This window comes from Homalodisca vitripennis, chromosome 5 (assembly GCF_021130785.1).
Source record: "Homalodisca vitripennis isolate AUS2020 chromosome 5, UT_GWSS_2.1, whole genome shotgun sequence".
In the NCBI taxonomy this organism is placed as follows: domain Eukaryota; kingdom Metazoa; phylum Arthropoda; class Insecta; order Hemiptera; family Cicadellidae; genus Homalodisca; species Homalodisca vitripennis.
The window spans coordinates 77179158-77251246 of NC_060211.1; the positions used below are offsets into that span (position 1 = coordinate 77179158).

Sequence of the window (72089 nt, forward strand, 5' to 3'; positions counted from 1 at the left end):
GTTCCTCCTATATTACGTACAGAGTTCACAAAAAGTGGAGGTATTATGTAACTGATAAATTTAAATTCAAATATCTTTCACATTCTAAGGTTCCAACAGTCCAGGAAATAGCGACATTTCTATCAAAAATGATTTCAAAATATTAAAGAAATACTAATCCAAAATTTACTAAATATTGTTTAGAAAATTGCTTATAAAACATGAAATTCTGAATGTACAATAATCTTCCAATTAAAATACACAATATAACAGTATTAATGCAAATCTTATAATCTTATAACGTGACACATTGTAAGGGTCCCATTTCAACTTTTCAAGCTCTCAAGTTTCCAGGCTAATTTATCTCATTCCAAAACTTTTTTTGGGTGTTAAAATTTCGGTAATATTGTTGTGTAGCACATTATATTAAAAATAGTTTAATTTATATTTTATATAAATATTCTACCTTAATAATTTAAGGTTAAAAAACAAATGATTTATTCAAAATGTTTTTTTTATCCAATATTAAAAAAATGTTTACCAAACTTGTATTTATCATGTAAGTATTATATCTATGTATTCCAAAAAACTCTACGTAAGTATCAGTTGGAAATATTTAATAATGTAACGTAGAACACCTAGTGGCTTGACGTAACACCCTACATAAAATCTAATTATTCTGCTATTTTAATGATGCCCTCAAGATATAAGAGTTGTACTTTATACCGGTATTATAAACCAAATCGCTGTTTTATAGTAATTAGGACATCTTATCTGACACATCCAGTAACACTTTAAAATTATAATAACTTATCACCTCCCAAATATGACAAAATCAAAGTTTTACTCAAGAGAGGTTTAATACATTGTTTTAATTTTTTTATTTGTAGGAACTGTATGAGCGATTGTAAACGTGTATTTATTTAATGTTTTCATAAACATATACTCTTGATTCTCCACTATTGTCGGCAAAGTGAAGTGTTTCTATCAATTAGTACGAGTTAATTAATGCCGGTGATGATTATTTTGCTTTCAGTCTTTGTCGTCCTCAGTGACTGTAGCATCCAGTTGTTCCTGTTTGAATGAAACTCCATTACGAAACACTTCAATAGTTCATGGTATGACACGACCTTTATTGAATATAAACTTATTGATTATTCAACTCAGCTCTCTAAATAGGTTTTTAGTCGCATATCTAGATTACTTAGTAAATACTCATAATTACATAACACATCTCCTAAACTAATCTAAATATTAAAGCTAAAACTCATTTCAAATTATAAGTACTTTCAACATTTCAGCCTATTATTAGGTTATGTATGCTGTACAGATTATTAAAATTGCACATTACACAGTTAGAATATATATATATATATATATATATATATATATATATATATATATATATATCTTTATATATATATTTCTTGTGTGCGTGTGTATGGTCCTAAACTCCTCCTAAACGGGTGGACCGATTTTAATGAAACTTTTTGTGTGTCTTCAGTTGGATCCGAGAATGGTTTAGATTCATAATTCGGTCAAGTTTTAATAGTTTATTTAATTAATTTTTTAATAATAAATTGTTGTTGATGGTGGAGTGTTTGACATTGGATCCGCCAGACTGCGCCACGAACGACACGTAATACAAAGTGAACTGATACTTAACAGCTGTGAATATTTTCAGCTGAAGTTCATCAAAGAGGCAGAAACATTTGTTCACATTTAAAATTTAGAAAGTTAATATTTTAAATTTGTAAAGTGCTTGATCAGTAGTGTAATGCAGATTGCAAAGATGAAGTTTCACCAATTGTTCTACGTAAACATTATAGGCCTAATATTACAACACAGCCATAATGTTTTTCTATTTTAATTCCAGGTTTTCCCGACATTTTGTGCTGCTATCAAATTTGTGTGTTGTTTTGTAACATTCTGTAATTATTGTGTGAGTGCTAATTGTTATAATACATTAATAGAGATTGAAGATGTTTAAAGTGCATAAAAAACTATACTTATCTATTAAAGTTATTGAACTCATTTTGCACATTGAAGTGAGTATATTGGTCGCATACCTCAAATAACCTAAGTAGCATAGAAATCAAAAGGTTGTGTTTCTATGTGTGAATATTGTTAACAGTTTAGATAATCAAGTTTTAAACTAATTGGATTTAAAATAATTTGTTGTAATTTACATTTTTTAATCTGCAGTCAGAATTGGTCACATAAGTTCAAATTAAGTAGCATACAAATCACATGTGTGAATAACTACTTATTGTTAATAGTGTAGGAATTGGTTTTAAATTAAATTCTGTTGGCCAGTTCCGACAATTATACTGTAATTTTAAATTACTAATTTTATAACAAGTATATTTTTTTTAATTTACAACTTAATTTATCGTAATGCTATTGAATGTACAATATTTTTTTGTTAATCCTTCAGGAGTGTACATAAACAAATAAGATGGTTTTCCAATAGGGCTGAAGTATAATAAGTGGCCTCCATCACAATCGAATTATTGATATTTCTGAATAGCCTATCCAAACTACTATCCGAATTGGATTATAATTATTTAAAGGCTGAAGTATAATAAGCAGCCACCATCACAATAGAATTATTGATATTTCTGAATAGCCTATCCAAACTACTGAATTTCATTATAGTTATTTATTCGGTCAAATTTAATTAAATTTTTAATTATAAATTGTTGATGGAGTGTTTTATATTGGATCCGACAGACTGTGCTACGACACGTAATACAAAGTGAACTGATACTTAACAGCTGTGAATATTTTCAGCTGAAGTTCACCAAAGAGGCAGAAACATTTGTTTACATTTAGATTACGTTATTATGAAGTGCTTGATCAGTAGTCTAATGCAGATTGCAAAGTTAAATTTTCACCAGTTGTTCTATGTAAACATTATAATATTACAACACAGCCATACGTTTAATCAATTATAGTCTTGAAAGCATAGAGTAAGCATAAACATATAAAAATAACACCACTTCTTATTTCAATATATTCTGTACTCACTTTGGAGGATAGAGATTATGCAGATATAAAATTGGAAGTTTTAGCTTTTAAGTGAAATTCTTAGTAAATTATTAAGTGTTGATCTTGGAAGAATGCGCTACGATCGGAGTTTCAAATGTTTTTCTATTTTAATTCCAGGTTTTCCCGACAGTTTGTGCTGCTATCAATGTGTGTGTGTTGTTTTGTAAAGTTCATGTTTCAAAAGTAAATACGGCAAATAACATTAAAATATTATAAAATAAAGTTATAAAAAGTGTACTACGTGGCCGCGTTATAAGTTTATAAAGGCCAGCCAACAGGCAAAAGGAAGAAAATAAAAAATAAAACATTGTGTAATTATTGTGTGAGTGCTAAAATTGTAATAGTACATTAATAGAGATTATTGGTTGCATTAACCTCAAATAACCTAAGTACATACAAATCAAAAGGTTGTGTTTTCTATGTGTGATATAACTATTGTTGACATTTTAGATAATCAAGTTTTTAAACTAATGGAATTCAAATAATTTGTTGTAATTTACATTTTTAAATCTGCATCAAAATTGGTCAGATAAGTTCAAATTAAGTAGCATACAAATCACAATGTGTGAATAACTATTGTTAATAGTGTAGGAATTGGTTTTAATTAAATTCTGTTGGCCAGTTCTGATACTATACTGTAATTTTAAATAACTATAATGAAATTCGGTAGTTTTAGATTAGGCTAATCAGGAATATCAATAGAGGGTTATCCAGATATAAAATTGGAAGTTTTAGTAAAATACACTTTTAACTGAAATTGGTAAATATAAGTGTGCAGTGATTGATCAGTTAATTTTTTGGTTTATAAATAAATTGTTTTTTATCTTGGTATGTTTTAAATTGGATCCAGCAGAATGCGCTACGATCGCAGTTTCAAATTGTTTTTCTATTTTAATTCCAGGTTTTCCCGACAGTTTGTGCTGCTATCAAATTTGTGTGTTGTTTTGTATCAATCGTGTAATTATTGTGTGAGTGCTAATTGTAATATTAAATTAATATAGAATCACATGTGTCAATAACTATTGTTAATAATGTAGGAATTGGTTTTAAATTAAATTCTGTTGGCAGTTCTGATACTAAACTGTAAATTTTAAAAAAATATCTATAATGAAATTCAGTAGTTTAGATAGGCTAATCAGAAATATCAATAATTCGATTGAGATGGTGGCTGCTTATTATACTTCAGCCTTTAAATAACTATAATTTGGATCGTCATTTTATAGTTTAGATAGGCTATTCAGATATATGAATAATTTGAATGTGATGGTGGCCCCACCTTATTGTACTTCAGACCTATAGGGAATACGTTAATTTAGTATATTAAGATATATACTTCAGCCTTTAAATAACTATAATCTAATTCGGATCATCATTTTAGTAGTTTAGATAGGCTATTCAGAAATATCAATTCGATTGAGATGGTGGCCGCTTATTATACTTCTCCCTTTAAAATAACTATAATCTAATTTGGATCGTCATTTTAGTACTTTTAGATAGGCTATTCAGATATATCAATAATTCGATATGTGATGGTGGCCACTTATTGTACTTCAGACCTATAGGAATACTTATTTAGTTTTATTAGATCAATTAAATTCCGTTGGCCATTTCCCGATACTATACTGTAATTTTAAATAATTATAATGTAATTCGTAGTTTAGATAGATTAATCAGAAATATCAATAATTTGATTGTGATGGTGGCCACTTATTGTACTTCAGACCTATAGGGAATACTTCTTTAGTATTTTAGATACTGTAGTCTATGTTTTTATACATTTTTATCTAGAAGTTACTTAATTAAATTAACATATTGAATAAGTTACTCATATTCATTGTGTACTATTTAACACAGAATTTTATTTTTTTACAGAAAAATGCCACGTATTCGTGGAAGAGGACGAATAGTTATTCAATCATGTGATTTATATGCTACTTAATTTGAACTTATGTGACCAAACTGTTAACAATAGTTATTCACACATAGAAAAACAACAACCTTTTGATTTGTATGCTACTTAGGTTATGCGACCAATATACTCACTTCGTTCAATAAATTTTTAAAATTAGTTCAAATAACTTTCAATGAATGACTATAGTTTTTTATGTACTTCAAACAGTCTTCAATCTCTATTAATGTATTATTACAATTAGCACTCACACAATAATTACACAATGTTACAAAGCAACACACATAATTGATAGAGCCCACAAACTGTCAGGAAAACCTGGAATTAAAATAGAAAACATTTGAAACTGTGATCGTAGCGAATTCTGCTGGATACAATGTAAAACATTCCAAGATGGTCCACCCAATTAGGAGGAGCTTACATACACACGCACACAAGAAATATAAAGATAATAAAATTCGGTAGTTTAGATAGGCTAATTAGAAATATCAATAATTTGATTGCGATGTTGGCCGCTTATTATAATTCAGCCTTTAAATAACTATAATCTAATTCAGTTTTTGTCATTTTAGTAGTTTAGAATAGGCTATTCAGAAATATCTATAATTCGATTGTGATGGTGGCCACATATTATACTTCAGGCCCTATACGGAATACTTATTTAGTATTTTAGATAAATTAAATTCTGTTGGCCAGTTCCGATACTATACTGTAATTTTAATTAACTATAATTAAATTCTATAACGTGTACAGGACAACGTCTGTCGGGTCTGCTAGTATATATATATATATATATATATATATATATATATATATATATATATATATATATATATATATACTAAATATATATATAATATATATATATATATATATATATATATATATCTTTACACATTCTGCTTTTGATTTGCTAAAATAAAAATTTATCTTACCTATATAATGTTTATGTTATTAACTCCACTTATGTATGTAATAAAAAGATTTTTAAAAGGGTTTTAGTTACTTTCTTATATATGTATATACAGGGTTTATTTTATATAAGAAGTCTCAAATTCGCCGATATAAACTGCAAGAACTGAGCATTTTTTAAATTTATAACTTAATCCAGAAAAAGTTTTGATTATACAAAACAGTTATATTCCATTACGATAAACATAGCATTACTTGTTGGTTATTCTATACTTTATGTTTTGTTTTACACTATAATTATTAGTGCATGATATGGTATTATGTAATCATGGTGATTTCAAATCTTTCCTTCAGTGAAATCAATCAAAGACTTGATTGAATTAATTATATTATATAAAAATTCATCTCCCTAATATCGTGCTATTTGATAGAGCTATTTGAACCACGCAAGCTATAAACTACGTGTAAAACATAATTTTAGTAAAGCGATGCATAAAATAAACGCAAATAAATTACATTCAAAAATCACCGCGGGAAAATTTCTATAAATAGAGCCGCTAGAATAGGAGCCCGGGTTAGCAGAAATATTGTAAGAAATAACGTATAATGGAGACCTTTAAAATTTTTTTTAATGGGTAAAAAAGGTAAGGGTTACGCCATTATTAGTTATGCAAATCTAGATATAAAATACTATTTTTAAATCACAATATGAGAATCGCTTTGTACATGCAGACTGATTTCTAACCAACTTTTGTTTCCTATTTAACAATTAATGCTACGTAACTTAATACTACTTGTATACTACAAAATGTTTAATCTGCCATGTCGTTGTTGAGAGTGGTTTGTTCAAAAACGTTCGTACATATAAATTAGTATGCAGTTTCAACAAGGTTTTAATTAAAATACCTGGTAAATTGGAAAAGTTACTCAAGGCTTGTGCAGCACTTATTCATCGAACATTTTTGTAAATAATATCGTGCTCATGTCAAACCTAGCTGCCCCTATACCTTGTAACTCATTTTCTATCACTAATCAGCCTATTGAAATTGTTCTAATTTAAACTATTATGAAAAATACAAATAGCTAATCCTTTAAATATCTCGGCCAGGTTCTTTAACCGATCTTTAACCACGCCGACATTTTGTACCAATGTAGAGACCGTTCAATTTTAAAAATGTATTCCTCTATTAATTACGGGCCTAGGCCTAGGTAAACTGATTTTGTAAACATATAGCTAATTTGTTATAAACTTGTATTTATAAAATAAATTACAATATCAGTTGTCTCACAATTTGAGAGTACCTACTTCTCCCAACTGAAATGTCAGAAATATTTTATAGAGGGAATCTCTTAATATTTATTGTACTTCATGACATTTTATATTGATTGTTTCACTTTAGTTAAAATAAAATTAACCGTAATAATGTACAGGTGAGTAAAGCAAGTAAATCCATACTTAATTCAAGAGTGAAAATATTTTTTCTTTTCGTTTCTTTACGTGGCCAAAATGTTTTTGACGATTCTTGGTTATTTTGGATATTACAACACTTTCAACACTAAAAAGGAAACTAAGTTAAATATTTAGTGCATAGCTTCAAATAAATATAATTAATTTCATAATGCCCTGTAAAATCTGTAATGTTTAATAGTTTTTGCTGAAAAATATATGAGTAATGATGCGTAATGTGGATATAAATTGTTAGAATTTTTAAGGCTTGCAACAAGATGAAAAAATCCACAACGTCGTTAATATGTTTTACGACGTGGCACCAAATCTAAGTTCAATTACAGATATCTATAAAACCTCTGTTAGCAATATTAATTAAATGTTGATTTCCTAAACTAAAAAAGTACCTATGGTAGATTAAATGTGACGTAAACCGACTTTGTTGTCAGGAGTAGCATAACACTAATTAAAAAAATATGTAAATGAGACAATATACTTTATAAATATTGTATTCCAAGTTTTAATAATAATGAAATCAATAAAATTGCAATGTTGTTATATTTCGATTATAATAAACCAATTAAATGTAAAATAACGATGATATTGATTTGCGTATTTTAATAATATGAGTAAACAGAACAATTAATGTGTACTTGAAGACGCGATTATTCAATTATTTGTATAACCAATACTCTTGTATATACCCCAATGCCCCAATGTTTACTTGTCGTCCACGAGCATTACAGCAAAAACTTTTTAAAGAAAAATCCTTGACTAATACCGATTAGGTCCAATTAATTATATCAGTATAATTAAACAAACCTAACACAAGAATATTTTCCACGTATTACTCTAAATAATGAAATGTGGAGAAGAAACAATGTCACTGACACCGTTCCTGTTTCTTATAAAATATAATGAAAAAAAAAAACACTTTTAAGGGGAAAAAGGTAAACATCTAATTCTAATATATTACCATAAACAAACGCATATCACAATATTAGTGAATTGTTAGAATATTTGTTTGTCATATTATTTGTTTTTACAATATTAAAAATTTATGAGTTAAAGGTACATTATATCTGACGGGTCGTTTGAAATAAATATTTCCAACCAGAACCAATCAATTTACTTTATTTAGATTTTCACTTATATCTTGATTTATTTACATATAAATAATACAGAAAATATTCAGTTTAGAACTGTAGACCAGCCTCTCTGTGTGTCTCGTAGATTTTCACTATAGAGTTGACGTAAGCTGCAGTTCTCAGGTCAAGGCCAAGGTTGTACTGTTGAGCTGTCTTTTTGATGGCCTGGAAGTATTTTAACAGTTGTAAATACCTTAACATAACACACGATCTTTCACCAATAAATGCTACTCGATTTGACGTATGGAGAATATCACGGTAGAAGTAAAAGTGAATAAGAAAGGCATTGGTAATATTATTGTTCATAGTCTTGAGAGGTGTTAAGAAGAAGCTTTGGAAAACCTTCACGTTATTTATTATAAACATTTCTTGACTATAAAAGATTTTAAATAAAACTTTTAAATATAATTAATTCTACATTTTAACTAAAATGGTTCCTAACAATAATATATATTTAAATTATGTAACAAAATAAGAAGTATGTGGTATTTAAAAAACGTTTTGAAATAAACGGACAAATTCTAATAAGACTAACCCAGAAACTTTTAAAGTCTAAGGTACATAGTGTTATAGTTGGATGTATTTAAAATTAATAAAAGGTACAGCTCGTTTGATTGATACCAATATGTAGTTATATATAAATTTACAGTTTTAGATAGCTAAAATCACCGTACAAAAACTGAAAAAATATTTTGTTTACATTTGCTAATTACTTGTTTTCTAGTAACCGTGGTAACATTATACTTACAAATAATGTACGATTATTATACTTATATGTACGATTGAATGTACTTTAACTCTGGAATTATTATATTCATTTAATAATACTATTAGAACAAGAGAACATTCTTGTGGACCTATAGGTGTAATTTTTTATTTAGACCTTTTTAAACAGTACTAAAATTTCTTAAGTAATGAGCATTTGTCATTGTTAATTAAGTCCAATATCACATATTGTAGGTAGTTGTCATATTACACTTACAGAAGATAAATTTAAAGATTATTTAAGTAAGTAAAGTAAAGTAAAGGTACATTTAAATTTAAGTAACAGCCAAATTTAGGGCTAAGAAGCCCTCTCTAATTCTCAACTATTTCTTAAGGGTAGGCAGGTGGGCTGCTTGCAAGGACAGGATAGCTCAGCCTTGCTTGATCCGGTTACATTACAATAACCTGTATGTAAAATTAGTATTCTCGCTGGTTACTACGAAAATTACGATCTTTATTTCAATAAAATAGTAAAAATAATCAATAACAACTCACCCTGGCCGAACGTTCCATGGTGTAGTCCAGACCTGAGTGGACGATGTCTTTCTCGGAGGCTCCGGCAATGCGCTTCTGGAAAGCTTCTGAAGGAGTAACAGGGACTTTTCCTCCTTGGGTACCAAACTTTCTCTCCAGAGATTCTTGGACAGATGCTGCCAGACAAAGATTACATAGTAATTACAAATGTTACAGCAAACGCCTTATTATAAATAACGGAAGGTAATTTATATTTCTGCTATAGAACAAAATTTTAATGAAGCAAAGTAGCTAAGATTGTGAAAACACACATACTAAATTATGTGCATCATCACCAGAAAAGGTAGGGCGTTCAATTAATCAAGTTTGGAATTTCTGCTAAAAGATCAGAAATGTTATGTAACATAGCAAATCATCCGATTCAATCGCTGTTTTGGGGAATACAATTCATGCGTAATATATTCATTAAATTCTGCACGATAATTGGATTTTATTATTGATATTAAAATATTTCCTACTTTTAAGATCCTTACAACGTGTGTAGTGATAAATAAATCTTAAATATCTTAAAAACGTGAATCGGTATTTTACGTATAAAAATTCATAGTCGATTAAATCCCCACTTTAATAGTTTTTTTGTTGTTTTTGTAGGTTTTATTAAAAGCAAGTTTGAAAGTGTTTTACAGGAACAACATTATACGTACGAATTACCCATCAGTAACCAAAAATCTTTAATCTGATATTTTTCACAGTATTTTCTGCCCGAGCTGAAATGATCATTACAGTATGAAACTCATTGTTTACCTAGGAGATGATAGTTGGATTCCCTTTCATACTTGAAGGTGAGACGGCCGTAAGAGACGTGGTTGAGATTCTTGAGCCACTCGAAGAAAGAGACCGTGACACCACCAGCGTTCAGGTACAAGTCGGGGATCACCAGCTTGTTGTTCTTCTGGAGGATAGAGTCAGCTGCAGGTGTCGTGGGGCCGTTGGCAGCTTCACCAATAACCTGATATAAAATTTTAAAAATTTCCTTATTGTTGTATATGTTAAGTACATTATGATAAACACAAAAATAAAGGACACAACACACAACAAACAAATACAAAAAGCCGTGATATCGTATGAGTTGTCGTTATTACAACTTAGGTGAAATATATTTTTTATTTTAAGAAAAGGTAGTTATGGGTAAAATTTATAATTTACAGTATTTTTTCATTTTGAACTATTACCCGATAATTTATACCGATAAAGTAACTAAAGTTAAAGGTGGAGGTTGAGTTTAGCTCCAGTTTACATTACTCATAGTACAGCGTCTGGAATTCTGACATTGTTAACGGTGAGTCCTGGATACCGGATTTATTTTCATCTGAGGAGATCCAATAAATTTCGGTGACAAAGAAGCATAAAATGAAACTTTAACATAGTTTCAACATCTAAGACACCAGACTACAAAGTACAGTATTATCTAGGTAACGAGGTATTCTCATGTGTCGAATCAGGTCAGATTCTAGACGCTGCACTAAAGTGAACTGGAGTTCAACAATACTCAACATTTACATTGAGTTAACTCTTCTCACCATAGTTACATTATTTGTAAAATGAGTACCAAAAGAGTTTTACAAGAACGTGTTAGTTTACGTTTTCATACCCAAACTTTTCATTAGGCCTAGGATATTACATAGACAATTTGTTAGTAATATATTTGTTAAAATTATACATCGTGTGATTTATCAATTCGTTCAATTTTATTTAACTAAAATGTTTTCCACTTTTGTAACACGAAAATTTAATTCGTGGAAGAAATGTTTTAATATAAAATTTTTATAACAGAAAAATTTGGATAGAAACAATATGATTGAATGATAAGTTTTAATTTTTTTTTGTGGCGTTATGTTGGATTTCATATTTCTTACCTCATATGTTCTTATAATTTTATATAAGAATTTTTTAGAAGCATTCTTCTTATAAGCATTACTCTCACCAAGAGTCGATGGCACAACGGTTAAGACAAAATTAAGTGTACCACTGTGCACTTATGATTATATGACTAGTATGTGTTAGTATAACCTGAAAATTATTAATGCTATCTATATAATAAATGTTAAATATTACATAAACGATCAGTGTATTATGTTTGAAAATCAGTTGTTTTACTGGTTTTAAACATTTAATGACATGTTTAATGTTCTGTTCTGTAACTGGAGTAGTATTTTTATAAAACTAATATATGATACATATTTTTTATTTATTTTTAATCCTTAATGAGAAACTTTCGTTACAAAATTATGTTTCGCTTTAAGTACATGAAAAACCATGATTCAATAAAATTATAAAAAAGTTAAAAAACCATCATACCAGATTTCGATTAGGAACAGAGAGTCTATAACGAGGAAGTTATTAAAGTTTGTATAGTGGTTGGAGGTAGCCGAGTAGCTGTTGTGGTCACTCAATGAATAAGTAAGTAAATAGGTCTAGGCATCTCCGCTATTCAATGAATACGTTATAAAATCTGGATACATACTATCAGTATACAGTCTACAATATCATGTAATTACAGTCTAAGAACCACTTGCTTTATGGAATTTACCTTAGCTTTAATCTTGTGTGCGTTCTCCTTAGTAATAACCTTTTCGAGGGCGGCAGGCACAAAGATGTCGCACGGTTCAAACATGAGGCTCTCTCCTTCGTACTTCTTGGCCCCGGAGAATCCATTGATGGTTCCGTTTGCAATACGATGTTCTTCCAACGCCTAAATAAAAATTAAAGTAAAAATTATTTTTTCATCATCATCATTATTATTATTGATTAATTATTCGGACTTCTTGACTAGCAATATCTACTGAGGCTTTGTATACGTGAAATAAGAAAAACCCACAGTTAATATAAAAGTTAAAATGTCACAGTTTATCATGTTGTGATAAGCATTCTAGTTTAAGTATATTATCTTTGATAATTAGCCTGATACATTATTACCATAACACGTATTAACTCAGCACTTGTTTACAATACAACAACAGCATAAACCTTGTGTTTATACTTGTCTTTAAATATGTATTTTTAAATTGCTGGACCTAATAAAATTAAATCTTTTGCGTATTCAGGTGGATTTGAGAATCGTTTAGATTTACATATTTAGGCAGTTAAAAATTTAATTTAGAAAATAAAATATTTCAAAGCGCCTGTACATTATAAACGGCAGTCACAAGACAGGAATGTACATTAAATAGCCTACGACTACTGAAAGGCACTAATTTATGATGCATGTTTGTCTGTAAAATAAATGTTTACTTTAAGCTTGAGTGTTTGGCCGCTTTATAATAAAGTACATGGACATGTAGCATTCGTTTTTTTATAATATTGTTGTGTTCCCAGGACACTTCAGCCTACAAAAAATTTAAAATTTTCCATAATTTGGTTTATAATTTTGAGCTGTAATGACCATCATAAATTAATTTTCATTCTATATTAAACGTTACTTGAACTATTGTGTGTTTGTATCATTAACTTTATGTCATACCTCCATATTAGAACTGTCGCAACAGGTTATTTCATTTTTTCTACAAATACTCAAAATTTTATCTAAAAATGTTATTCCTAATAATATTATAAATTCGAAAGTGTCTTTTTTTTCTTTCGCGCATAAACCATTGAACCGATTGCAATTAAATTTGAAATGGACATAGACTAAAAAATAGAAAAACCTACGAAATAGCGTGCCAACCACGGGTAACTACTATATATAATATAAGTAATTATCTGGAGCATTTATTACTAATTGAATGTAAGAATGAAACATGCGGAACAAATTAGCCCTTCGAATTAAAACACATACAGAGTTACTTTTTGGACATAAAACAACCACCCAACCATACCAACATGACATAGTTTTTTAGACACGTTTAAATATAGTAGGATTACAGGATAAAGGTGTTTTATAAATGCGTTTAGACTTTTAATTTAATGTTCCCCTGAAAAAAGTGTACAAACAAACAGCCTTAAATATAAGAAAGTACAGAGTTTTACTCTTAAATTTTTAGAGGACAATTCAATATATTCGATTACTTATTTATTGTTCAAGAGGCGCTACACTTTTATCTCCAACTTATCTGACAATTTTGTGAAAAAACCCTAAATGATATTTACAGAAATAGTTAACTCTTTTTATGGATTTCTTATTGTTATGGTCCACGGTGACAGACAGAATAAGGGTTAAAAGGAAATCGGTCTGTCCTTAAAAAATCTGTTTCTATGAAAATGAGCACCATAACTTTTTTGCCAGTCCCTACGTTAGTGTGCAACAAGAATAAACATATATTTACAATAACGCTTCAGGTCAAAGTTTGACATGGGGTTGTGAGTTTTACCATTACGTACTAATACCTAGTCTAACAGTACTGATGTATAACACCTTTAATCTCAGACATATATGTTATTCTAGAACAATTGCAAATGCACTTACTGTTAAACTATGTATGACTGAAAATATTAAGGCTCTTGTACAACTAAGTACAAAAGAACCTTTGATTTGTCTTCCTCGCAGAATTCATAAGATTTTTTCTTTCATCGTGTTTACTGCTTTATTTAAATCAATAGTTTATTGCGTGGTAAATAAAGGTAGTATTTAAGACAAAACTGGTTAGTAATTTACCAAATGTTCATGAGGTATCATAACTGTGTTCATCATCACTATTCAGCTTACCTTGGGGTCAATGCCCTGAGGGTTGAAGATGGACCCGTCCCACTCCATGACACCGATACAGCGTGCTCCAGCTCTGTGGAGGTACCGCATAGTGTGCAGCCCCACGTTACCGAATCCCTAAAATTAAATTAAATCATTAAGTTTCTATATAGGTATTACAATTTAACAACACTTTCCTGCGCTTAAATTTAATATTGATTGGTTTTTTACTGGTTTCTATAAACCTTTTAGTGGGTAAAATTGCGTACAAATCACCAACATTCTTCAGCACGGCCTAAAATTATTTTTAGGCAAGTAACATGTCTCAATTATCTTAGTACACCCTTATTAATTCAAGTTGTTACCACAAACTCCTCTGAATTTGAATATTATATTTCTTGTGCTATTAAATTATGTTGTAAATTATAATAAAATGTTTTATTTTTTATGCTTAATTCTAATTCTTATTTGAAAACAACCAATCTATAAAGAATTGGCTAATATCGTATCCAAATGAAAATATAAATATTATTTCTAATTACAATACATCATTTCAATAGTTTATAAGCAAATAGACCATAATAGACCATAATGTGCATGAAGTGTACGCCCCGAATAGAAAAATATAAATAAAACATTTGGGAAACAACACCGGAATTCTAATTTTTGCGAAAGGAAGAGAAGAAAAATGAGCTTAGTTGATGTTAAAAAGTTTTTTTGTTTCAATTGTCAATTGTTTTTGTTTCATTTCAAAACTGTATTTATACGATAGTATGGAACTTCTCTAATCAAATAACTAACATTAGCATCTATTATTTGCTCATAGCTAAAATGTTTTTTTTAACAGTTTGTAAATTCTTTCATATCATTATTTAGTTATAATGAGTATACTCCCTCATGATTAAAGCAGATAAAATAATTAGTCATGTTAAATACTTATATTAGAAAGTAATTAATTTACCTGAACAATAAAAGTTTTGTTGCCCCAGCCAGGAGTGAGACCGATCATCTTCATGTAAGATTCGTCCAAGATGAAGTTTTCAATGCCGTGGAATACTCCTCGGCCAGTGGCGGAGACTCGTCCGTGGATGCCTCCCTGGTTGATCGGCTTGCCGGTCACGCAGGCGTGCGAGTTTATGTCCATGTAACCTAAATGCAATATCTTGTTTAACGGAACATTACGGAAACATAGGTTTCGATTCAATTGCTTTATTCTTTAAGCGCTTTATTCTAAAAGAGATTATTATTTCAGCTCTTCATTCTTTATAACAAGAAGCTGAAAACATTCGCGATCTACATGACTTTTTCCTTGACCGCAAGAGAGACTGAATTTTCAGTTTCATAATGGCTGAGATGGATTCCAAAACTCGTACTTATGAATGCTGATGACAGATCCTGTCGAATATAAATCATGCTAGTAACATTGGTCTCAGTTACAAATATTGCCACTTTATAAGACGGGAATTCATATTCCAGTCTGTCGAGCAGCAGACGCCTCTCACCTATTGAGTTTAATCCTTTAGCAATAAGAAAGCCATACATTAAACCTCATACTCTATAACAAAAATATATCTGCCAACGCAACGGTCTGAATTTCTCAACCTGATATGTAAGGTTGGCGACTTTCTGTTACTCAATATCCTGGCTTTCTGTAAATGTTGATATAGCCTGTTGGGTTCTATTTAACCTTTATAAACAAGTAAAAATCGACTTAGGAATAAGTAAAAGGTTCATAGCGCCTTTCAGTAGGTTATTATAATTGTTTATTTTAATAAACAATCAAAATATTGTTTATTAAAACATTTCGCATGCCTCTGCTCGAACAGGGTTGCCATCATGAGGGTTTAAAAAGCTTAATGACAGACAATGTAGCCTTTCGATTTTCAATGCAAAGTGTCAGTATCACAAAGATTTGTATTAGTATTTTATAACATCAAAAGTAAATCTGGCCAATTGGGTTGACCTCTGAAGCTGGATAGCACAATCATTTTACACTAATACTAAGGGACTTCTAAGTGAAATAGTACAATTATTTTTTGTTTTAGTATTAGCTTATTAGGTTACAAAATTCTAATTATGCAAAATCTTGGATTTGGAAGAGCAAAAAAGTTTTACAGTGAGCTGCTTTGAAGTAACAGGTTTAGTGATAAATACGTTTAAAATGCGTTATGCGTTATGCATTAAATATTTATACCCAGAGACTTTAAAAACTTAAAAGAAATGTATACAATTTGGTAACAAAATGTTTCATTACACTAATTCAAAATCCTAAAGCCTATAAATTTTTTCTGCACAGTATCAACAAGAATATTATTATGAAGGAATTAAAAATTCATGTTATCTCTAATAACAACAATAATTATGAATATAGTACAAGTTAAAAGTTCCTTGGCAGCTAAAATATTCTATGAATAGATTCCTAAACTATGTAATTTGAAAAATGTTTATTACATTTTTGTCTAAAATTATCATGGGTTATGAAAGCTTATAGGACACTTGGTAGGTAACCATGTTATGAAACAAATGTATTTTCCAATATATTATGTTTATACATAGATTCTTAGCCTGGCTGTTGATTTAATTTTTGTCTTCAACTTATAGACATCTATTTAGTTAATTATTGTAGTAATAATATAATGTTTAAACTCATTATTTTTTTCTCACCTTGTAGGGTATATTATAAACTTTTCATTTCTTCATCTGCACTAAACAGTGATTTGAAATTATGTTTCCTGGGCTCTTTTAAGCATAACTATAATGAACAGTACAGAAAAGTTGTAACAAAATACCTAATGATAATTAATTGAGTAACAAAAACTAGTCTTTACACTATACGTCCTAATTGGCTATGTCCATGTATAATTTTCATGTATAGTCCATACGCTATATGCCTACCTAATAATATACAATATATTCAAGTCAACAAAACCATACATTTTTATAAAACACACAGTAATTTTATAAACTAAAGAACAATGTTGTAAATAATAAATTACAATAAATAATGAACGAAAACATTAACTAATGTTTCCCTGATGTGATATTAACAACTTGCTTTAATGTTATAACAGTAGCGGATGGTTCAAAAGCAGTTAATTAAACTGAAATGGGTTGTTTTAAAGGATGATTACGAAGCTGTACGCCTTATTTCTGAAGTAACAAAGAACCGTTTAGTAGTGACAGATTTAGCGCTATCAGCTACCATCACTGAGCCGCTGCACAAACACTGATAACAGCGTGTTGGTTGTATGACTAGAAATATGGAGCAAATTGAGATTGTAATTACTACAGTGTATTAAATGTTATTTAACAGTTTATTAGCAGCCTTGAGGACTTACCGATTGTTTTTGCGTAAGTATCAGCAATCCAGGACATTTCCTTCTCACCAGTTCCCATGTCAGGAGCAGGTACATCAACTCCGGGTCCTGGAAAGGGGAAAATGTTGTAAAAATCGATTTTTACTTAACGAAAATTAGATTTAGTTATCAACAACTCATTGATTTAAAATTAAAACGTAATGAATTAACTCGGTATACAAGTGATTAATTTAATTTGGTGTACAACACTACTTAAACATACCAATTAAAAGTTGACTAATATTACGAAAAATAAAGTTTGAACTAAAGACTTTCACTGTCTATTTCGATATATTATAAGTACTAGATATGAATGCCGTCAATAAACCACAAACAAACAAATATTTTGTCAAAAGTAGATACTTAGAGTAATGTTAGTAGGAAACCAACTGCTTTCAAATACGATTACGTTCTTTTATATGAGCTTCAGTTAAATCGATAGTTTTGTTTTTTGTAAAGAGAGATATTCGTGGAAAATTTTGAACTATAATGCTGACAGTTTTGCCCTTTTGGACAAGAAACACAAAGAAATAATTTTTTTCCAACAAGAGAAATTATATACATATACAAAATCTAAAGTCAGGTTCTTACTTAAGGATTAATTTTATAACTCTGACACTGCTTAAAGATACTTGCACAACTTTAAATATATATACATATATGAGTCATTTAGGCCAAGTGAAAGGTATATTAGGAGATTAATTATAACTATAATTAAGAATCAAAATACAATCCCTCTACATTACATACGAGACATCTGTTTAAAACAGTTTCATAACATCTAAGGAGCGGCCGGTTTAAAACTGAAATCGCCTGATTCGAATATAAAAATGTTCAAATGTTATCTTGTAACGTATTGCACATTATTAAAGCTCTATTCCAAAGAAAGGTTTTCCGCAGGTTACCTTTTACCCTTTTTAAAATACCGAACAAAAACCAATTTATATATATCTCGACATTTTATACATATTTAATAGTAAAATTACTATTTTTCCTTCCAAAACATTTTTTTACTTATATCTATTACAGCTTATTCAAAATATTAATTTTTCGAGATCTCTAATCATGTTTGAGTGAGAACTAAACACTGTTTTTTTATGTTAAATTTTTTAAAGTATCCAATATTTTTGCTGTAGATCCTTATTTTTGAATTAAGGTGTACGTGGGTTCAGCACTCTATAAATAACAGTTTTGTACAATTTGACATAGTTCGTGTGTACGTGTGCTTGATGCTCTTGCAAAAAACATGTTCGTGCAAGTGACCATAGTTTATGAAAACGCCAATAATCCCGTAAAACAAAAGTTATTATATAAGGAATATTTTTAACCCTGATACTTGTTATATTTTGGTTCACATATTCAAAATGGTTTAAATGTAAGTGAAATTTGTATCACAATGTTTCCTGTTACAAGTGGACAACACAGTACGTAGCACAGACTTGCGTTGAAAAAATAGTAGTTACTGTCTACATTATTTGGGTTCTGATTTAACTAAGTCAAACTATTTTAGTATAGTTTTCACAAAGAAGTATGTGTTCTCATTAGAGTCCTCGTATATGTTTCTAATGGTTAAGCCATTTTAGGTAAAGGTAGCATTCTAGACAGTTGGTGATTATGCAGGATAATAATCTCTTTTTTGTGACACCATTACCAATATTTATGTGCTGGATACATAATGTTAAGTTTCAAGGTGATCTCTAATGTGGAAAGGGATGAATCATCAAATTACCCTTAGAATAAATAATTGTTAGTCTTAATAGTATAGATTGATAATTATTTTCCATGTATATTTATACGAAAGCCAATTATTTACAACCATCCTCGTCAAATAAAGAACCATTTTCTATTGGTCCATTGTTTCGTTAACCATAGAATAAACTTCTATAAAATACAGTAAAGTTTTATTTAATTGTACTGTAGGTTGAATTATAATCCACTAGTAGGTTTAACTTATTTCATCAACACGATTTACTATCCATATTTAAAAGCGGCATTTCAGATAACTATTTCTGTTTCAGATCGAGAAGATTGCTTGTATTCGAAAGATTTCTCGTCGGTTGCAATAGAGGCTTGTTTAAAGCAGTCGTTATCGGTCCGAACTCTCCAGAATAATCTCTTAAGATATTTTCAGAACAACAACAGCATAGATCATCTCAACAGCCCTCAGTGTCACTTGATTATATTTCCATATTAGGCGCATCTTTTAGATAAGGAACACGTTGTGGTGCACGTGCTCAAGGCATGTGTTCACGATGTTGTCAATAGTGATAGAATGAATGATTGTTGAACATTGTAATCCTTATTTACAGCAGATTATAGACAAAAATAAAGCAAAATTAATTACCGATTATACTGAAGCAAAATAAAGTTTCCAATATGATCCACTAAAGCCACACAAAGTGACTTAAAGACGTGCGTACTACGTATTAAGTAAGGATATAGGGAAGGCGTAAGGATTTCAAAAACTAAAATTGACATGAAAAAATGCCCTATTGCATTGTGTTTAGCTTCAGCCACATTGTTAGGAAAGATAAACTGAAGGATACTGTATTGAAAGGAATAATAAACAGATTTATGTGCAACGTTGTTATTTCGCACGGATATCTATATTTCTATTCATGATGTAAAGTTATAATAAATAATCTTTTCTCTTTCAACGAGATACATTACTTGATAATCACATTATAGTGGTGCAGGATTTTAAAATGTTTCCTTCTTTATTTGATTTGAACTACTACACTGTTTCGAAAATTGGCATATGATACCTTCAACAGGTAAGAACACTTAACAGATGTCTATAATATCAAGCATATACAAGAATAAATCTCATACATAAAAATGAATCATAAAATGTTTTCCTACACACTAATCTAAAAAATGGCTGGATCAATTTAGCCTCCTTAAAAATGACGAATAAAAGTTTTTATTCAATATTCAAAACGGAAATTTTAACTCTACTAGATGTACCGGAAGTTTGTAAAAGTACCAGAAGTAGATGTTTATCGAGAAAATTTGTCTTCTCAAGCGTACGAACTTATAAGCAAACTAAAATACATAACTAGAAATATCATACACGAAAAGTAAATTACAAAGACCGGTATTACAACATTTTTTGTCAAACTTGGTTTTCGGGACTTTTGTATGAATAAGTTTTCGTTTTTAAAACAATAATTTAATCTCAACTGTTTTGCATGAAATAACTGAAGTAAATTTAAAGTACGGAGTTGACACTTTTTTACACTAGCAATTTCGTTACAGCAAATATGAATACGTTATTTCTTTTTTGGGACATCTAACTAAACTCAACAACGGAATCGGAAATGTATAACATCAGAAGTATTTTACAAGAGCAGAACGTAGAGATTGTTTGACCAAAGTAAACCTCCGAGACCCTCATAAGTATATATATATTAATGTACGGAACTATAAGGCAAACCAAACTGTTGCAGCAAATATATTGTTTGGAATACACTTTTATACTGTAATACTATTTTTGCATGTTATGTGCATTTTCCTAGAACAAAACAAAACCAACCATCGAACTAGAAACATCTTAGATAGGAATTATTTTGAATGTTCCGGGAGTACGCAATTTTTATCTTAGTTTGTTTCCGAATCCTATATGTAATATATATTATAGATCGGGGATACATGGAAACCCCAACTCTCGAGTCAGAAATGTTATTTATTACAAGTAAAAAGGCCCTCCACGAGCTGAAACTAAAATAAAAGCCAAACACAATTTTGATCTACCTCTGGTCTTCTTAATCATGAACAACGAAAGTAAATGTACTTTATATATGCTTATTTACGTTCTTAATAATGCCACATACCTCCTTCATATTAAATCGTAATAGCCTTTGCTAAGAACGGTTTCTATTTTGAGAATTGTGTGCTAAGCCAAGAGTAAAACCTAGTAAATAAATATAAACCCGAGGCACCGACGCTTAGCTGGGGTTTATATTTGTCTTAGGGTGTTGCGTTATGAAGTTTACATGTTGAGGTATGTGATACAATGTTCAATTATCGTGCGGTCTGGTATCATTTAGGCAATTCATTTCAAACTATTCTAGTCGTTATATGTGTTTGAAATAGATTTGATAAAAATGGCTTGCTAAGTGGAAACCAAACAACTGTCATACTTCCTTATCTCGGAACAGATAACATTGTGCCACATATACCTCAGGTTAAGATAAAATTATAATTAGACACAGACATTATCGACGTACAGATAATGCGGCTTTTATTTCCTAGTATAATAAATGGTTTTCATGGATTTATGCATTCCTTCAGTAAATTGTGAAATACATACAGTTATTCGTATAACTTACGGTCGTTAATTCGTTGTACAAATAAATGTAACAATGAACATCTGCTATAATTTTTAGTTTTAAGAAATAAATAAAGCCTAAAAGGAGTTATACAAAATTATCTTTTTTTCCCAATGCCAAAGGCCAAAACTAGTATTGAAGTTGAGTAAACGTTAACAAATAAGTCTGTTCGCTTTTATTAGACTTTGAACATTTGTGAATATTTTCTTATCTTCGTTTTGACTTTAAAGAATACATTTTTAAATAGTATTTTCACTTAATTCATTAAATGTATGTATTAACGTGATGTATTTAAATAAGGGCTGACATAACAATTCTAGTAATAAAAACAATGTAAAATATCCAACACAGTTTTTTATTTTAAAATTTTATATTAAAAGCTTAGTAAAGAAGATGTAAATGTACTTATGATAGCAATACAAAGATCAAAGAGTTCTGTGTAGTATTTATTGGGTTTTGAACACTATAAATAACTACCACTAAATATAGCCCGACTATATATCGAATCTTCCATATTCGGATAACTTTCCTAGCCAACCGAAATGTTTGTTCTTTGTTAAATTAGTTTGATTTCAATTGATTTGAATACAGTACAGGATCCTCTGCTACTACCAAAATATCTACAGTCACCTACTGGATTTTACCATTTACTCAAAAATACTTGTTGAATTAAAATATTCCTAACTGAAAAACACATAATTTAGTTGTTATCTAGAACAAAGTTTTTTAATGTACACGATTCCCAGACAAACTTTGGTCGTATCAGAAAATGATAGAGCCAGATCGGGTTTCTTGAAATGATGAGTATAATAGTTTAATCGTATAATATCCTATTTCAAGTGCATTATTTGTAATAAAAGTTCTACGTTTTGCTTGTTTCACCCACTTGTTATGTAATTAGAGCTCCAAAAATTAGTATTTAATGGCATTTACTGGTACTTTATACGTGCAACTAAATTTACAGTGATTGATTTGGAAATAAATGAATAAAAATTTGTTAAATTACTACGAAAACATTTTGATTTCACTCTACAAAGACAGTTTCATAATATAGCAAAGCCTTTGAGAAATACTACAACCTCACAGTGGCCTGACTGATCTGGTGAAATATGGTTCCCAACGGGACAATGTACAAGCGTTAACGTGGTATTTGTAGCTTCTCTTGTCATTTTTTGTACATAAACCTTCTTACTCACCAATGAAGCCCTTCTTGGCTAGTTCCAGAGCGAATCTCCTTGTGATGGCCTCCAGCTCGAGCTCACTGTAGTGTTTGGGGTTGATTTTGACCCCGGCCTTAGCGCCGCCGAAGGGTACATCCACGCAGGCGCACTTGAATGTCATGAGGGCTGAGAGAGCTTTAACCTCATCGAGGTTGACGTCCTCTGAGAAACGGATTCCTAGAAGGATAAATATAAAACATGATGTTATTTCTACGTTTAATTCTACAACAGATTATAATACATTGTGTAACTTAAAATGACGACAAGTGCATTAATCTTCATGAAATGATGATGACTCAAATATAAACTCAATACTAATAGTTAACGTTTTTAGATACTACCTTTATCACAACTTTCCAATCCAAATATTCTGTAGGTGAGAAAACACTACCGTGTAACGTATGACATAACATTATAAACTGATAGCTTTAGAGTGTTCATTTAGTAAATAAGTTAATATGTTAATTGTTTGACACGTATTAAAAAGTTAGCTTCAATAATAACAAAAACTTTACTCTCCATATTAAAAATGATATTACACTACAGCTAATAACGTTATTTTAAAGTGAATTATGGTTACAGGCTTTGAGAAACATTAAAAGCAAATACAATTATTATCTTAGGAATTTATTATAGTTGACATAGATTTCGGTGGTTAGGGCACTTTAGATATGAAATTATTTCCATATCTACATCCCAAGTGATGTAATTATAGAAATGTATATTTTCAAAACTGAACTTTTGAATCATCGTGTCTTGTTCTCTTTCTCACTCTTCAATTGTATATGTTAGTGAATATTGAAACCGATAACTGAATATTTAATTTTCTGAAGGCTTTTCTTTGCCAACGGCATTAAAATTTACTCCTTGAAATGTTTGTAATGGTATACGGTACATATCATTATGCAAATAGCTATTGACCTCCGCAGTAATCTAACTCATGCAATCCTTGTAAAAGTTGGATTCTACATGTTCGTATTCTTTAGTGGTTTGTATAAAGGTAAACGATTTAAAGAGAATTTATCAATACTATATATTCGGTACACTATCAGTCGATATCTTATGTGGCATGATTTTCTAACTTTCTCTATTTAAATGTTACATACAATAACGTAACCACTAGTGAATCTTACGGCATGTTTGAAATGTAAAAACCTTTTTGTTTTCCCGCCTTAATGCAAATAAATTAAGGCATGACATTTTGCTAATTACAAGCACTCCTAAGCCGTTCACTTATATTTAAGAACCCACACCACTCGCTTAAAACTAATCCAATCATTCTTTATCAATAAATATATTTAATGTCTTTTTGAAAACTAGAACCACCTCCCCTTTTGCGCTGATTATTTCAAACTAACAGGATTTTAACTTTGCTTACTAAAATAAAAAATTTATAATAATATTTTTAAAATATAATTTATAGATATTAATTGATCTGTGCTGATAGGAAATTTAAGTAATATATGTTATATTTTCGTGACGATCATTTCATAATCCCAAGATTTGTGACTTAACAAAACTTGATACTTAATTTCTTTCTTTCCTTAAGTCTACAAATAAAAATCATACTCTTTTTAAATTTCTACATAATGAAAGTATAATATCACGTTTTCCTTTAAAGCGCTAATTTGTTATCATTAAAATGATTATATTAAAAGCCTTAAAACGAAATAGGTTCTTACAAAAGCTAAAATTTCCTGCAAACAAATAATTTCTTACCCAATCTGCATGAACTCAAAGTATGTAAAAACTTCAATACAATATTATAATACTGTGTACTTCAACTTCAATATAATATTGTGTACGGTTAGCAAGACTCACCTCCCTTAGTGGGGGTCCTGTGCGTGCTGTGTTGAGAGCGGTAGCCTGTGATGATCTCGTAATCTCCGCTATCTCTCTTGATGGGAAAGGTGATCTCCAGGATATGGTCGCAGGTCTGCATTCCGAGCAAGATTCCCTTAACTTTCTTCCTCTTCTCCTCCGGGCTAGCGCGACCCTTCATGTCCTCCACCAGCTTGTCCTCCGCGATGGCACAGGCGCGGTGGAAGAAGTACTCCACCATGTCGAAGAACTTGGGGTTAGCTGCGGTGGGTATATCCTTGAGCTTCTCGGGGATGGTGTGTTGGTGACGCTGTTGTTGAGAGGCGGGAACTACCAGTCCCAGCATCTTGCCCAGCTCCTGGCCAGGGGCCACGCACTTTGTGATGTTCTTCAGCCCGAGCATGTTGTCGCCAACGGTATCTACTGCAGTGTGGAACAGAGGCTCGGCGCTCGTTATAAGGCAGGTTGTCACGGGACTATCCCACTTGCAGATAAGGCCTAGTAAACACTTATCAGTGGCATTGACACGCTGTGACGACACACCTTATCTTACTGATAAGTGCAACTATCCACTTGAGAAGGCTATGCGTGAGGCTGCTCTATCGATTGGGCCTAATTCAGGCTAGCAGCAAAAACTACAATAATTTTATTAAATACCTAGTAATAATTTTGTAAAAAGATTTACCTCTGATATAATGATAAATTCATAATTATAAAAATACATATATCAATGAGTTATTTAAAATCTGTATTTAAATGTTAACTACATTACAACGAATAGCAGCAATATAATATTTTATGAACTCATTAATACATATTTTTAATGATTTTAAATTTAAAAAATGGGAACCATTATTATCTAATAATAATTTTTATGAAATTAAAATTATGAACTATTAGACGTATCTAAAAATCAAAACTATTTAGAAACGTGATATTATATCAGAGATAGAATCCGTTCTTTTTGACAGAACTGGTTCTTTTCGATGTTCAAGTAATAATACGAGTAATACAATTTATAAATAATAACCTACACGGGGTATGGTAAAGTACAAATAGCTATAAATATCTAGTAATTGTATATTTTAAATTAAGTTATTCATTTCTTCATAAAACCCCACCTACAACTCTTTTTAATCGTAATACATGGTCTGACATGGATTTTGTAAGCATATTTCTTGATCCTACGACTAACAAAAGACCCTATTTGATTGTTGGAAGCAATCCATCACGCAAGTTTCATTAGCATTAGCCAGTGAGATAAAAATCTGAATCATAGATCATTTGTGGGGCTCAGCACGCTTAACGAGAGTCAACATTTTCCGGTGTCCACAATGGTAATTTCCGCCAGCTGCCCCACTATCTCTCATCGACAGAAATTTCGATCTGTCCCTGTTAACAGTACTACCAATGTAATGTTCCAACTAACTGTAAATGGAAATGCGTTTTAACACAGTAGATACTCAGCTAATTGTTCAGATTGTATAAGTTATAATACAACTTATAATGTAGCACCAAATGTTCTTAAGCTTGGTTTAGTTATTTATAATTTAATCTGAAATTTCTAATTTGATTATCCATATCAAGACCTCCAGTACTCAGTACTATCATGGATATCTCTCTCTATCTACCCTAAAAGGTGTATTAAGCAAGCGCCATTTTATTCATAAACGCATCCTTACCATATTCTCACCGAACGAGATGCTTTCCACAGTTATTGTTGCTCCGATATCTTTCTCAGTAGAATATAATATTCATAGGGATGTGAAAGTTAGTAGTTTGGAATATTGAATAATAAGTACAGCTTAATATACAGATATGTAATCAAAATCAACTGCCCGAGGTGCCAGGAGTTTTAATAAGTTAGAAAGATAAAATGTTATGTACCCTACTTCAAAAAAACTATCACCACTGTCTTTCAATTAAGCAATTGGATCTTTATTAGGTAAGGAGGCGCCATTTAAGCTGAAGGGATTTATACTTTTTTTAATCAACATTTTCATCCCTCATAGGAAATTAATGTGAGAAGATAAAACCCTGTCAATATGTGATTTGTAAATAACCTGTGGTAATATTTCTCTCCTTCATTAATTGAAGGTGAAATCAACAATGGTAAAAACATTGTCTTGACCCCTGTGATGTTCGTTCATCTATTATTTAGTTCAGTTAACAGAATATCACAATCAGTATTGATTACTTGCTCTTTAAATCTTCCTTTTGGTGAAAAAAGTATTCTTCCTTATGAGTTCCATCATGACATCTCTAGCTTATCCTTGTTGTAGTCACTTTTAATTGAGGATCAGTTTTAATTAGTACTGCAACCTTTATCTTCAAGAAGTATTAAAAATGCATTTCTCATTATTTCAATACTAATTGTAAGTTTTTGTTTTGTTCAATGTTTTTAAGTTACCAAAGCGTAGAACTTTGTAAGTTCTTAATTTTAAATCAATAAAATTCAAAAGTTTTGACCAAATTGTTCTTAAGACAGTGTATATGTAGGGACCCATCTATTTGCTCTCAAACATTTTTGTTTTCATGAAATTTTCCAAAATTGTAGATGCGCTGTTTAGTATTGTTTTATTAATAAGTTTTAATCCAACTAGAAATTACTCACTGCACGTTTTATTTAATTTTTTTCGATTCCTTTTTTTTAATTTAATTATTTTTAGAAATATTTCATAAAATTTCCAATATTTCCATTCTTGAATGAGAGAAACTAAATTGATCTTTGTAAAACAATCTTGTCTATTGTTTCATCTTCGATGCTGCATATAGAACTGATCTGATTTCCTCAAAATGAAGCATACTATATTATCAAAGAACGTACGAAACTGTACTACTTTCAGTACAGTAACTGTAATATCGAAACTGTAATACTTTCAGTAACTCATTTAAAATGATATATAACTGTTTAGGATTAATTGTAAGTGTTGTTTGTAATTGTCCTTATTGACCTAAATTCGCCCTTTTCTACGTATTGAATATGATTCAAATAACGTCATTTGGTTGATTTATATATACCTGTCAAATGTAATAAAATCAGTGTAAAAAAACCTCAGACAGTGAGAACTAGAAGCCCAAATCACAGGTGATGGAACTCTCACATCCCAAAAGCTTCCAAATGAAAGAAGTTCATAACATGGTGGTAATTCTGCATGACGAGATCTTCCAGACGTTGCAAGACGTTTGATTATCCAAACATAAAACTCTTGAGCTTTTAGAAGCTAGATGGTCCGTTTCTAAATACAATAATATGAATTGCAATGAAAATGACCCTTCATCTCATGGCTGTTATAAGCTCATGGAGTGTTCCAAAAAGTATAGTCATCGTTGTGTAGTTTATTCTTGTAAACATTTAGTCATGTATATTTCTCATTCAACTGGACAGAAAATCACAAAATAAATAAAGTAAGAAATTTAATCGTGACGGTATATTAGGTTAAAAGATAATTTTGAATTACAATTTTTAATGAAAGAAGTGTTTGAAAATTCTTCTAGCTGGGAGATATTAAATTATTTTCAACGACGAATATTGAAACGTATTTTCATGGTTCGATGCAGAGTGTAACACACAAAAAAAGAATTTTCAGTAATGATTACAAATATAAATGGGTACATTATCAGTGATCTCGTATATAGTATAGAAACCTTCACACTGTTATTTAGGATACAGCCGATTATCTTAAACTCTAAATATTCTATGTGAATATTTTAATAGGAAGTATCGAGTGGCCACTAAGATCCCTACTTGACTACTTTGTGTTGGGTCACATTAAAAATAGCGTCTATAAATCGAAACCCCAGTGTATTACGACCTTACGGACAAAATAGTAGCGATAATTTAAAAAACCATACGCCATAAACCATGAATCCATACAGCGCGCTGTTTCTAATTTCTATAACAGGCTCGGGCATTGTCAAACTGTCCTGGGACAGCAGTTTGAACATCTGATATCAAAAACACAGGTTAGTAGGTTTTAGACGTTTTATTGCTTAACGTAATTGTAATTACTAGTGCTAATGTAACTTTACATTAAAACATTTTTTCCTAGAGGGGCGTCCTGAGTTTAATTTTCTTTCTTTTTCAATTGAAGGTTGAGCAGGATCCATCCGTGCTTTTAATTTAATTAATCTCAATGAGCTGCAATTTCGTATTGGGTTCAGATACAAAGGGCTAATTTCTCTGTTAATTTTATTTTAGCAAAAGCTTTAAAAAATGAGATTGAAAAGAATTGCATTTTATGTCAGTTACATTATGATTTGTTGGAGCATTTGCAAAAAAAAACATTTTAACCCAAATAATAAAGTTCTATTTCAACGATTAATACAGATATGAGACGATTCGTCCCTAATTAATGTATTTGAAAGGCGCACGTGTTTTATAATTGAATCCAATCGTTGCTGTCCGTCACTGAAACCGGATATGTATTGCTAATGTAGAGCAGCATTAAAACACTCCGCCTGTGTTAGATACATTGTCGTGATACACCGAACAATACAGCTGTCATGTGTAACACGTTGGTGGTTTTACTGGTGGTTTGTACCACTGTCTGGGTACCAGCACTTCCAGCCAACCCTCTCAAAATGATCACCAACCGATTAGTAAGTTGTTGTATATTTATTTACCTTTTAGGAAAAAAAACTTTCGAGGACGATATAGAGTTCTTGGATGTTGGATGTTTTAATAATTTTCCATACTTCAATATAAAGCTAGTTTTATTAAATAATGGACTTTATAAACAGTGCTGAATATAAGTTTAAATATAAATTATTTTTAACTAGAACTAATATTCCCAATAGTTAAAAAATATATAATTGCTCGTTTAAAAGAGTTCCATACAACTCAGATGAAGTAAATTTAAAATCACTTGTTCAAAGCTATAGTTTTAAATGTAAGTATAAAATACTCATTTGTACATATTGTTTACAAATATAAGTAATACTCAGACTCGAGAATGGTATAAAATTTGAGCCTATATAAGCTTTTCTTGATGGCATAAAATATGTAAAGAACATATCAAAACTTATTTCTCTATTATATAACTCCTATACGTCTATTTCCAGACATCCGAGGCTATAAGGCTCAATTATTGTTTTATATTTGAAAAATCTCGTTCATTCTCTTTTAGCCCTACCATCCTATATACCAATGACACATGGCTTATAATAAATCAACTATGTACTTAAGGCAACGCGATCTATAGCTTTTAAAATCTGTCAAATTTATTTTACGAGAACCCCCTACTTTTACCCTGACCAAGAACGTAATAATTTATTTCCGACCTCATAGAACTGATCATTTCACCCACATAAATCCGAGACTCATAGATAAGTGATATTTCCTTCATTTTCTGCGTTTCAAATCGATGCCAGCCTCAGTTGGAATCATAATAGCCTATTAATTTAACGTTTTCCAAACAGAGCACCAGTCTATTTTCTTACATATACTTATACAGATTTCTATACAAAATTATTCTTGTAGTTTTTGTTTTGGTTATTTCTCTTTATGTAATAAAGTATGAACAAAAAATATAATATAATTTTGAAAAGTAAGGGCTTTTGTGTTGCAATGGTGGCGCACTCACCCAGCAAGTAGAGATCCTGGCTCGAGTCCCATTGGAGCAAGTACTTTTGGTAATTCAAGATTTATTTAAATTAAATTAGGCTACTACCATTTAAACAAATTTAATTTTTATTGTATACTATATTTTAATGTATATACATAATATTATATGTAAATTTAACTTTATTGTGTATATCATACCTACTGTATATTTATTAATTTCAAAACTGGTATTGTCCAGTAAAACCTGAATTTATCCAATGTCATAGTCTAAAGAAGCTTTGAATATTCAACACCAGTTTCAACGAAAATTGTATTGCCCAAATTAGTTTTGTATAGTAAATTAAATTCAAAACCTAATTTAAACTTAACATTTTTGTTAAACCTATCTTTGATTGGTGCAGTGATTTGCTACATATTTATACATTCCTATTTTTATTAGATTACACTATATATTACAAGATTTTACAAAATCATGTGTAAAATCGTTGTTTTAATAGTTACAAATTATTTTCCTATCCTGAAATATCTTCGAATTTCGGAATTTCAGACTTGCCCTGATGTAATTCAACACGAACCATGGAAAAGGAAATTTTATTTCGTACTGCAGGGGCAGATAAATATGTTAAAATGTAGCAAGTATATTTTTATTTTAGCTGTGAAACTAAATATGGCTTAAGGAAACGAAAATTGCAAAGGGAAAGAATTATTTGGTTGTTCAAAGTGCTTTAAAAGTCTGTAATGGTGTTAAAAGGTAACCTTTTAAACCTACTGTATCATAAAATAATTATATAATTAGGTAAAAACGATAACTATCTTGATTTTAAATAGTAATAGGTTCTGTTATTTCCCCTCTAATTCAATAAAAATAGATACGAATAGGATGGCAGAAAACATGTTTTTGATATTAAAGATTTTCATTCAACATAATACATAAACAGGCTAAGCTAGTTATTACCAATCCGACCAAATTAGCTATAATAAAACTGTATCGGCAAAAACTGATTTTGAATATATTTTCAGTCTTAACTTATATCAAATTAAATTAAATTTAAAAATTATGTTTGTCTTTAGAGTTTGGTTAAAATAATTTTTGAGTAGTCAAAAGTAATTATAAGAACGTAACTGGGCCAAAAGTTAAGTTAGGTATTGACGAGTTAAAATTAATTCTCACTACTATTTAATAACATTAAGAACTGGATTCCAGTTTTGACTGTAACAATACATTTTATAATTGAGATCTTATAGCGTGTAACACTTCTGCAAGGTTTATTTCACGATTGGGTTTTATTAATTGGGTTATATAAATTAACAGATGTCTAAATTTTCATTGTTCATGGAAGCAATAATCTGAGTGTTACAGTTTTAAACTTTGTTGACAGCCTCGAATGAGTGTCCAAGTGGAGCGACTGGAGCCCTGCCCCGACCCTGCTGACACGCCTATCCAGTTCACCAACCTCGTTATCAGCCAAGTCGGCCTCAACAGGTTCATTATCAGCGGCCAGATAAACATTACTGAGACTTTGGACCGACCCATTCTTGTAAGGTTTCTTCCAATGTTCCTAGTATGTATAGTAACAATCATTGATTACGCACAAAGGCAAGTTCCGCTTCTGACAGTCGTCTCGTAACAAACAACGTATGTGAGACTTTTTATACATTTTTCGTTTTCTTTGCTTGTGTGACAATCACATAGGTTGATGTTATTAAAATAGTTATGTATGCTTCAAACACTTATCACTATTAATCTTGGATGTCTTATTCGTAGGGTATCTCAACAGTAACTGCAACTAGAGAAATTTTGTATGCTAATTGCAAGCCTGTTAGCGACACACTGCATGGTTTACTTCTAATAAGATGGTATTTCATAGAATGATACGCATCCATATAACTTTTCGTTGTTTCAAGTGTGTTTCATTCTTTTAACATAATTAAATAAAAAAGTTTAAAAATGCTAAATATCTGTTATAAGTAAGCAATAAAAATTTTGAAAACACTAAACAATATTCGTGTTTTACCATTTTACTTATGAAGCTGAAGGCAAGATGGCCGCCATTACATCCGGCTCCTAAATTGGAGTTGCATAATGTGTCAAACAAATTTTACTTCATCAGTATAAATAATATCAGTCAATAAGTTGTGACATTTTCCTACATTAAAAACTCTTACTACAATACTTGTAACATTAGTTATTTTGGTTTTAAAAATTGAATTGGAAACCATCTCAGAGCATAACAACAGTTTTTATATTTCAGGCACCCCCTTGGGAAAACCACCTATAAAAGAAATAAATTTTAAAACATCAAAAACTTTATAAAAAAATACCAACCTTAATAAATAGTTAGATTGTGGCTGTATTTATAGATAAAAAATATTTTGTGCTAAAACCATTAACTAATATAAAAATTTAAACTTTCTTATTTAATTTGCAGTTTTGCTTAAAAGAAAAACTCATAGGCCCATACATCTAGAACTCTGCAAAAAGATTATAGTATTAACAGTAAAAATAACTAGTTAAATTAGGTTAAAGCTGGAGTAAAAACATTACTTATTATTTCAATGTCAATCAAACGTATTAATAACAAAACTTCAACTCGTTATATGTTTACTCCAGAAGGTATTAAAAAAGTGCATTAACAATCTTATTTAGTGGAACCATTAAACATTTACGAAGAGCTGATAACATCAATTTTTAAAATCCATAGTGTAAGTCAAATTATAAAATACTGATGTGTATGGTTACATCGAACCTAGTTTACCTACTGGCTCAACTTCCCTCTGGATGATAGCCACAAAATTGGTTGCAATTACTGTAAATATATTAGTCTCTGCCAGAACAACTAGTCTAATGCATACTTGCCTAATCGTTATCAAATGAGTTGGCCACAGCAGGCGGGAAGTAAGAACACAACACGCCCACCTCCAAAGCTCGCACCCGACTGCGACTGTCCGCGTTGTTTAGTCGATAACTGGTACGGAAACATCGGCGGCCCTCTCAGGACGGGCTCGGCTGTGATGACACTCTCACTTCCAACAGGATCGATTGGGCGGTTGGAATACGTTAACGATCTCACTTGACACATAACTGCGACTTGTCTTGTTTGTGTGTGTTGTCACTTAGTGTTAATAACGTTCTGGTGAACGGCAATGAAAGTGGTGAACGTTCTACGTAACTTTCTAGAAAGATCTATATAATTGTTCTACTCCTCAATGGATGTTAAAATATTTACGTGATACATTGTGTTTTTTTTGTTTATTTCTGTAATCTCATTACTAATGTTAAACCATTTTTCTTATCAGTTTCAGTGAGTCAATTAATCATACCACCAAAATTATACAATAAATATTAAAACCAAATTTTTCACATTCTAATATATTCACCTGTTCTTTTGGCAGATAGTCCTAGAGATGTACAAGTGCGCCACAAAGGATGACCCCAATTCCTGTGAGTACTACTTCACCTTTAGAAAGAACAAAATTTGCGACATGCTCGACTCCAAAGAAGAAACCTGGAGCTACTTCACCAAAGGCACCGACCTACCTGAAGCCTGTCCCTTTCCCCCGGTATGTGTTCCTGTAAAATTAACAGATTAGTGACATGGGTAGTCCACACAAAAAGTCTAAGCTAAATTGATGAGCTATTTACAACTAACATAACATTTTGACGAGGATTGAAAATTTTCAGAAATAAGTTAGTAATATTGAAAAAGTTCAAATAAAGGTATTTTTCAAACTTATTCTTATTATGAGGTAAAATATAGGGTTTCTAATACCTCAAATGAAAGATTTAGAATAGCTATCTCATTTAGAAACATTTTGTGAATATTGAAATAATAAGAAATATCTTTAGTCACATTTTTTGACTATCGATTATTTGATAGTTTGGTTGTTGAAAGGAATAAACGTAACAGACAATCATAGCTTAGTAATAAAAATTAAAAGTATTAGGATTATAACTCATTAGTACCTTCTATAATTGTATGAGCATAACCTTAGTTAGAGATCTAAAATTCCCAAACAATTTGCAGTGAAACGGGATGGATTGCAGTAGTTAGAATTCCTGCCTAAATTGTACAAGTTAACTCGGATTCATTTGGAAATATGTTTTCATCTAGGTGAGATAGCCTGTTTTAGGTCCTGCGTTTCTGGGACTCTAGAACGAGATCAAATGGGTGAATTTACTATAGTTATTCAAAGAGTCAGTAGACACGTATACCCGGATGTAAAAGTTTGATACTTCTCTCAATAAATATTTATAATGGATTATAAAAGGAAACTACGGCACGTGCTCTTTGAACTTTAACCAAAAATAAATACTGTTCTTTCTGTTAGACCAAGATTAACCTTTATAACTAGATTTAAGTTTATAGGACCCTTATTCAAAGAGTTATCTCAGAGAATGCTAATTCGACACGATGTTAAGGAGGACATGTTGGGTCCGTGATATACGTTGCTACCCTTAGGGATTGTGAGGTAACTTGTATGTGCACTTAAAATTTCGTTTAGAGTTCATGAGAGTTCAGGCATGCACTAGCACCGAGTAAAGGAATGTCGAGATCGATAGAATACAAGTACCATCAATGCTCTTCAGTTTACTCGAAAACCTCTTGAGATATTTAGATACTCTTTATCGCCTTTTGCTTTTCAAGGGTTATTTTGTAATGCTCTCCTTTGTATCGTATTACATTAAATATAAATATAGAGTACATCCATTGCATTTATAGTTTCTTTTTTAGTTTAATACCACAAATATTTGAATCGAAATAAATAGCAATGAGCATATAATGGAGGTTCAAGTTACATTTACACTTCTTTCCATCTCGTTCGTCTCACTTTGCAAGTCAGTTACAACAGCGATGTTCTACGCACGACTTTCCATCTCATACAAATGGTTCAATGTTCGATTTGTCATAACAGTGATTAATAATGTGGTAGGTTCACCTTGCTTCAATTTAACTATTTTCCATGTCGTCCATACAGATTGCAATGGATTTGATTCACTCATCGGGCTGATCGTATGTCAATTGCATATCTTCTATGTCATCCAGACTTCTTAGTTTGGAGCCGATTACGTTTCATTTCCTGATCCAACGTAGGCCATGAATCGTCTTTATTATCAATATATGTTCTAAAACACCTTTAAAATGTTTATCTACTTGACCATAACATTGACATTTATTCATGCATACTTAGAACAAATTTAAAGATATGTTTGGGCTCTCCATCATCCCAGTATTTACCATATGCTTAAGTACTATGCTAATCCGCAACGGGATACATTTTTGCTGGAATGATAAAGTAGAATGAGCAACATGTTCTCCGGACGCTTATGCGCATAAACCTCCAAAATATATGCCAAAGGTTGTTTAAATTGTTACACATAAGAACTTAACCAGTTGTTTTACTATAGCTTAAATTTTATCGTACCGGCACTACTAAAAATAAAATTTTAATTAAAGATTTACAGAAAAAAGAACTCAAGATAACAAATACAATTTATTGTTGCACTATCTAAAATATGGTATTACTAAGGAAAATTAAAAGTCTATTCCCTCTTCATGGCCTTCTAAATATGTATCCATTAAGACAATAGATACAAAATCAATTTTTGTGGAAAGTTTTCTGTAAATTACTCTTAACAATTTCTGTTACATAAAAACTATATATTATTTTAAGTAGATTTATTATGTTCCTGCTGCGTTATGATAATAGATACAAATATGGATAGGTTCATAAATTCGTCTATTTTGTATTACCATGATCATGCGATAATGTGTCGGAGGAAAAAATGCATGTATAGTTTAGATCAAAATAAAAAATTCGTTTTTGTGCCAATTCCGTTCAAAGAGAATGAGCACCATGGCACAACAGCTCATACAGCCACACTAGATATCTCATGGAGAAATTGTTTAAAAAAATATTAGTGGAATATATGTTATATTTATTAAAATGTTAGCTGAATATGGGTTATAAGGACTAAGCATATTAACAAACTGTGCATGATTATTACCAAAATATCCATTAATGTTTTCCGGAGTTATCCTGTGTTGTCCTATGCTGGATTGTATTTAACAGGTACAGTGGATCGATATTGGGGATATACACGATAAAATTAGGTAAGTTTATACTGATAATCTATGTATTATAAATATTCATTTAATGAGTTTACTGGATTCTGCGTTGAACGGGTTTGCAAGTTACGAGGCGGATTATTAATATTGCTAAGTAGAAGAGATGGGATCTGTTTTTTTAAAATTTAATGTTAAATAAAATAATTGATACGTATGTTGATCCGTATACGTAGATATATATCTGAGTCATGAGAGCGGATGATGTAAACTATTTTCAGCACCACAAAAATATAGAGGTTTATGAACAATGCGCTTGAAATCATTGTTCAATAATATTGCTACACATCAAAAGCATGTACAAAACTCCTGGGAGTACAAATTTCTTCAGAGAAAAGGGGCATTAGATCTTTCGATATAAGGTTACAATTAATGTATTGAGATAATAATGCAAAGCCTTTTATAAGTAAAAAAGCTTCTGGGCAAATTTCGTCTTAGCTGGCTTTGACATGTTATTAGTATACGAGAAGTGGTTAATATAATATTTAGGAACTAATATAAATATATAACCAGGTTAAATTTAGACAGATATATTGTATATTATCGCTGATGTACTAATAACTGGAGTAATACTATAATGCTCCTTAGTAAACTAAAATGTGATTCTGTTATTGTTACAGAAGGTGTACAATATTCGGGATGCTGAAATGAATCTAAAGGATCTCAGATCTATTCCAATTTACTCGTCCCATTGGAGACTAATTAACAAAGCATATATGAACGAGAAACTGATGTTTTGTTTGATATCTGAATTTACGCTCCAGACCACGAAAGGCTAACAAAACTATAAGGGAAAGTAAAAACACATTTACTGTTAGATTTTCTTCGATACATATACATTTTCTGTGTTATGCCAATTAATGCCCATACACAAAAATTCAAATTCAAATTCAAATTCAAATGACTTTATTTGTATTATATATACAAAAGGGCGAATTTAGGGCCATAAGGCCCTGTCTTACAATTAACCCTAAATGTGATATGAGAATTGTCATGACTATTGTAATTAAACACTTCTATGAATAAATCTCTAGATTCTTATCCAAAGGAAATAACTTTTATATAAATATATCTTCATCAATCTACAGAATATTAAGTTTTAGATAGAGTAAATTTGAAAGCATTTTGTGAAAATCGACAAATAATTTTAATTGCTCTATAACACCTTTTACTCGTATATTAACTTTGTGTACACTTTACGATTTAATTACAGTATACTTTAGCAATGGATATCTTGTTTTAGTCTTAAAAGAAAACCTTTTGATGTATAAAAATATTGCATAGAATTTATATAATTAAAACTACTTTAAACATAGAACACATAAGTCTCACTGGAATACACTTCTGAGTACCATCCTACAGCCAGCCCTGGATTCTAACATTGGAAAGCCATGGCGAAATCACTAGACAGTTTTGTTGATTATTGCTCCTAGTGACTACACTGATTAATGTATAACACTAAATTTAAAAATGATTTATAGTAACTATGTATTTTAAACGGGGAAAATGAATAGTGGTAATGTTTCAGAGTTAAATTATCACAGTATACATTCACAGAAATAGGTTGTTCTCTTTAACAAATAAAAAACAAGGCATTGTATCATGATTGAAAATGTTTATAAATGTTCGTGTACCCAACTACACTTCTTTAGATAAATATAACTGTACAAATATTTACAACAGATTTATATGAAAAAGAAAGTGAGGATTCAAACAAGAAGATCAAACATTATAAAATATTTAATACCACTAATGAATATTAGCACATATTCCAAATTTCAAACGCTCAAAAAATCTTCATTCACTATAATATATATATATATATATATATATATATATATATATATATATATATATATATATATATAGTATATACAATATTTAGGGGTATTAAATCCCCCGAAATATAGAAGTGAAAATGGTTCTTTTGTTTACTTCTATTCAACACAGTGATTAGTATATATATATTGTATTTAGTAATGTTATTGTAGCTATTCAAGGTTAAACATATTATAAGTGTAAGCAAATATTCAACCATGGACATGATATGATTTTAGTTACAAAAATATTTGTATTCGAATATATTTACTGTTAAAGTTATCATTATAAACTTATTAGCTTTATTTTTAGTGTAAATCTAAGCATCACGTAACATGGTAATAACATTCAATTTGAAAATGTAATTTTTTATTTTGAATATAACAATGTACCATTTGGTAATAAAAGAGAGAGAATTTTGCTACCTTAAAAAGCTGTAGTCTTAAAATGTTTATTACTTTTAAAGGACAAAATATGTATCAGACGCATTTGGCATAATGTTACTGGTAACAGTAAGCTAGTTAACTGGATTAGATGGCTCCTTGGTGGTACGGCCCGTCGGGGGTAAGAAGTAAATCTTTTAAAGCAATCTATATTGAGTTGTACGCTATTTTAAAGGTCTAGTTTATTGTAAAATAATGCCACAAAAGGACTTTGAAATAATCTAGTTGGAAAAAGTTAACGTAAAAATGTGTTTAAAACGTTTTATATGTTGTACATAAGAAATAACTAATATTGTACCTGAAACATGTTGAAGGGAACACTTATTTGACTGAAGTAATTTCAAAGTAGGTGTTTTTATATTCCCTCCGGCCATCATTCAAAGTGATAAGTGTAATCATAAATACCTGCTGCCAAAAGAAATATACTGTTAAGTAAAAATTAGTGGCTTTGTTGAGGATTTACTCAAAACGGCTGGTTATCTCACGTCACCTCTCTTTATCAGTTTCTTTCCAAGCTAAATAAGTTATTACAGCCATATACTATTACTGTAAGTTGTAAATTTTAACATATACTTTTAAAGTTCTTTGTGTTTAGCTACGTCGCATAATGAGCGTGAAAGAATAACACTTTTAATGATGGGCGGCTGGAGTAATAATGCAAGCCCCAGACTTTACAGAAATACAAGAAGTTAAAGTTCCATTCAGTTAACGTTTTCCTAATGGGAATCCTATTTGCAAATTTACAGTGTTAAGAAACTGGTAGTATTAAGAATCGTGTCAGACCTGGACGACCAACTACTTTGACAGACGAAGATGGCTCGTTAGACAATTGCAGTCTCTCATTCAAAATCCAAATAAATCACTTAGATCTGCAACACAATCTTTAAGCAACAATCGTGAATCAATTGGTAAAGTTTTAATGAAGAAAAATTTTTTAAGTATACCGTGTTTCCTTGGTACAACAACTGAGCGAAGACCAGTTTAATCGTCGGACGGAATTCTGTGAAATTATAATGGCTAGAATTGTTCAAAGCAACATTCTTTTAGACGATATTGTATTCTCAGATGAGTCGATTTTGATGTTGAATGGACATAATAACAGGCATAACTGCCAGCATTAAGATAATTTTAACTCACACTTGGTATTAGAGTGTTACATATAACAACGCCACAAAGTTATAGTGTGGACTGGTGTAATACGTATTTCAAATATAGGACCTTTTTATCGATGGAAATTTAAATGCTAACAAGTATCAAGATATGCTCCAAAATGAGAGTTCCTCTTCCACAGGCTAGTTTTGGTTCAGACTTCCAAACATGTTTTTTTTCCCGACAATACGGAGCACTGCAACACTATGGTGTTCTAATGAGGCAATATTTAAATACAATATTCTCATACCGGTGGTTTGGAAGACGTGGCGCGAGTGAATGGCCGACCCGTTCCCTTGACCTAGCTCCGCTTGATTAATTTTTATGGGGTGACCTCAAAAACAAAGGTTACCAAACTCGGCCTACAGATCTGATTGAACTCAGACATAGGAAGCTCAAGCTATTCCATTACAATCCCTTAAAACACAGTAGCCAGCTTTTATAACTGGTTAGCTTAATGCCAGACAGCCGAAGAGGAAATTTTTTTTGCGTTGGGATATTGGGGTGGATTCACAGATCCTCACACGTCAACCTGAGCTTATTGTGTGCCCCTTTGATGTTAGAGGGGTAAGCCTATCTTTGTGCCCTTAATTAGGCTAAGAAGCTTTTCCCCGATACTAGCATCTGGTTCGTCGCCTGGTTTTTTATCGCCGAAAAGAGCCCTTCTCCTTGCTCCCAGTCCTCTCCCAGACTGAGAGGAAGACTTAGAACACCTGCTATGAAATTGGTTCACTGAAAAAACTTCCTTCAACTTGTAACAGGTACAGTATTAGTTATTTATTACGTACAATGTATTAAACATTTACAAACCATTTTACCAACAATTTCTTTGACATTTTAAAGCTCAGTTTGCGGTATTTTTCAATGCAACTAGACCTTTCAAATTATGTGTAACTCGATATAGCCTGTCATTAAAGATGTTATTCTTATCCCCAACGGGTCACCTCTCTAAGGTTGTATCCATCACCATGTATACAGAGAAGTAGCTTACTATTAACAGTATGTCAAATTTGGTTACGTTGTTCTCTTGTCCAAGTAATAAAGTCGTCCTAAGACTTAATTGTCACGTTGTATAGTATTTATCCAAGAAAGTTTTATCTATTCAGTGGGCGGAAACGTATAAGATAGATAAAATTTGTATACGAGTATTTTTATTAATAATCATTTTTTTTTATTTTATATTAGCATAAAAAGAAGTGCAGGCAATAAGGTTAAGAGTATACGTTTTACTGACATGAAGGTAGCAATAATACAGTTACACTTGTAATTAAGCTTGTAAATCAACTTGATCACGTGACCTTATCAAACCAAAAAGAAAGATTATATTAATTTTCGTTTTAAAGCTGTATGAAAAACGCTGCACGGAATTATATTTGCAACAACTGTACGCTGAAGACGTGATGTTGCGATCTCTGTACTGCAGGCGCCCACCACTTAATTTTGGTCTATAAAATCTACAAGTTCAAGCCAATCACTATACATTTAACAGGATTCTCTCATTAAAAGAAAATTTGACTTTGGAATTATTACCTTAACAGATAAAATCATAATACGAGTTTTAACGATACTTTAAGGAAAACAACTCTTGACGGATTGCATGGTTTTCATTTGTGAATTTATTAAACCCTTGTAGTGAAAAAAGTCACAAACTCAAAATCTATTAATGATCACAAAAAATCCATAATTAAACTATACAAATATGTTTATATCAACAGTACAGAAATTAACAAGCAATTAATTAATTGTAATGTAAATATATAGTAAATGAGTTATGAGGGAAACATGATTTGTCAGGGTATTTGCCATGGTTCAGTGATACAATACAATCAGTAATACTATATTTCTAGATTTGCAATATGATCTCTTCTTTAGCTAAATGCCTAGACTAAACTAATACTAGATTAAAATCTAGGTTAATTTTTACACTTCATAAAAACTAAACACTACTTATTAAAAGTAATCTACATATTATAAGTAACATTAGGTCTGCTCGTTTAGGCATTTACCTGAAGAAGAGATAAGATTGCAGATCTCGAAACTTAGTATTACTGATTGTATTGTATCACTGAACAATAGCAGAATCCCGGACAAATCATGTTTCCTGTTCCTTTACAATACTTCCATTAAAAAAAAAACAAAACTCAAACAAATGGGTTTAAATATAATTTCTGGCATACAGAGCTGGAACTATGACTTCCAGGTAACAAGTAAACATATACGTCCAAAAAATTTTTGTTATATTATTTCAATAATTCCTAATCAATTATTCATTACTGATATCAAAACAGTTAAGTAAGCCTAATTAATAAAATTTCTTTTTACAGTAAAAAAAATGTTTTAAAGCCTGAACCCTTTTGTGTATTGGAGAAAAGTACTAATATTATTTCTACATCATAACTTTATTTTATTACTGTGCTTTAGTACCTGGTAGTCAAATCAAATCAAATTAAATCACGTTTATTTCCACACACAAAAAGAAATGAAATACAAAATAAACCTTTACATTGAAATAATAACAAATGTAGCATTTGTATATTATCTAATTCATATAAACATACAGAAGTATTCTAGTAATAAAATTCAAAAACTAAAATTAAATAATTAACGTTAAATAATATAAAAAAGACTTGTGTTACATAAATAAATCAATATAATGAATAAAGAGATGAAATATACACATATATATATATATATATATATATATATATATATATATATATATATATATATACGTATACATGTACGTACACATACACATACATACATATCCACATACATACACGCCTACCTAGTAAAAACAGCATTAAATTTGCTACATAATTTCTGGATAAATTCAAATAATGGAAAAAAAGAGCCTGCATGGGCCTTAATGGCCTGTGCGTAGACTCGAGTTGAAATTGTTACGATTCGAATTTTATCTCGAGCAGAGTGTAGATTAATTTTATAAAATTTGATAATTGAAAGAAGACATCTAAAGCAGAATAAACGACGGATATGACCTCGAATTCCGATAATCAGCAATATAGTGGAGAAAGTAGACAAAACAAATAAAAATATTGAGTGAACAAAAAATACAAAAAATAGGCTAATTACTTAAGTGAATGGATTTTTATTATATATAGTTTGAAGAGGAGAGGAGAGAGGACAGTGCCGTCAGTCAGTGTCAGACAGTCTAGGTCCGTCTGTAGTCAACAGAGATAAGTAACTGGGCACTCTCACTGCTTATGAGAATCAAAAACTCCTTGACATGTATCTTAAAAACCTCAAGAGAGGGAGAGTCGAACAGCTTGAAATTTCTAAAACTATTAGAATAATTTCGATATAAAATGTGTGCTAGATAAAAACTGTTTGCTGTCGCAAATGATTTGTGTTGGTGAATAGTGTTAATTCCGACTATATTTGCATATCTTGTGTTAGAAAAATGTGGGATTGTAGAAAAAATTTAGCCGAAATAGTAATATTCCATATATTTCGTTTTATTAATCTCGTAGTAAATTATTATAATTATACTATAAGTAGTAAGCTCAATGATTGATCACTGTATGTATGTCAAGAATGTCAAGGAATATAGAATATAGCATTCTGGTTTGACTCATTCACTAGATAAGGTGTATTGCTGTAAGAAGTTTGGTTTAAATTACACTTACCGTTGCCTTAGTGATTTTTTTTGTCTGCTCCTGACAGACTCTATTGCGCTGCTTAAAACGTAATGTGCAAATAGGTTAAGGTTGCTCAAAATATTATGAAACATTTAAAAATATTAATGGGAATGGTTTTAAAACTCGATTTTATTAGGTTTATATACATTCTGTATGCATTTTTGGCGTTAGTAAAAGAATAACATAATCTTTGAAGAATGGTAGTGTATTTTACACGGTAAATATACAATATAGGATGGCTTAAGTCCAAAAAAATGTCGGCTTCTTATTGCTAATAAGTTTATTTGTCTATAACAATTAAATATCTCTTGTAATATTATTTACTTCCTACAGGTAAACCGACCTAATGATAGTCTGACGACCTATTTTTTTATTAATTTCTTTTAAGAAATCTTAACCCCAAATTAAACCTTCAATCATTATTAAAACATTATTTTTAAAACTTTACTGTGTTGGTATTGTTTGTATCTTATTTCCATTATGTCATCAGAAACTACGAACGGTTTACAGCTAAAGTTCTCGTGTCTAAAGAATTATTTTGGATCTTCTGAGACGATTTTGTGCATGTTTTAGATAAATTTTGAAAACTTGTAAGAAACTGCCTTGTTACATGTAATTCTTTTCAAAACTTAAAAACTTTCATTAGGATCTCTGACAAATACTATGACAAATTTCCCACCTTTACTATAAATATTGTCACAATCATTGATAACACAGCCTATGAATTTACAAAAAAGCCACGATTGACTAATTATTATTTAACTTATTAAAGTGTCATCAAATAAATTGTACGTATTTATAATAGATCGCTATACACAGTTGTGGAATAAGCCCCAATTATTTGCCAGATATTTAATCAGTTTTGTATTTTAATTTTTATATTAAATAATTAACGATTATTGCATTGTATCTTCAAGATTGAGATATTGATAAGAATCTTCCCTTAAAATCTCAAAATAATGTAATGTACTAATCTGGTTAACAATAACCAATCACCTTACCTATCAAATAATTATTAGATCAATTTATAATCAGTTATCTTACACTAGACTATTATTAATACTAATAGCTACAGAATATATTTATACATAATATTCACAGCACATTTCGTTGGACGACACAAATAGGTTATTCTTGGAAATTACCCATAAAAGGGTAACATACAGTTGTCAATGAGAAAACACTGAAATGTTAAATGTAATTATGCAACATTGAATGTTTACATATCTTAATGTAATTGCTATGGATATTTCATTGATCAAAATAACCTCTTAAATGATAATAGAAATTAAAAATTTTAAACAGAAATATAGTTATTGTGGTTTATTCTTTGGAGATACATATATTAGCAAACAGACCAACACAAAAGGTGACTTTAATTTATACTATGTATTGAATGACAACTGCTGTTAGTTGTTGAATTAGAACTACATTTTAAGGTTTAAAACCAATCATCGCGGATTAAATATTAAAATACATACATAGTAATATTTGGGATTTTAAAATTCATATCGATTTACAATTTACAGTATACAATTATTTTTGTGGAAGATTTAAAAACATTTAAAAAAGGTTAAACTGGATTAGGCTCCGACCTCTACTAACAGGATTGAAGTACTTTAAAGTCTTAATAATACACAAATTAAAAACATAAGTAATTTTAATTGGTTTAATAGTAGGTGAATATTAAAGCCAATAAAGTCTTATATGTTAAAAATGCACACTTCAAATAATTACATTATGGCATTTGTATAGAGTTTTAGAATTAGAAAGCAATTAAAATTATTGCATCATATTATTAATAAGAATAATTCTTGAAATAATCTGTTAGTGTTGTTTTCGTAGTAATAAACATTACGTATTAAGTAATCCACACATTGTAATATAAAAAGACAGTGAATGAAATGGTCAGTAGCTATACTCTTTTATGTATAGAAAGGCCAAGGTTTAAGACGCTCTTCAAATTCACTGCCAATGAAAAGAAGTACTGTGGAGCAGTGAATGTCATCAGGATACGAGATAACTGACGTCAGCTACAGACGTCTCTTGAACACGCCCATCGTAAACAACTCGATAGCAGCGCCATCTATAGCAACCAGCTGACAATACTCACCACCTGACGTTTACGTCATCAGCCGTTGATTGAGAGATAACTTTTCTTATTGCTATTGTCAGTAATAACTGTTGCCACTCCACTTAATGGATGAGAGCTATAAACTTAAAAAACAACCTATTAACTTGAAGGCCACTATGATAAGTAGACGTTCAAGCACAATTATAGTACTAAGAAATAGATAGTGGATATACTTATTAAGTGGCTTAATAAGTTGTCACTAGTAAAATAGAACACAGTTTTTGTGATGTCTTAACAGTCGTGTGGGTTCTACACATTTTTATAAATTAACCTGTTAGTTTAAAGTTCAGTGTGATAAATTTAAGTTTACTTATGGCGCTAATCAATAAATATTATATACATTTATTTCATTGGTTTATTAAATTGTTTAGTAATAAAATATACAAGAACGAGCAGTATTAAAATTACACTCAGGTGTTACACCGGATATCTATGTGCATTATTTTCATGCACTGCCCCTTCCACAGTACTTTTACGAAAACTCTCATTACATTAATGTAAACTAATGGGAAACAAGTAGGTACTAAGGTACTCAAAGTTGTGGTATTGCAATCGAAAACAAATAATAGTATATGTGCTCCATATCGGATACATTAACGCACTTACAAGATTTTGCTACATTGTTAGATTTTATCATCTTGGTACCTATGAAACCACACCGTTATTGTCTTTATAAAAAGGATAATAGTTTTAGACTAGATAGTAATTTTATATACTGGCATGACTATCTGGATGGTGGATCTTAACAGAAGTTTTAAATCAGGATTAGTTCAATGGAGTAATCAACAAGCACGGACTTAATCCAATCTTGTTCCACCAGTGATATCTGTACCTACGGTGTCATCGGTGACAGAAAACATTCCGCACTGACTGAACACATTAGCTGTGGAGACGTCGAATATATTGGCACCTGAAATAGTTGTTTTTCAACCACGTCAGGAAGTTCAACTCCAACAGAAATTTTTATGAATTTGTCATCGAGATGAAAATATTTATGAAGGATTTATTGTATTCCCAAAAGCAATAGTTGCATGGAAAAAACTTCCGCCTCACTGTACTAGTCTCCAAGCATTACGGTGGTACTTGAAGAGAAGTTCTCTAAGCCGTTGTAAACTAAAACTGAGATACTCGCATCTGTGGTATATTGACAACGTCCAACAGTACACGAGGTCCTAGCTGACCAGAGCACATTTTGAAGAACACGTGTACCAAAGTATAAAATGTTAAGTACTTGTTATGTATCGTTGGATAAATGCAATTAAGCACACATACGTCAGTGACTATTAGCCCTAATTAAGACTGATCTCTCAGAAGGCTTCGAATGAATGTTAGAAATCTAGTACCTCTAAATTAATGGTATTAGTATCAGTATACGGAACACAGAAAGGATTTTGCAACAGGTAAAGATCAACAAACTTTAAACAAGGACCATGGGTGGAACGGTAGCACGGTGATGTCGATTACTTCCTGACCTAATTTCTTTCCACGGCCTCAGGTATTTTTTGGCCTCTTTGTTCTAGGTGGGAAAAGAAGCCAGCTCGACCTGCCTGCTCTGTCCTGACATTCTATATAGGACGCAGGACACGTTTCTCAAATACGACAAGGTGGCATGTGTGGAGGGCTTCTCTCTCTTTTGAGATCTCCTCTCTGTGTGCGCTAAAAGCATTTAAATCTCCTGCCCATAAAAAAGTAAATAATAGGACACAACAATTAATTAAGTAATTGATATAACGCAATTAAATGCTTAAATGTAATACCATAACACTAAGAACTGTATATGCATTTTGTAAGCTAAACCAACAAGTTAACAGTAAATAACATTTATTGTAGCATCTCAAAAGATAACATATTCATTAAAATTAACAATAGATTCCTACCGTCTGCAGAAATAGATATTCGCGTATATTTATCTTCAGTAGATAAAACATTAATATACATTTGCTGAGCCTTTACAACAACATTATCGCTGGAAGCTCCTGAATAATGCAAACTCTAATATTACATATGAGGTATTAAAATACGTCTAAGAAAGCATTTTATCTCTGCGTTCCGTATCTCAGTTGGAATAATTTCTCCAAAAAGTTTCATTTAAAGGGTTTATGTTGCTAATGTTTCTGATAGTCTTCTATTACAAATAATAAACTATTTAATATTCAACATATGAAACGAAACATATATTCGATACTATACAATACTGAAGTGAGTGCATTTAAGAAATGAGAGCTAATAAATACTTGCAATAACAGTTATATTGAAAATATAAAACTTTACAATTAGGGCACAAAATATATTTCAGCTTGCATGAAGTTAACAACTAATATAAGTAAATTGTTCTTATCTAGAAGTAAAATACAAGTAACTTTTACAGACAACATATCTGTTTGGTGTAATGTTGTTGAAATTTATCCAACAAGCCAATAATGTTAGATATTGTTGATGATTTCTTCTCAATAATAATATGGGATTTCTGGATCCCGTTCTTAAATCATAGATAAAATACAAATCTATTTATTTATTCTCTAAAGTATTGCGTCCAAAGAATATTTATCTATTTTAAAATTTCCCTGTAACATAGTCTAAAAGCTGCATAGTTTAAAATTTTTACCTAAAAATGAAACTGACGTGCAATAGACAAAATTAAGTCTAATACAGTGTATTTTTGTGTACGCAGGTTTAAATTTGGCAGAAAACTACGAGCTATAGTTGCTATATGTAGCAAATGCTATATAACATTTTTAATACACACTTTTTAATCCAGCTATACGTTACAAAAACATTGGCAAATTCATGTAACGTTTAACGTGGATTTTCTCTAATTTGCGCTAGCTATATCGTAACTATCCAGTGCAAATATATTATGAATCATTTTATGTTGTATTTATTATACTAATTATTCAAAAATATTATATTATACTAAGTCAGATGTTGGTAAAACAACAAAGTACTTATTTGCACGAAGGGAAAAAATATCTCTAACCACAAATATAATTCAATATATGTCCTTTCTCAGACATATTGAAAGTTATTTTAATAAATAATCCTACTTAAATATATTTTCCTTACATTAACTGGGTATGAATAAAAGAGGAGGTAAAGTGATAAATTTTGTCTATCAATCTATAAATTACTACTTCTTTGTAAAATGTATAAAGTTATTTTATATTTTAAATTTATTTGAAGTTTACTCTGTACTAGTATACAGTGTAATAAATTAAAATTATAAAATCACCCCATAATATACTGTGTAGATAAGTATTTAAAGTACGTATAATTATTTATCTTGTTATCTAAAAAAACCTACGTAAATATTTCATTAACTTTATCAACTTCCTTTTGTTCGTTCACAGCAAACGACCCTTTTCATTTTCATCCATTGAAGCAGCATATTTGAATTGCTGAACTTTTCAACCGTACATTTTAAAATGCCAGGACATAGAAAAGTGACCGACCACAGTGTAATCCACCAGGGAAATCAGTAGCAGCTCTGTCAACCGAGTACATTTTTAATGACGCAGTCAACACCACTGCTGTTAATTATTACCCTTCGTACAAGACATTTATGAAGTACTTTTATTAAAACGTAACATTAACGTTTTTAAATATTTTTATAATCTAATTACTTTTAAGTACCATAACGAATAAGTAAATAATAAACCAGTGTTTTTTGTATGTTTAGCTCATTACCTTTTAGTTTTTGTAATAATCATAATCTTCCATTTACTGATTTGTAAAATTTAAATGCCAAAATGAGTTTTGTGTACATTTACGTTTTAGTATCCTCGTAACTCGTAATAACTTTGTTATTCTTAATTAATGATTATACATGAAGAATGCATATAATTATTCACACAGCTTCCTGACATAAGGTGTTAAACGTTTTTAAATTATTTTCTGATCATGAATTCATGTACAGCCTTGAATTTAAAAAGTTTCAATGAAGTGATGAATTTAAAATTTCCATACTTTTTAGAAGAGTAGTTTTTAAAATAGACCACGAACATCTCATTTAAATTTTTATAAAACTTCTAGTCAGTGGTATTATTTTATCGTAATATATGAATGAAACATAAAATACTCTTTTGTTTGTAGGATTATGAGTTAGAATTTCCTAAGAATATGGATTAGATTAAAAGTGAACGGAGTCCATCGTTGCTGGTGATAATTATTATAGTAGGGTGTTATAACATAAATAAATTTATAAAAGCAGATAAGGATTTCAATATCACCCCAATTCTGTTGAAGGGTAGCATCTACTAACAACCTCAAATCGTACGAGAGTGTGTTTCAGGAAATTCCATCAACTCGGCCAGGAGGATTTGATTCTCACACATACATGTTTTGATATGTCATCTACCAATGATTGTTTAAAGTATTACTATCACCATCTATAAATGTAATACAAAGGTGCTCTATATTGTTGTATAAGACAGCTACGAGTGGAATACTCCATACGATAAATTCATTCAAACTAAATTGTGCAATATTGCAAATTCAGAGCAATATTGGAAATAAATGCCTAATTTAAAAACAATTCAAAGTTATAATTTTATTAAGAAAAAGTTTAGTTAAATTCTACATGGCTGCTGAGTCCCTGCTGATATAAAATTCCAATGATGGCATGCTTATTACCACCATAAAATATTGTGGTGTACTCTGTCTTTGACTATCGGAACTAATTACAAAGTGATTTTGATAAAATTTTGATACAATGGTGTAGGTTTGCAAGTAAATGCTTTCCTTCGTCGCTATCAGTGCGCCAGAGGAATGCTTAGTAGTGACCGGAGGGATTAATGGCAGACCGGCATTAATTAGGTACGTTTTAATCTAAAATCATCAAAGAGGGGAATAATTAAAGAGGTTAACTGTATATTTTGCTAAGACATACACTTATATCGGGAGGTTAATATAAACAGTTTGTATATAGATTAATGTATCATTATATCAAGTCTCCATTTAAAAGTTTAAAAAATAATACGTGTCACCAAAATACCTTACAATTATCTTTATTTAGGTGCATGGATACTTTATTATGTACCTTTAATTAATCAAATCAAATTTAGAGTGGACGACGACGTAGGAGAGCTAATAGTTTTACATCCAGGAAGTGCTACATTAACACCTTCCCCTGAAGCTGTCGATGTAGCGAGCACCTGTCCAAGAGTTAAACAACATTAGTGAGGTCAGAGAAGTTTGCTTGTTGACGTTGTGTAATTCTGTTAATGTTAAAGGTGTTGTCAACACGTTACATGTTGGTCGCAAAGTTTAATCTAACTTCTTTTTATCATTATTACATATCCTTGTTACAGACGGGTTCCCAGATTCAATCACTGAATCTACATACGTAAATAACTTTGTACTGTTCTACTGTAACATTGAATATCCAATGAAGCAGGAATTATAACTTAACTTGTGAAAGTTTGCAACTACGTGGGACACAATTTCATTTCAAAGTAAATTTCAGGCAAATTAAAAATTCCATTGTAGAATTTGCTACATAGGCAATTTAAAATTTATTTACCATTATTTGTGGGAGAAAATATATGCGAAAATATTTTTAATTTAAATAGTGTTGTCAAAATATAGGTAAAATAAATAAATTTTTCAAGAAAGGGTCCACGGTTGTAGGAATGGTATAGTAATACGGCAGGTTTTTCTGGTAGTCGACTTTGATAACGGCATTACAAAAGAGGTAAGTTGAGTTCAGAATGGATCTCTCTGACCTTGTGGTTGGATAGTCAGAGGTCAATCAAAGACGTCGGTTATTAGTTACTCGGTTTGGTGAAGGAGTCTGTATAAAAACGTCCAACACCGCATATCGGCGTCTTTTTTAGTATTATTTTGTGTTTTAATTGTTGGCGTTTTACGAACATAAAATATGTCCTGTAATAAGTCTGCATTTTATTTTGCGTAAGTAGCCCTTTTATAGCCCAATTAGGATTTTCATGTGGGAAGTTTGTTTTTAACTAATGATAGGTTTCTTTTAAAGGGATTATATAATAATTTGATGTAAAGGTGAAATAAGAAAATTTTGAATTCTCCTTATAGTTAACACTAGTTATCAATAAAATACATGTCGTTACAAGTATTGTTAAAGTTAGGTTCTCAGTTATTTTTACCTCAAGGATATTTATTTGCAATAGACTTGGTATTATTTTAGTATTATTTTCAAATAGATTTAGTATAAAACTGTCAGAATAATTTTTTATCCATCCAAATATTGAGTTTCTATAAATATGTTTGCGTTAAACATAGTTAAACACGTCCTAGGAAGAATTCTCTAGCAAGTTTTAGAAATTATTAAAATATAACGACACTGCATCTTGCTTAGTACAAGAAGTCCAATCGTAATACATGCAGTAATTAAAATTATATACACTCCTAATAAGATAAATTGATGTCAGGTACAATATAGATAACTCGAAATGGGTTGTATCAGTGAATGTAACTCTGACTGTTTTAATATTAGAAGATTTGTATTGTGGATAGATGTGTAAGAGAAAACAATCACAGATTTAATTAACAGAACTGATTACACAGTGACAGATTACACTCAGTTAGTAGCCTTCGGTACGGGTATTGTGTGGATTTATTAGAGGACAAAGACACAACAATGGAAGACTTTACCAACGGGAGACAAAGGAGAGTTAATCAGTTAGCTGGAAATTGAAATCGATATGAGAAGTAACGTTGAAAGATTTATGACCGGCTTTATGAGCCAACTGAATGGAGTGAACTGGTTTACGATTAACATTAGTAAGTGAAATGGTAATAAAAAACATTATAACGTGGCGCAGTCGGTTTTAGGTAAGAAAAATAGGTTTTTCATTTGTATTTCATAACCCTTTAAGATTGAAAGTTTAGTACATTTGTTTCGATTTAAGAAACTCTATAATTGTGAAACATTCAAAATTCCCAAAATGTTATTTTTTTGAATATATTGTCAATAATAATCTCCAATTTAGCACTTTTAAAGTGTGTTTTCGTTTAGTGAACAGGTATGTACAGTTCTTCGATGTTGGAAGTGTTACTACATTAAAGAAATACTAGTACGGATTGTAGGATTATACATTTATATATTAGTAATTCAGTAGTATTATATATTTATTAGTAATTTCTATTTTAAGTAATCATAATTAAAATATTAGCAAAATGTATAGTCAAATAAAACCATAACACTTGGTAATGTTATGCAAATCCAACTATATAATACCAATAAAATCTTTCAATCAGTTAGAATTTAGTAAAGATAATTCCAGTTACATTATTGTATAACTTTCCTCATCTATTTTATCAGTAATTGGTTGTTTATTTTAGATTCCTGTATCATTTATATTTTCGTCGAATATGATAAATGTTACATAAGTTACTAGTTAATGGTTGACAACTTTAATTCTCTAGTGCCACAAACTACCATGTCTGAAGTTTATACGAAATATTAACATGATAACCAATTTTTACTTAATGGCACAAAATAGTCAGAGCTGACTGACTGGTAATTACTGATAAAACTCAATTAATTACATTAATAAAAATGTTAATTTAATGTATGTAAAGGTCTATGTACTATTTAGAAAAAATTTCGAATATGCATAAAATAATGTGTATTGTAAATATTGATATGTAATAAATTATACGCCAGGAGTACGCCACATCACGTGCTACGTAGCTTACAACGTTGAAGCTTCTTCCGAAACTTTAAATGCGTAGCTCATTTCATTCTCTAGATGTCCTACAAACAGATGGATTTACAGACATCCATGCAGAAAATAAATCATTACGTCCTCCTGGCAGACAAAGTAGAGTTTATCTCAGCCTCCTGTGTGATATACATAAATTATTCTTAGCTAAATCCAAGTTTGGATGTGTACCATGTATCATTATTGCCTATATAGAAATAAGGTTTTATGCAATATTTAAAGTTTACAGATACAATATTTAGCGACATATCTAACTAAATGATACATTACATTCTTTTCTATTAAGCGGGGTTTAATAGCAGTGGATAAAATAATATAAGTTCAGCTAAGCTGTGGAGATTACTACAACGCAAGAATACACTGACATTAAAGCTTGCCACTGACTTTCTTAAGTGGAAAATGTTTTCGCTATACTCTTTTATTAAAAGTTTTTTATATTATATCTCATATGATAGCACATTGGGTAGTGTTTAAACAATGATTTATTCTGCTATTTTCTTGTTGCTATTATGGTCACCCATTAGAAGAATGACAAAATATATGTTAACAGTCAGCTTAATTTAACATAATCGAATTCAGTGTTTCCTATAAAGAAATAAAGCTATATGCAAACTTACAAGTCTATATGTCATTTCTTTTTAGAGATATCGTGCTGAGAGACAGACAATATGGGACCAAGAGACTGAAATAACTTTTTTAGCCACTCGAGTTACAGGCTTCGATAACGCTCAACCAATAACAATTTTTATTCCTATTAGTACATTTCTTACGTATTTATAACTATATATAAAAAAGGGTGAAATCTGATATAGAAATTCCTTTTACTTAGATATACAAGGAGTAGATCAGACTCCGTTTCGCTTAAGAATCTTAGCTGAGGTTGCTTGAACACTTTTAAGTCATTGCACAATTAATTCTCGAGATGTCCTGTGGGTAGACGGACATGTAGGCAATCATACCGAAAACAAAGTTGTATATCTCCTGGCTAACTAAAGAGAAATTATTTCATCCTCTTCAATGACAGTCTTCAATGATCTTAATTACATGCTAGGACTTTCACCATCATAAAAAATATTCTTGTGTATGTAGAAATCAAGCTTCATTTAAAGTTTAAAGTCTGAAGTTAAATTCGATGAGACAGCCAAACAGAAATAAATTAAATTATTTTTTTAGGCCCAGGAGTGCTGGGTTTTTTTAACGTTCAGCCAATAACAATCATTATTCCAAATAGTGAATTTGTTGCGTAGTTTTTACCATATATTTTACAGAAAACGAAGACATATGATATGGAATATTCTGTATAAGATATGGTTACATTACATCACATTTTGTGTAAGCTGCTTATTTGAGGTTGCCTGCATGATTTCATTGTATTCTCGAGATGCCCTGCGGAGAGACAGTCAGCCAGACAAACAAACAGAAAAAAAATTTATATATCCCGGCAAACAAAACAGAAATCATGCCAGCCTCTTGAGTTAAATTCTTCAATGGCCTAAATTTAATCGATACAATTAAAATTGTACAGTACTTAAATCAAACTTAGCCAATTATTATGCAAAGTAGTGTGGAAGCAAGCTTAGATGTGACTGAAGATGTATTTAAATGAACACTACCGCTCCAATGACTTATCAGTCAAGTATTTCAATCATGTCATATGAAGATAACGATTAGATTGATAAAGACTGATCAATCGCACCGTGTCTCGGTAAATGAAACGTAAGGTGTTTAAACAACTTGCGAGTTATTCGCTGTGTTTTGTTAATACGCTCTATGCTGCATATTTATTAAAAAAGTGTCATAGTATGGATTAGCTTGAATGAATATAGTAGTTGCAAACTCCTATTCAGAAAAGTATTATTAAATAGGTACAAACCAACTTTAATTGTATCGATTGGCCTTTCTATAGTTCCACATTGGAGACTAACAGCTACTTTTATTTCAGTTATATGTAAGTTTTTGAGAGACTTGAAAAACAAACGATCTGTTAATTATCATTGTATTGAAAATATATGTGGTGATGGCCCAAACATTCATAGTGGTCACTCTTTAAAGTTTTAACTGATATATTATTATCAAGTATTTTCAGTGCATACTTTAATGACTAATATTTTTTATTAATATTGTCGTCAAATGTTACATTAATTTTATAAATAAACATAATTATAAGACATTTTGAATGTTACAAAACAATGAACATAAGTAGTCGAAAAAATAGTGTCCATCTTGTTATATATTTTCCTATAATATATACAAATTTACAGACACTATTAAGCTAAAGTGTTCTAGTTTAATAATGATTTGTGTATTTATGACAGCAATACTGCTTACGAGATAAAAATAGTGTAGATAGAGTGATAAAGGGATCATCTCATGAATAATTGATACGATAGATAAGTGATGAGAAACAATAGTTTCAGTGGACATAATAAGAACTGGATTATGTAGTAAATGTGCTACTAAAATCGTTGGAACTGTGCATAAAGTATTTTTAAATTTGAGAAAAATTTCAGATTAATTCAAATTAATTAACCCAATTAATTAGTTAAATCTTAAATTACGATAAAAGTTACACAAACGAGTAAACATTTTTCTCGATTTAAACTTACTTAGTGTAACTTTCAATCAACTTTGCTGTATTTCTCTAATTTTATCAAATGATATTTTCTATCCAGTAATTTCCTAACTTAAAATATACTAAACAAATATAAAAATGTTTAGATTAATCAGTTTCGATTTAAACTTCCCATAATACTTCAGGAAACGTATTTTGTGAGTAGCTTCTTGGTTTATGGATAATTACTTTATTTCTGTTTTGTTTTTTATGAATAGAAACAAGAGGTGGGCCTAAACTTGAAAAATTACAAATGTGTTGTTTGTAAATGAAACACGTAATGTCAAGCCGTATTGCATAAACTACAAGGGGGTTGACGTGTGCGGCTTAACTCTTCATATTTAACGTCCAGCGTTCTGTTTTTTCTGTGTTCCGTTCCATGTCCGCTTTAAATTATGGGATCATGAGTACTTTAATTGTTTATTGTTTCGAATAAAAAAATTCAGCCGTCAGTCTTTAATGTAGCATATTTTTGGTCACATATTTGCTATGGAAATGTGTTAATATGTAAAAAGTACGACAAGTTAGTATATTTTATCAATATTTTTATAATTTTTTAATGAAAGTCTTTTTTGTAAAAATATTTAAGGGGAGCCTGCCATGGAAATTATTTTATGTATTAGTGATCAAATAATCGGTTTAAAAATATTACAGATACGAACGTATTTTAATAATATTTACAAATATATGACCCGAAAAAATATAAATATAAAAATAATAAACAACAAAATTAAAATTTATTAGCATCATCATATAGAAAAGATTCTTAGATTTAAAACTCAGGAACTTAAATCAGGTTATCAGTTTGTTGGTGGATCGGGGAACTTTAAAATCTCGTTATGCTTAATGAATGCAACCATATAGCACCAATAAACCTTTAGCATCAATTTAGGTTATTTCCAGTAACAAACTCGTATAGATTTTATCTGCTGGTTCTACAATGCATCATTATTGTAGGTAAATGTTTATTTATTAAATTATATGAGAAGTATCACACGGAAGAATAGTTTTTGTCATTCGAAATCCAATATTGAAAGGTGTATATATGAAATTCATAAGAAGTATTAGACAAACAAGTTTATTTTTAAGACACAAAGTAATAATTAACACAAAGTAACTGACTAAAAACAAATTCACTAATTAAAATTAATTATGAAATATGATCATTAAATGTAAATTTAGTTCTTAAAATTAACTAGTATTTTCTAGGACGTAGGACATTTAAATGCGTTATAAAAAACAATAATTTGCAGCCCGTATCTAATAAGGCTCAAATAGTTTACTTTACAAAATTTATAAATATCCTACTTTAAATTACTCGTATAATAATAACTAACAACAAAGAGCACTGCGTTTAATCTAGTAGGTCATAAAAATGGCATATTAAAGTGAAATTTCATGAAAACTATGCAAATCGTTGTGAAAAATAATTAAATGTTAAAATTCTGTACTTTTCAATAAAGCTGACTCCTTAAATTAAGAACACAATGAACACTAATCCAATTAAACTTTTTTGGTTAAAAATAATAAAGTTTTTCAGTTCACACAGCGTCGAAGTGTTGGTTACAGAAATACATTCCTAAAATATTATAGCCTTTCTGTAGAGATCCATCTTCACACGACACATGTTAAACCGAAAGTGTGATCTATGAATTACCTTAACAAAAGCTTAATTTTATCTTTTGTAAAATAAAAATTCCTTAAAAATAATGCATACAAGATTATTATTGCTGGGGAATTACCAAATCGTCTATTTCTCATAATAGTGGGATCGAAACAATTAGGAATGGTTACGTTATGGAGTTACTATCATAAACAAGAAAACTTTTTATGCCACTTAGTAAAGCCATAATATTTTAATTCTTACTTCAAGGTAAAGGAATATACATTGCATTAAGTTACCGCAAGTGGTTCAACGCGTTCCCGCAAAGTGCACGAACCGTCCGTAGACATGGTATCCGTGTTCATCAGACTGAGCAGGCGCTTCTCGTCGAGGAGTGTTAAAATTAACACTGCAGATTAAGTTAGTCAAATATGTAAAGCGTTTATTTGTTTTACGCCTTATTTTATCATTAATAAGGCGCATTTGAGGTTGAGTGGTAGAGAGGGCTAAATAGCCCTAACTCCGCCTCTTGAATAAAGGTATATTTCATTTCATTTCATTTATATTTGATTTCATTTTATTTCATATCATTAATGTACTATTTTGTACTAAATTATAATTGTATTTAATTCTAATTTCAAAAACTCTTAAGGATAATTTAAGGAAATTGGAAGATGTCTTACAAACTCAGGTGTCTAATTATAAATATATATATATATATATTTATAAATATAATTTCAATAAACATTGAATCGCAAAAAGTACCTACTAAGCCGGGAGTCGAACCCGGAAATATATATTTATATTATATATATATATATATATATATTTATATATATATATATATATATATATATATATATATATATACATTTAAACTTGTTATTCAGATACACTATCCCTCCTCATAGGAGCTCCACTGGATTACTACCTATTCTTCAGGCGCGTATAGTTGTCTATAAATACTTACTTGCTTGAAATAAATATTTCAACTCGTTCAATATTATCAATAAAGATTGAGTATTTTAAAGATATAAATTATTAAATTTAATCAGAAGATTAAATAAAAATTTTTAATTAAATTAAGAAAGGGGTTATTTAATGTTATTGATACTAATATTATTTTATTTTGCTTTCTGTCTCACGTATTTATTGATTGCGTTCATTGAGTGCTCACTATTTATTTATTTGCCATTTGTTATTTTACATATAATTTTTAATAAGAACCTGACGTCTTACTTAAAATCGTGGCACTATGCTTTATCTACTCATTCGTGTGATAAGTATTTATAAAAAGGTTCTATATACTGGAAATTTTGTACATAGCTTTAATTAGGTTCAAATAATTAAGCTATTAAATGCGGGTTTAAGAGGTCAAAGAACAACAAAGTAAAAACCTAAAATTCTTACAGTTCTAATTTTTTTCTTACTAAGCAAATACAATACAGAATACAAATAATCATATTTCTTTTTCAGTAAGTAACCAAAACAGTAAATCAGTTTACCATTATTCTTAATTTAATAATATCTGACAGTGTTCTTTTAGTACGGTAGACTTACTTGTCCACTCGGGTAAGCTTGTCACCACAACTTAACAAAGTGAGGTATACAAGTAATAGGCTCAAACTTAATGGAAAGACAACGTAGACTCTTATTTGGACCTTGAAGCCAGACCTGACTGAAGAAGCTGCAGTAAAGTTACTGGGTTTGTGGTTGGACCGTAAGATCAAATTGGAATCACCATATCTCACAGGTATTCGTCAAACTTTCTAGAGTGTATTTACCTGCTTAGGGAATTTAAGGCACATATCAGCTGAGCGGTATCTTCTGATAGTGCATCACACTCATCATCCGTGAACGACGTGAAAGGGCTGTAAGAATTATAACAATTTCTCAGTCATTCGGAGCATTGTCGGCCTATCATCAGAGAGTTGCGGGTCCTTACTGTTGTGATCTAATTTGTTTATAGAGCACTTGAAACATTAAAAGAGAACCTTGCAAGGAGAGGAGACAACCACAACTATGGTACTCAACGAGTGAGAGATATGGACATACTTCGCTGCACACTCAGCTTGACACAGAGAGTCTACTCCAACTCTGATATTAATATTTTCTACTCTCTGACAGAAGATATCAATAAAATCGATGGATATTGGTTCAAGGTGCATTTAAGGGAGTGTTTGATTGATAGGTCGCTGTAATTCCTTTGGGAACTTGCTAGTGAGCCACTCATGAGCCCATCTCAGCATTTGTACTTTTCTGTATACGAGTATTTTAATAGTGTGTTTTTGATTTTATCATGACGAAGCTTCGGTTAATAGGACACAGTTTATTCTTTAAGTTCAGTCAACGATTAAAAAATCAAGTATTTACTTATTTGGCATTTAGAACTATGTATCTTTAATATTAGATATAGAGATTCGAGTGTAAAATATTATGTTATTATTATGAATATCCCGCATATGCAGCACAAGATTGCTGAAATGACTTCACGTGTCTCTTTATTACTTAAAATGCGGGAAGACGGCATGTGTACAAGCGTTGTTAATGTGTTTAGTTCTAGTAAGCAACTCGTCAGCACACAATTTTGTGTAAGGCCTTCAGGACGCAGACAGTTGGTTACAGCTCACTGATGCATGTTATTGGCAGAATGGCGTTCGTGTCGATATTATAAATATCTTAGGAAAAAGTATGTTTTATGTTGCCATATTTTAGTTATAGTATCAATGTATTCTGTGTCCGTTTGTAATCTAACATAGTAAGAAGCAATCTTCATTGACAATACAACGATTTTAAATATTTTTTTTATGGTGAACCATTAAATTACGGGGAAATCTTTCCACAATAATATTATTTATAGGTAATCTTTCGTTTTAATAGCAATCTACTGTAGAATTAGATATTAATATAATATAATATCTTCTATTTCGATATTTTACTGTGATACCTATATCGGCTTTATAAAAATTAACTGTGTGAATCTTAAGGAGCTGAACTTAGCCATTCTCATTTATAAAGACCTATTTTAGATCTCATAAGACGATTGTATGGTTTACAACCAATTGTGAGAATTTGTGGAAAACTGCAATGTTACTCAAGCATCTACGAATAAAAGAATTGACGTTCTGAGATTTGAAGTGTTGATTTTCGTATATCTTCAAAAGTGCTTGGCAAGAGCTATTTATAATCTCACAATCTAAATATAAAACACTTAGGATCCATGACAAGTACCGTTACAAATTTCTCACCCTTATTACAAATATTTTCACAGCCAATCCCTTCCTAGGCTATTAATATAGAGAAAACCACGATTGCACTATCATTCAACTTATTATAAAAAATATGTATTAATTATTTTAGATATTCACAATAGGGCGTTGTATAAAATTATATAATAAGCCGCATATCTTTTATATTAAATAATCTTTTAACGAAATATTTTAATATCAATTACATCACACCGTGATAATTCTATAGATATGGAATTGATAACAATACAGTCTAATTTTAACCTACATATTTTTTTTACAGTAATATAATGTTGCCTATTTTCATTATAAGTGGTGTTAATTTGATATTTTGAAAGATTGGGTTATTATAAACCTATATGAACTGAAAGTATCGCCTGCCAAAACAACTATTAGAAATAAATTGGAAATTTTAACAATGAATTTCACCTTACTGGACATAAAAGTGTCCATAGAAACCAATAATTATGAGAAACTACTCATTGAACTACACAAATAAAATACAATACAGTTATGTTTAAAATACTCATTTCAACTGATTGAACGACAGCAGTTGAATAAAACTTAGGAATTGTATGTACTTCAATTTAGTGTATCATATAAGATTGATTCTTGAAATAATTTGTTATTAGTAAATGTTCGTAGTAAACGAAATAAACGTCACGTATTCAATAATTCGCCTTTTGTAACATAAAAAGACAGTGAATGAAATCGACTGTGGATATATGTGTTTTTTATATATAGAAAAGCCAAGGGTTAAGACGTTGTTAAAATAAACCGCCAATGAAAAGAAGTACTGTGGAGCAGTGAATATCACTTGGATACGAGATTATTGACGTCAGCTATAGACGTCTCTCGAAACACGCCCATCGTAAACAACTCGACAGCAGAGCCATCTATAGCAACTAACTGATCGTCTTCATCACTTGACGTTTACGTCATCAGCTCTTCATTGAGAGATAAGGTTCACTGTTACTGACTGCACTTAATGAGTAATAAACTTAAGAAAACAGGCTACTAACTTGGATGTCACTACCATAAGTTCACGTTCACGTACAATTATGGTATTAAGAAATAAATATTGGATAAATTTTTAAAGGGGTTTACTAAGTTGTCACTAATATAATATAATTTTAGTTATACCTTACTGATTTTTAGAAGATATACTGTTATAAAGGTCCCTGTAACCAATTTATATTCACTTTTTCTTATAGCACTAAGCAATAAATGATAAATTTGCTTAAGAGGTTCATTAACTTTTCCTGTAGTAAAGTATACCATGTTTTTGTTTTTTTAACCAAAATATTGAAAATATACTTTGTGTTAACTGCTTATCTATGTGGCGTATTTCTACACATTGCTACATCCAATGCATCTCGACAAGTGTATAGAGCTATAAATTTGAACCGATAGTAAGCTAGTAGGTTCTAGTTGTGCAACAAATAATAAATTGTTCCTTATCAACTACATCCATGCACTTACAATATTCAAGTATATTATTAGGTTTTATAACTTCAGGGCCTATAAAACCACATCCTAATTTAATTCAATAGTTTTTTCAACTGGCTGTACTAAATTTGTCTGTGATGTGAAAAGTTATATGGCACGAAAATTGTAAGATCCATTACCTTGAATAAGAAATAGTTTTTGCGAGTAATCATCAGGCACATTTCCAATCTTATCTTGTTCCACGCTCCCGTATTCACCATATTCATCTGTGGCGGAAAACATTCCGTTTTAGATTGCTAGTATTTTTATTATATCAGCCTGGAAAAATATAAAAGTATTGATATATGCAACAGTTTTCTTTCAACGCAACAGATCATGAATTTCAAACCCCTAACGGGTATATTATCAAATTCCTTTTATAGACAGTTATATATTTTCATGGTTTTTATTATATTCCAGAAACAAATTTTAGAGACATGCCATCTCGCAGTGCTAGTCTTCAAGAATTACGGAGGTCCTTAATGAATAATGAGAAGTTGTCTAACCTAACTTAATTGAAAACTGGGAGCTTCAAATCAATGAATCGTCACGTGACTTTGTGGTATTTCCATTTGTGACAACGTCCAACAATACAGGTAGTCATAGCTGACTAAAGCATATTTTGAAAAACACACTAGCAATTCCTGTAATGTTATGTACTAGCTATTAACCATTGGATGAATGTAATTAACCACACATACGTGAGCGACTGTTTGATAAGCGTGATCACTCTCAAGGGTTTGTTATGAAACTGAAACATCTATAACCTAAAAATTAATTGTATTAGTATCAGTATTCTGAAAACATAATTGGTTTATGACATTATGATTTATCAGGTCGACACAAACAATTTACAATATATTGAAATTAAGCTCGTTGTAAGATATTTTATTTTTCTGCAGTTTTATGCCCAAATGTAAATTTTAAACTTTTTTCTCTAAAACAAGGTACAATAATATATAACTAAGTTTACGTAAGTATGCCCGTTGGAAGACGAAACATGTACATGTTAAGTAGTGCTCACTTTTTTGCAGGACACATAGAGTTTTTTTTTAATCGGTACAGCATACCTCTTACACTATGAAGGTTTGATTAAATTATAAAATGTTAAATAAATTGTGATATTTGAACTAATAAAAAGGAATGATGTCGTACATTGTTGTTATAATTATACACATTTCAAATTATTAATATATTACTTTAAACTATTAGTAATTAGGTAATAGAATCAAGTTAATTGATTCCTTTATATCTGCAAAATTTAAACATGTCTCATAAGCAGAAAAAACAAGTCAAAATTAAATTAGACTTGTTTTAGCATCTTAAAGATATCATACAGTATTCATGAACATTAACAATAGATTATTGCCGTCTGCAGGAAGAGATATAAGCATTATTCTGAGATTAAACAGTAAAATACGTTTACTGAGCCTTTCTAACAACAGTATCGCTGAAAACTTCTGTATAATGCAAACGTTAATTTTTCAGCTGAGGTATTAAAAACACGTATAACAAAGAATTTTATCTCTGGATTCCATATCTCAGTTACAACAATTTCTCCAGCACGTTTAATTTAAAGTGTTTATATTGTTAATGTTTTTTATGGTTTCGTAATACTTAATAATAAACTAATTAATACTGAAACTTTAAGAAATATTTTTTATTTGAAAGTGTATAATATTTTTAATAATAAAAAAACATATCTAGTAGATATTTTACAATCAATGCTAATAGTGGTTATGTAAAAAGTATGAAAATATACAGTTATGAAACTAAAAATATTTATAAGTGACAAGAAGTTAACTATTTATAACCTTAGCTCGTTTTTTATGATAAGTGAAAAGCAAGGACTTTTTGCAACATACTTTTTTGTTTAATGAGGTTGACATTTAACCTACAAGCCAAATAATCCTTGTAGATGTTTTGTTCTTAGTAAAACTTTGGTTTCTGGATCCCGAACTTAAATCATATATAAAAACGTAGTTCCGTTTAACTATGCATTAAATCCAAACAGATTTAGCTATTACAAACTTGCTTCGAAATATAGTCTATTCCCCTTACTGCATGATTTGTAAACTAGTAAGGGAATGTCCAGCTCATCTTTCATTAAAAATTTAAAATGTAATGAAATATAAATTAATAATATCTACCTTTTTATAAGAAATAAGAAACTCCAAAAGGTGTTGATAAGAAACACAAAGTATATGAAATGTTTTAGGATAAGTTAAGTTCACTTTTAAGGTTAAGGTTGAAAACACAAATAATACATCATTACAGTCATTCCAGATAGTCCAGTGTTTTTATGAAACTGAGCAATCTTCGCACAGCACAATGCGTCTTGACATGTATAATTCCTGTATTAACATGAATAGCTGACTACATCCAATGAGTTGTAACTGAGGCTGATGCCAGTGAGGGATTATGTACAGTATAATTATATTATCATATAAATTATTTTAGTTTAAAATGTATAATCCAAAATAAATGACCTTTTAATAGCGTTAAATTAATACTTACACGTTTCGCGTGCATTATGCGCGGTTTTTCGCCATTAATATTATAACTAGCCAATCAAAATTTATTAGGAAATTTTTCATTATTGTTGTTATTATACTATTTATTTTTTTTTATTCTGTAATATTATATTATGTTATGAAGAAGTTAGGTGTTGGTGAAGGAACAAAGTACATGTACGAAGAAGTAAGCATATCTAATTATATATGTGATACGTTATTTGTGCCTTTTCAGACATTTTGGATGTAGTTTCAATCCAGATTTTAACATATTTTATTTACTTAATTCTAACCGTGTGTAGATAAAGGGGGTGGGGTGATAAAAATGCATATTCTATTTATCAGTATAGCATTAATTACATACTTTGTAAAAAAATTAATAAAAAGTTTCTAAAATCTGTAATGGTTATTTATTATGAATTATGTATATATTATTTAAAATGTCTTTTGTGCAGGCATTCATAAATATTCCATAAACATTTGCCAACTTTCCTTTGCCTTTTACCCACACAAATTACCCTTTATATTTTCATAAATTGAAAGCAGCATATTTTAGTTGCTGAAATTATCCACGGTACTTTTAAAATAGGAAATGGAAAAGTGATTTCCCACACCAGGGAAATCATTACCAGCATTCCAACCGAGTTTATAATGACTTAGTCGACATGACTGCTGTTAATTATTACGCTTCGTACAAGATATTTATGAATTACTTCTTTAAAGAATCTTAAGCGTTTTTTAATATATATTTTATTATCAAAAACTATAAAATTCTAGTAATTAAACAAGTTTTCAATGTCATTACTTTTAATTTCTGTGAAAACTATAATCTTCCATTCATTGATTTTTCAATTTTAATGGGAAGATAAGGATATTCTATCTAATAATATAAAAAATGTTAGGGGACTATTAGTAAAATCATTGTTGTTTTTATTAACCTATGATTAAACATTAAATATTCATATAACTGCTATATATTATAACTAACAGAAGCATGAATTATTTCTTGAGACAGCGATTCTTACTTCTTGTCCGATTATAATATTATATAAGGGCATGATTTGGTTGGCTATTATTAAAATTATAGCTTGCTGACAGAACTTGTTACAATTTTATAAATTATTTTATAATCATGACTGTTTATTATGTACATTTAAAGTGTTTTAATGTACTTATATTCCATTTTTTAATGTGTTACAGTTTGTATCAGTTTAAAAAAAAATCACGAAGATCTTATCGTTTGTACAGTTTCTAATTATTACTATCAAATTAATTTCTCAATGTATGTATTAATCTTAAAATATTCATGAGCTTGTTGAATCATGTTTTGAGTTGATAATAAATAATACATTAAAGTGTAAAAAATCATAAGAACAGATCAAGCTCTCAATGTCACGACATGTCAGTTAAAAGGTACCATATACCAATTCACTCCTATCATATGAGAGAGTGGTTGAAATACAGCTAGGTCTCAAGCAAAAGTTTTGCTTGCTTGCGAATGAAATTCAATCAGCTCTGCCAGGAAGATTTTATTATCACATATCCATGTTGCCATATTTTATTTAACGATAATGTTTAATTTTAATATCATCATCTCCATAATATGCAATTCTTGGTCCTCGATATTACTGTATTGTTAGTGTATAGATTAACAATGTAGCATTATAATTGTATGGAGTAGTTCACACAATAGTTTCAGTCAATTTAAACTGTATTTACTCCAATATTGAAAAATCATAGATATTTCAAAATAGTTACTAATTAAAATGTTATATTAGGAATAAATTTACTGAAGTTCCTTTAAATCGCTATATCCCTACAATTGTTTAAATTCCAATAAAAGATCACTTATTACCAACGGGTATATTGTGATGATCTCTTTCAGCAATTATTGTAACTAATTGTAAGGAATAAGGTAAATAGCGATAAACCTTACTAGTACTTGATTGCTAACTTTCATAGAATGGTGTAGGTTTGCAAGTAACTGATTTCGTTCGTCGCTATCAGTGCACCAGAGGAACGCCCAGTAATGACCGAAGGCATTAACGTCAGACCGGCATTAATTAAGAACCCTTTGTTCTCAAGTGTTCAATAATTACAGAACTTAACTGTACATTTTGCGCACCCACAATATACACTCATATTGGGAGGTTAATAAATCAGTTGGTATTTAGATACATTTATCATTATATCAAATAACAATTAAAAAGTTCCAAAAATAAAACTCAAATTGCATTACCAAAAATATCATAAAATTATCTTTATTTGGGGGCATGGATACTTTGGTTACGTTCCTGTAAGTAATGAAATCAAATTTAGTGTAGACGACAGAGGAAGGCTAACAGGTTTACATCAAGGAAGGGGTACATTAACACCCTCCCTGAAGCTGTCGATGTGGTGAACACCTGTCCAAGAGCTAAACAACATTAGTGAGGTCAGAGAAGTTTGTTCGTTGCCGGTTTGTAACTCAGTTAATGTTAAAGGTGTTGTCACCACGTTACGTGTTCGTCACAACGTTTAATCTAATTTATCTTTATCATGATTACACATCATGTTCGCTATTACATATGGGCTCACAAATGCAATCTGTGAATTTACATACGTAAATAACTTTCTACTGTATCATTTAATATTCCAGAGTAAAGGAGTTGTGTTTGACTGAACTTCTGAAAGCATTTAAGTACATGGAACCCAATTTCAATTTTGAGCACCTTCACAGGCAAATTCCAAACGTCCACCACCGACCGGACGTTTTTATTATAAAACCAAAATTTTATAAACTTCATAGCAGAATCACATATAGATTACTTTGTTCACCTATGGTTGATGTCATCCTTTAAGAAACCCCTTAAATTTCAGAAAATATGCGCATAAAAATTGTCGATTTCCCGTTTATAATAAAACGCTAAGAATCAGAAGACAAGTCGAGAGTTATATTTGATGGAAAAGCTGATGTAATTCAATTTACAAAATTTAACAATTTTGGTTTGTTATCAATCTTCCATGAAAACAGTTTGTAACGTTACAAGTAAAAGATTTATTTGGTTTAACATAAATTATAGTTTTCTTACAAAAGGGATATGTATGATTGTCATTATGTATATTGTAATATTAAACACAATTAGTTTACATCCAGGATGAATGGGTTTGTATTGGAAGCAATTGTTATCTTGTTTATAAATGCAAAAATAATTCAATAATTTTCTTAATATAGCATTATAAACAAGCACATATACAAGTAACAATTGCTTCAATATATGATATGTAAGTCGAAATAGTATAATTGGAAATATATTTGGCAATTTTTATTTATAGACCAGAACTTTTGTACCACTGTTCAAATGAACCACTGCGTTTAAACATATAAATAGTCAATAAATAGTACTTAAATAAATATTGTTATTTGAGGGGCAACCATTTACGGAGCTGTGAAATTGAGGCTGAAAAAGTATTCCAAATATTTTAAAGAATGGAAAGTTTCTTAATACAAACTTATATTCCAAACTTACATTCCTTACTTTGAGTTATATTCCAAACTAATGATTCAGAACTCGCGACACTGAGAGAAGGATTTGATTGCATCTCTGAGAGCTCAAATGTTCAACGTGATTATATGTGTTAAAGTGTGTACAAATAAAAGATATAAACACACGTTTTGTTGACATGGAATGTTATATTTAGTAGAATAGTATGTGATAAAATATAAGCGTATAATTACAAGCACATTACTGACCATCACTAGCTATTTAAGCAATATCATGAAAAAAAATATTCATACTGTCTGTAAGTAATAGACTAATCCTGTTTTGTAAAAGCTGATATTTTTGTCTTTGACTGTGTAGTGCAAAAAGAAATGTTAATACAGTTATGTATGTAAAAGTACATCTCGAGAACGAACCAACCTATACACTTGTAACAAGATTAATGTACGAATCTTCATTTCTTTATACGTAGCATCAAGTTTGATTGTGGTGCGTTGTTTTGCATGGGATTTAGCTGGGCGTTATTAGCGATCATTTTTACACCGATCTTCAGAGAGACAAGATGGAAACGAAAACAATGTACGATAAACAGTTTTTTCATCAAATTGTGTAGTTATTTCACATTTTAACATGTAAATAGGACGAAAATTTCATGAAGTACTTTTTTTCCCACGTAATGAGATTAATTTATTGGATTGGTCAGGAAGATTTTCTTTAGATCTGCCGGGCTTTCGTTATTCAGTTGTAGAAAGCACTAAATAATGGTGTATAAAGCCCAAAACTTAGAGCGATATCTCAAAAATGAATTGAGCTGTAAAATTTTTATTGTTTTATAGGGTGCCTCTAAGAGATTTAGTCATAAGCGTCTTATGTTATTCCCTGTATATTTTTCTACTTTTCTGTGTGTCAAATTTAGTTATGGACTTTTCATTTCATTTCTACATAGGTTAGGTTTAACTTTGCGTTGGGCAAAATACTTATTGGGGTTGGGATGCGAACTATATTATATATTACTTGATTTAAAATTGTACATGTAACTTCATTTCTAAATAGACAATAATAAAAAATATACAAGAATTACATGTCATTCAATGGGATTTAGCTGACTGTTATTAAAACCTTATTATTCATTAAACTTTCAAAAGATTTCACCTATCTGCACGAAGCGAATTTCATTTTTGTTTGACTGCCTGTTTCTACCATACTTTTAGAATTATCTTGTAAAGTGTAAAGTGATTGGCTTGTACGTGTGTATTTAACCGGCTCAAATTAAAATAGAAGTAACTGGCGGGCGCCTGCAGGAAAGAGAAAGCAAAAGCATGTCTTTAGCGTACCATTGTTGCAATCATCATTCCTTGTACTTTTTACAGTTGGTTTTAAAACTAACATCAATATACTCTCATTTGTGGTTTAATAAGTTCACATGATCAAGTTGATGTACAAGGTTCATTAGGAGTTTTACTCTGTTATAGCTACCTTAATATCTTTACAGTTTACGCCTCCTATTATACGTTTCCAATTCATGAATTTTATAAATGACAATTTGTTGAAAAAATACTATACAGGGTTGAATCACCCTGTATATTACAGCTTTTACGATACTACACTTCTCTCAGTTTTAGTACCAAATGGTTCACTGTTTCGTATTTAAAATCATAGTTAGCAGTTTTAAAGTGAAATTTATTACCATGTTACCGCTTGCTTAGGTTTTAAGTAGGAATGGATTTAATGTGTTTATTGTGATAACTTAAACATTAAATATATTCCAATATAACAATGTTTGTAACTTTAATCAGGTCATGGTTGAGTGTTCGCCTGTATAATCATAAACACATTAACTTTATTATATTTGAAATTAATTGTATTTAATTATTTGAGTTTTTTATTAGGGATAAACTAACGTAATTGGTTATTATTTGTTGTTATTAATATATAAAAAGTGCTAAGAACTGTCAGATTAAGAGTTGTTCGTATTTTTAGCTTTAAGTGCTCACTGCACTTAATATAAATGTAACTAAGAGTATAGCTTTAAAACAAAATTATATAATTTTTAATTGGTAAAGTCATTACTATATATTGTACAAGTAATAGATACATAACTGTTTGATACCATCTCAATTCACATCGATAATATAACATAACTGTTGTTGCCCAAAGATATTGCACGGAAATTAATCTTTCTTCAAAACTCTGCACAATGTTTGTCTCCCTCTTCTGACAACTCAACACCTTCATTGGTTAGTAAACATTTGGAAAGGGACGATTAATAACTGATAAGAATAATGGGCGAATTAGTTTACCGATTGTTTCGTAATTTTTGCAATGGTCAAAGCCACCAACATATTTGTCTAGTTTATTAAATTGATATATTTTTTTCAGATTTATCTTAATAGACTAAATATTTTAAAATCACTCGTGATTAATAACCTCACTATCGTATGTGTATGATATATCAGTGGTTATCACAATATATTTCAAAATACTACATTAGAGAATTTAAAGATAATTTCACTTAATTGTGTGTATTAACAGTAAAAAGTTATAGTTATAAAGAGTTACAATGATATGCATTATAATTAGCGGGGTCTCACTTTTAATTTGGTAAAGTTCCTAGTTACAATAATTCAGTTTTACACTATAGTGTTATACATAAAATAATGTAGTAACTATGAGCTACAATTAGCAAACTTGCCTAGCGATTGTGCCATGACTTGCTAATTGTAGAATCCAGATCTGGCCTTAGGATGGTATTCAGAAGTGTATTGCAGTGAGATTTCTGTGGTTTATATTTATTTTTTATGAATTATATACAATCTCTGTATCCATATAAAGGTATTATCTAAAGACCATAACATGGCATTTATGTTTAGAGTATAGAGTAAATAAAATCGTAAAAATTAAAAATTAAATATGCCAGTCAAATATTTGACTGAGTAATTTATAGAATATTTCTCAAACTTCACAAAATCAAACGGTCAAATTTTAATTAACCAAAACCTATTATTCTGTATATTATGAACTTAAGCAACTTGTATATATGCAACTTATGTTCTTAGGATAAGGATATAAAGACCTCTATTTAGGAATGTTTAATTATAATCGTCATGACAATTTTGATATAATGTTTTTATTGACAAACATATAAAATCCTCTCCCTAAAGAGTGTGTCTTTGTATTATTTGACATATGTAAAACACAAATTAATTGTGTATTAAAGCAATTCCAACAATAAATATACATTTAATCTGCCTTAGAGTATTGTTAAGCTTTCGTGACTCAGAGCGTAAATTCTGGTAAAAAAAAAAATAAAAAAATATGTTTCGTGTTTATATACGCTCTTGATTATTCCCCAATGAGACGAGAAAATTGGAACAAATCTCTGATCCTTTAGATTCATTTTTCCTCTCGAATATTGTACACCTTCTAAAACAAAAGCACAATTAAATTTTAGTTACTATG

General features: G+C 30.3%; 2 protein-coding genes across 2 annotated transcripts; one reads left to right on the forward strand and one right to left on the reverse strand.

The window, feature by feature from the left end:
- Positions 1-8415: 8415 nt before the first annotated feature.
- Positions 8416-25547, reverse strand: LOC124362384 (glutamate dehydrogenase, mitochondrial-like). Its single transcript, XM_046816823.1, has 9 exons — positions 25095-25547; positions 23250-23450; positions 17705-17791; positions 15328-15515; positions 14388-14504; positions 12276-12437; positions 10490-10694; positions 9707-9861; positions 8416-8611 (listed from the first exon to the last, which is right to left on the reverse strand). The coding sequence occupies exons 1-9, from the start codon at positions 25495-25497 to the stop codon at positions 8495-8497; spliced, it is 1635 nt and encodes a 544-aa protein (XP_046672779.1). The 5' UTR covers positions 25498-25547; the 3' UTR covers positions 8416-8494.
- Positions 25548-29519: 3972 nt separating this feature from the next.
- Positions 29520-37791, forward strand: LOC124362385. Its single transcript, XM_046816825.1, has 4 exons — positions 29520-29696; positions 32040-32198; positions 34054-34221; positions 37406-37791. The coding sequence occupies exons 1-4, from the start codon at positions 29601-29603 to the stop codon at positions 37562-37564; spliced, it is 582 nt and encodes a 193-aa protein (XP_046672781.1). The 5' UTR covers positions 29520-29600; the 3' UTR covers positions 37565-37791.
- Positions 37792-72089: the final 34298 nt, after the last annotated feature.

Bases quoted from the DNA above. Each gene is read 5' to 3' on its own strand.
- LOC124362384 (XM_046816823.1), bottom strand. From the start codon at position 25,497: ATGCTCGGGCTGAAGAACATCACAAAGTGCGTGGCCCCTGGCCAGGAG. The intron at 23,451-25,094 runs GTGAGTCTTGCT...TTATCCTTCTAG, and splicing joins CAGGACCCCCACTAAGGGAG to GAATCCGTTTCTCAGAGGAC. The intron at 9,862-10,489 runs GTAAACAATGAG...TTTGTCTGGCAG, and splicing joins ATCCAACTATCATCTCCTAG to CATCTGTCCAAGAATCTCTG.
- LOC124362385 (XM_046816825.1), top strand. From the start codon at position 29,601: ATGTGTAACACGTTGGTGGTTTTACTGGTGGTTTGTACCACTGTCTGG. The intron at 29,697-32,039 runs GTAAGTTGTTGT...CTTTGTTGACAG, and splicing joins AAATGATCACCAACCGATTA to CCTCGAATGAGTGTCCAAGT. The intron at 34,222-37,405 runs GTATGTGTTCCT...TTATTGTTACAG, and splicing joins AAGCCTGTCCCTTTCCCCCG to AAGGTGTACAATATTCGGGA.